The 60,948-nt window shown below is 58.5% G+C and overlaps 1 protein-coding gene across 2 annotated transcripts; it reads left to right on the forward strand.

Moving 5' to 3' along the window:
• Nucleotides 1-9,023: 9,023 nt before the first annotated feature.
• On the forward strand, nt 9,024-55,129 carry PKP1 (plakophilin 1). Of its 2 annotated transcripts, XM_084980750.1 has the most exons (14): nt 9,024-9,430; nt 18,179-18,285; nt 35,830-36,224; nt 39,643-39,787; nt 40,834-41,041; nt 41,758-41,935; nt 43,722-43,836; nt 45,234-45,389; nt 46,019-46,195; nt 47,355-47,508; nt 47,833-48,019; nt 48,476-48,560; nt 50,935-51,038; nt 52,692-55,129. In XM_084980750.1, the coding sequence occupies exons 1-13, from the start codon at nt 9,229-9,231 to the stop codon at nt 51,007-51,009; spliced, it is 2,184 nt and encodes a 727-aa protein (XP_084836876.1). In that variant the 5' UTR covers nt 9,024-9,228; the 3' UTR covers nt 51,010-51,038; nt 52,692-55,129. The 2 variants fall into 2 exon arrangements, 1 of the variants encoding a protein (XP_084836876.1); XR_014818275.1 differs by lacking the exons at nt 50,935-51,038; nt 52,692-55,129 and adding an exon at nt 51,381-51,892 and having other exon boundaries at nt 48,476-49,295.
• The last annotated feature ends 5,819 nt before the right edge of the window (nt 55,130-60,948 follow it).

Genomic DNA, 60,948 nt, shown 5'->3' on the forward strand with positions numbered 1-60,948 from the left:
CAGTGTCACCCCAGCCTCGGCCGCTGGCCCCACGTGGCCTCCTCTGGCTTGGTCTCCCACTGCCATTTCTTGGAAGGACACTTGTTGTGGGCTCCAGGGCCACCCAAAATCCAGGGAGGGCTCATCTCAAGAGCCCTCACTTTATTACGTCTGCGAGGACCCTTCATAGGTCCCCATCATAGGTCCTGGAGGTATCAGGATCTGGACATATCCTTTTTTGGGGGTGCTGTACTGTTCCCCAACCACTGTGTGTTCCAGCTCCTCTAAAGTTGGTCCGGCTCAGAAATGTCCTGTGTGGGGGGCTGGGGGGGTGGCGTGGAGGGAAAGCCCTTGTGGGAGGAACCCCTGAGGCTCAGCTCCACCCTGAGTCTGCAGCCCCTCCAGCCTCCCTCTCACACAGGGGTGGCTGGGGGGCAGACACTTCTCCCCAGAAACTGATGGGCAGATCCCAAGACATCAAGGACAAGAAACCCTTTGTAGACCAAAGAAATAGACAGATATAAAATAAGGTCGTGGATCTCTGTGCAAAAAGACAAAAGCAGGAGTTCCCGCTGTGGCTCAGTGGGTTAAGGACCGGATGTCGACTCTCTGAGGATGAAGGTTCAATCCCTGGTCTCGCTCAGTGGGTTAAGGATCCTGCATGGCCATGAGCTGTGGTGTAGGTCGCAGACGTGGCTCGGATCCTGCGTTGCTGTGGCTGTGGTGTCGGGTGGCAGCTGCAGCTCCAATTCGACTCCCAGCCTGGGGACTTCCATATGCTGCAGGTGCAGCCCTAAACAAGCAAAAAAAAAAAAAAAAAAGATGAAAGCAGAGGAACCCATCCCAGCAGGTGACCCCCCGACTCCTGAGGGTCACCTATGATTTCCCTTTGCAGGACTCAGAGCAAAACTCCTTGTGCTGGACCACAAACACCTCCCACTGTTCTGTGGCCTCCAGGGTCCGCTGTTTCCTAAAAGGCCCCAAATTCTGTCTCTACTGCCGCATTGCCCGTCCCCCAGGCGCCCTGAGTTCTGAGCCGAGGGCAGTGGAGCCAACTCCATCCCAGTGATCTCGTCCTGGCTGACCAGTCTCCGAGACAGTGGGGTGGGAGTCAGAATGCTCGGTGACAGAGGCCGCCCGGGGTCTCCTTGAGGCAGGGGCGGGATCCAGAACAGACTGAGGGCCAACAACGACAGGTACACAAAGTGTGTCGAGAGGCCCCTCTGGGGAGGAGGGAGAGGTGCCTGGCTGCCCGGCCCTCCCTCACTCCCTCTTCGGGTGCAGAGCTAAGGCCCGAGATAGCGGGGACACGCCAGCTCCTCTCCAGCTCTTTGTCACAATGGGTCCAGGTCAGGGCTTGACATCAAGGCCTCTGGGATGACAACACCTCCTAGAAGGAGAGTGGGGGCAGGACGGCGCCGAAAGAGGCCTCTGGTCACAGGATGTCACAATAGAACACACGAGTGGAATGTCACTGGACAGGACTGGCACTCACCAAGCCACTGCAACACTCAGGCCCTGTGCAGGATGTGCTGAGTGGCACAGGTGAGCAGGGGAGGGAGGACCCACATCCAGCTCAGGACACCTGGGACCTATGGGGAGGTGACCCCATGACTCCGACTTAGGCAGAGTCAGTGAAAGACCCCTCGGGAGCAGCCTGAAGCCCAGGGCTCCCCTGAGCACAGATGCCGAGGCACCCGGCCCACTGGTTCCAGAGGCTCCTGATCAGAAGAGAACCAAAAAAAAAAAAGGGAGTTCCTGATGTGGCTCAGCAGTTAATGAACCCGACTAGCATCCATGAGGACGCGGGTTCGATACCTGGCCTTGCCCAGTGGGTTAAGGATCCAGCATTGCTGTGAGCTGTGGTGTAGCTCTCAGATGTGGCTCAGATCCTACGTTGCTGTGGCTGTGGCGTAGGCCAGCGGCTACAGCTCTGATTGGACCCCTAGCCTGGGAACCTCCATGTTCCACCCTAAAAAGACAAAAAAAGAGGCTCGGGCCCTGGCCAGGGCAATGCAGGCAGAGGCCCTGAGACTCTGCGGATCTCAGCTTGGCCCAGGCCCAGAGCATCTTGGCTCCTCACCGGGGCTCAGTGGGGGCCTGGCAGGCTGCCGGGCCAGCAGCTCAGAGCAGAAACCCCGTCTGTCCGGGGTGCCAGCTGCCTTGGGTGTGGCTGCCTGTCTGTGGGTGCGGGTGGGTGACTCATCCAATTACCATGGAGGCCATGCAGGGCTGGGGCAGGTGACTGTGAGACGGGGGAGCGCCTGCCCGCCGGCTCCCCCACACCCCAGCCGCCAGCCCTGCAGATCCCACAGCCCTTCTCCCGCAGCTCCACCTCCCAGATGCCTGCCACTCTCTCAGCGCAGGAACCTGCGCCCAGATGCCCTCCTGGCCTGGCTTCCCTTTAAGCCTCTGGCTTGTCCCCAGCCCTCACGCATATTGTCTGTCCCCCAAAGGGAGCAGAGACTTGCCGCTGTGGGAAGATCTGCTCTCAGGGGCCTCATCTGATGGACCCAGGGGTTGACGTGAGGGTCTCTGAGACGCCCTCCACCTCTGACGTCCCGATGTTTCCACGTCAAGGGTGGGCAGAGCCACCACTTTAGACCAGGGTACTGGCCTGGGAGGGGAGGCAGGGGCAGGTCCTGGGGAGGGAGGAACACTGGGGGCTGGATGGGAGGGAATTGCCAGAGGGGAAAGGGCTGCTGTGTGTATCATTAGCCTCCGACACTGACCAAGAACCGAGCTAGACCTTGGCAAGTATTTTACACACATCTATGGTCTCAAGAAGATTGTGAGACGGGTGTGACCCAACATCCCAAAGGAGGAGGCTGAGGTACAGAGAGGCTAAGGGCTTGGTCAAGGTCACACAGCTAGCCCAGGCTCCAGTTTCCCAGGCTGCCTCCTGGGAAGGCCCCATCTTTGCTCCAGTGGCTTTGGTCCTGCAGAGAACACCCCCGCCCCCACCATCCTGAGGCTGGGGCTCGGCCAGGAGCAGGAGTGGTATCACAGGTTTGCAAAACAGCAGGGCTGGCGGGGCGGGGGTGGGATGGGGGTGCAGATGGAAAGGCAGGGCCTGGGTTTGCCCGCGTGGGGAGGACAGAACTGGAATTTTGGGTTGGCAGAGGGGCGGGGCCCAAGCAAACCAAGTGCTGACAGCAGCCCGTTGGGCTGGGGCTAGACCACTGCTGCTGTTCATCACCTTCCCTCACTCCCGCCCCGGCCGCGGGAGACCAGAACAGCAGCTCCTAGAGAGTTCTAGGGGCCAAGTGCACACTCTGGCCTTGCCCCTTAGCCGGCCCGGCCCAGCCCAGCCCAGCCCAGGCTGGGACCCACCCAGGCGCACCTGCTCTCCGGGCCTGTGCACCCAGCCCTTTGCTCTCCCCCCTCCCCGCCCCCACCGCCACCGCCAGCCCTTCCTCCCGCGCACGTGTCCCACGCTGAGCAGAGCTGGGGTGGTTTGAAAGGATACAGGCCAGCCCTCTAGTCCCGGCTCGGGGATGGGGGGGGGCTGGTCACGTGATCCCGTCTTCCAATCAGGGTTCTTGCGAAGGGCTTGGGGCGTGGCCTCTGCTTTCCCCGCCCCTCCGCCCCCTCTCCCCACCAGTGGCCTTTCTGGATGCTCAACGCACCGTGATGGGTCCAGGACGACAGGGCAGCAGGTATCGTGGGTTACAACAGGAGTCACCTCCAGAGTCTGTGCATTCCCGCCCTGGTTCCCTGGAGCAGGAAGTGTGCAGGATTCTGCCAGGGGTCACTGCAGAGTTCATCCTTTCAGATCCCCAGACAATAACCTCTAGATGTGTTCCTCTCAAGACGACTGGGGGGAAGGAATTGTGACATTTTGATATGGATGTCCCTCAGGAAGCTCCCAGGAAGCCCAGAGAGCCTGGGACCATGCGAACATCCCTGAGGACCCCCTTCCATCCAGGATGAGGGCAAAGCCATCAGAGAAGTCAGTCTTTTTCCTTCCTTTTTTTCCTTTTGTGGCCGCACCGGCAGCATATAGAGGTTCCCAGGCTAGGGGTCTAACCGGAGTTGCAGCTGCCAGCTTACACCGCAGCCACGCAGGATCCAAGCCACTTCTATGACCCATGCCATAGATGCGGCAACTTGGGATCCTAAATCCACTCAGCGAGGCCAGGGATCAAGCCCACATCCCCACAGGCACTATGTCAGGTTCTTAACCTGCTGAGCCACGACTAGAACTCCGGAGAAATCATTCTTTAGAAAGGTGAAGGCTTAACACAGATGCACCGAGCCTCTGTTATCCCAGAGCCTGGCTCTGGAAAAAGAGGATGGACTCCATTCAACAAAATAAACACTTCTGGAGTTCCCTTTGTGGCTCAGTGGTTAACGCAGCCGACTAGGAACCATGAGGTTGTGGGTTCGACCCCTGGCCTTGCTCAGTGGGTTAAGGATCCGGTGTTGCTGTGCGATGTGGTGTAGGTCGCAGACATGGCTCGGATCCCGTGTTGCTGTGGCTCTGGCGTAGGCAGTGAGGAAAGAGAAACAAATAGCAGACGGCCCTTCTCTCAGGCTAATATGGTGATGGGGGCAGGGGCTGGGACACAGGTAGACACCAACCGCAGAGGTCCCAGGAGAGGGCACTGAATTCAGTTTGGGAATTTCTTGGCAGGGACAAATAGGACTGATGAGCTGACAAGTGGCAGGAAGCCATACACTGGAACCCCAGGCCAATCTTCCCAGCCAGAATAAACCTCACTATGGCCCCAGATGTGTGGCTTGAGTCCCCCTTCCTTTCTTTCTCTCAGGTGGGGAGCCAGACTCTGTTCAGATCTTGGCTATGTTGCTGACTAGCTTTCTGATCGTGTTTCCTCACCTTCAGCGGGGAACTGGAAGGTTCTTAGGAGATAAAATAGTGTATGCAGGAGTTCCCGTCGTGGCGCCGTGGTTAACGAATCCGACTAGGAACCATGAGGTTGCGGGTTCGGTCCCTGCCCTTGCTCAGTGGGTTAATGATCCGGCCTTGCCGTGAGCTATGGTGTAGGTTGCAAACGCGGCTCGGATCCTGCGTTGCTGTGGCTCTGGTGTAGGCCGGTGGCTACGGCTCCAATTCGACCCCTAGGCTGGGAACCTCCATATGCCACGGGAGCGGCCCAAGAAATGGCAAAAAGACAAAAAAAAAAAAAAAAAAAAAAGTGTATGCAAAATGGACAGGCTCTTGATGCCTGGCTGGCTCTGCAGGTGTCAGCTCAGCCCTCCCTCCCTCCATGTCCCCACCTCCCTTCACCTTGATTTTGGGGCAGAAAAGATGGTGACTCTTATCCAGAGGATCTGAGTCAAGATTCTCCTGCTCTAAACCCCGCATAACCCACAGCAGGATTATAGGGTGTTAGGGCTACAGTGGACTGGGGTCTATCAACCCTCCCTCTTCACTTTACAGATGTGTGGGGAGGATGGAGGAGGGGACTTGCTCAGGATCATAAAGCAAGTTAGTGACACAGCTGAAATCAGAACCTGTGGTGGCCCGGCTCTGGCACCATGTGATGCAAAGAGATGCTGTTTAAAGACTGGTCCAGGCTCAGCATTAATGAACCTGACAAGTATCCGTGAGGATGTGGGTTCGATTCCCGGCCTCACTCAGTGGGTTAAGGATCCGGCATTGCCGTGAGCTGTGGTGTAGGTCACAGATACGGCTCTGATCTGGCAGTGCTGTGGGCTGTGGCATAGGCCGGCAGCTGTAGCTCTGATTGGACCCCTAGCCTGGGAACCTCCCTATGCTGCAGGTGCGGCCCTAAAAAATTTAAAAAAAAAAAAAAGAGGACTAGTCCACAGAAGGCTTTTTGACACTGTCAGCCACAGGGTCATCCTGTGGACCCAGCCTGGCACCACCACCAAGTGCCCAGGAACTGGATCCAGACTGCTTGGCCCTGCCTCTGCCGCTTCCCAGCTCGGTGACCTTGCTGAGCCTGTTTCTTCATCTGAAAAAGAAAGATGATGGCACGGGTCCCCACATCACAGGCTGACTCTCAGGATTCAGAGGAGAGGGTCCATGTACAGGGCCCCGGTGGTGCCTGATTCATAGATGCATACTTGCTGTGGCCATCTATATATCAACATATGAATATCCAAATTATAGAGCGGCATCTAGAAAAACTTCATATCTGGAAATAATTTTACGGAGCCTCAGTGTCAACCTCCGGGGACTAAGTATGGCCTTTTATAGCCATACAGGCTTCTCCATCTTCCCCTTCGGGGCCCTTCTACATCCTAAAGGTGGCAAAATTATCATTATTTAAAGATGTAATTAACATTTATTAGGTTTTAGATGAGCCAAATGTGTGATACAATAGAGTTGTATTTTTACGTGCTGTCACATATACTTTATAGTACGTTGGGGCCCTTCTATAATCGGGGTGCACTGCACTTTAGGGCCCATTTTATAGCACTTTTACAAGGGAGGCCGGGGAGCACAGAGGGAAGAGCACTGACCTGGGTGTCACCAGGCCTGACGGGAATGGAGGCTTCGCCACATATTAGCTGGTGACCACAGGCAAGCGTCCTCCTCTCCACATCAGAAAAATGGGCTGGGTGATGTCCAAGCCTCAGTCCATCCCTGGCAGACCATAGCTGGAAGTAGTATCTTGTGATTAAAAAAAAATTATTGGAGGAGTTCCCAACATGGCTCAGCAGAAACGAATCTGACTAGCATCCATGAGGACGCAGGTTCGAACCCTGGTCTCGCTCAGTGGGTTAAGGATCCGGTGTTGCCCAGTGCCGTGGCGTAGGTTGCAGACGGGGCTTGGATCCCTCGTTGCTCTGGCTGTGCCGTAGGCCAGCGGCTCCAGCTCCGATTCGACCCCTAGCCTAGGAACCTCTATATGCACGGGTGTGGCCCTAAAAAGACAAAAGACCGAAAAAAAAAAAAAAAAGCGTCCAAAAAATTATTGGAGTATAGTTGACTTACTCCAATGTTGTATTAGTTTCAGGTGTACAGCAAAGTGAATCAGTCATACATACACCTATATCCATTCTTTTTGTCCATTATTCGAGAATGTTGAGTAGGTTTCCCTGTGCTATACCGCGAATCCTTGCCCGTTATCTGTTCTCTACATGGTCGTGTGTATATGCCAATCCCATCCCCAAGTAATCCCTCCCCTCCAAGGGTTCCTCTCTGTGAACCCTAAATCCGACTTTGAAATCTGTGAGTTTGTTTCTGCTTTATAAATAAGTTCTTTTGTATCATTTCTTATTAGGTTCCAGGTATAAGAGCTGTCACATGGTAGCTGTCTTTCTCTGACCTACTTCACTTAGCATGATTCTCTCCAGGTCCATCCATGTGGCTGCAGCATCGGACAATTTTAAGTGACGACTGAGGGCTACAGGTGTTGAACCTTTGTATCTATGACGTATCATTGGTCACGTCTCTGGTTTATTGGACGCTAAGTTCTTAGGAGCACAACCGTCAATTATAAAGCTATTTTGATTGAAACCGTGACATGCTTTATGATATTCTGCTCTGCACGTGGCTCCCAGGAACCCATGATGGAGGACAGCTGGGGCTTCGGCATAGAACACCCACCTCTCAGGAAGCACGCGTGTGACTCTCATGTGGTCCCTGAGACTGTCCCCAGGCTTCTCAATTCTTCCTCATAGACATCCCAAGAAGCACAGATGCTGGTCCTGTCCTCTGCAGAGCAGAAGGGCAGACGCAAAGTGGAGGGTGTGAGCTGTGAGGGCCAACTACAAATGACAGCAGAGGTGATCCCTGGGGGAGACCCGCACACAGAGGAGCGGACCAGACTGCACTGCCCCGCAGTTTGGCAGTGGATGTCCAGCAGGGGAACCTTGAGTCATCAAGAAGTCACAGATGTGCTCAGGGTCTTCTCTTGAAGGGGGAAAAGCAGGGTGTGCTGCCTTAAGGAAGATTTCCATCCATGCTGGTTTAATACCCAGTTCCTGTTACCACATTCACCTCCAGGCCTGAGGGCAATGTTATAGGAATGAAGCATCACCACGCACATCTCCAGGGAGTACGGGAAGGAGAAACTACCCACGTCCTAGGATAATAAGCTCACAGCGGGGTAGTTTGAAAGGACAGGCAACTTTTCAGTTTTTCAGTAAGGATCTGGGTAGGTTTCAAGTTCGGCTTAATCTCCTAAAATTAGGTAGTCTTCATCTAACCATCCACTAAATTTTTTTTCGGGGGTCGTACCTGTGGCATATGGAGGTTCCCAGGCCAGGGGTCAAATTGGAGCCACAGCTGCTGGCCACAGCCACAGCCATGCGGGGATCCGAGCCGCGTCTGCCACCTTACCATAGCTCACAGCAACGCTGGATCCTTAACCCACTGAGGGAGGCCAGGGATCGAACCCACATCCTCATGGATCCAGGGATCGAACTGCATCCTCGTGGATCCTAGTCAGATTCATTAACCGCTGAGCTACGAAGGGAACTCCCATTAAAACTTTTTTTTTTTTTTTTTTTTTTTTTTTTCACCCTTAAGATGTGCCAGGCCTCCATTTTCGGAGCTAAGTCTGGAATTTCAGAGCCGGCCCCTGCTTACATGGTGTTTCCCCAGCAAGCCCCTGCTGGAGATGGCAAGGCTGTGGTTTTGCATCTCAAGTCTCCTGGCCCCGGCCCACACGCCCCCACCCACTTCCTGCAGGTTGGAAGCTGCCTTAGAGTTGAGCGTGGGACAGGGGGCTGCGCTCTCTGCCCAGACCTCGGGACAGAGGGCGATGGGCCTCTAGCCGTGAACGGGGCCCAGTGGAGAAGGACCCCGTTTTCCTAGAGAGAAGTCTAGGACTTAATTTAGCCCTGAGCGCCCAGGACCAGGAAGGAGGGTGGCTCCCGGGAGCCTCACCTCCCGCAGGTCGTGGGGAGAGGGAAGGGGGAGAAAGGAAGAGAGCGCGGGAAGCCGCCAGCGGTCCACCCGGCCTCCGAAGCCCTGCCCCCGAGAGCGCCCGGCCCGCTGTGCAGCGCAGCGCAGCGCCCGGGGCGGCTCGGATGGAGCGCGCCGGCGTGGAGGGGGCGGCGCGGGGCGGGGCGGTATATCCAGTCGGGCGGAGGGCGGGCCCGCCAGTGCCTGAGCAGGGACAGACCGGGGTGGAGGCGCCGGGAGCAGCAACCGGAGCCCTGACGCGCGCGGATCATTGCTCTATGGGCACAGTGAGTCGCTGAGCGCGAGAAGAGCCCGGTCCCGCCGCCGCCCCGCACCTTGCGCGCCCCGCTCCTCACGCAGCACCGCTTGGCTCTCCAGGCCCACGCCCCACGCCCCGCACCACCATGAACCACTCTCCGCTCAAGACCGCCTTGGCCTACGAATGCTTCCAGGATCAGGACAACTCGACGCTGGCTCTGCCGTCCGACCAGAAGATGAAGACCGGTACGTCGGGCCGGCAGCGCGTGCAAGAGCAGGTGATGATGACCGTCAGGAGGCAGAAATCCAAGTCGTCCCAGTCGTCCACCCTGAGCCACTCCAACCGAGGTAAAGGCTGGATGCCCGCGCGGCCCTGCGCTTCTTCCCAGAGCGCCTGGCGGGTGGCGGGCAAGGGGCGCGCGCCCCCGGGGCCGGAACGCTCTGCTCAATGGCGCGCTGGCGAGCGCGAGGGCGGGCTTACCGAGAGACACAATTGGAACGTTCTTGGTCCCATGGCTTTCTCTTCCCCAACCTGCTCTGGGGAACAGCCCCCGCACCCTGTTCTATGGGGCTGCCTGTCGTGTGTGCCCCCGCCCCCGTCCCATCTTGCCTAGAGTCGCAAGTTGGGCCTAGGAGGGGCGCTGTGGCCTGGGAGGTGGCTCAAGGCACCCACAAGCCCCTGTAACTTTGCGGCTGGTTAGCGGAAGCCTCACAACTGGAAAGGGCAAGGGTGATTCCAAGGTCATCCCAGGCCATGGCGGATCGCGGGGACTGAGGCCTGGAAGGGGTCTAGGATGCCTTCCTTCCCAAGGGAGTGGCTCTGCCCCATGCAGCTTGACTAGAAGCAAGTGTGTTAGGGAGCGAGTAGGGGGTGAGGTTAGCAAGGTTGGGAATCTCCCCGCCCTCGTGGTGGGCACTTGTCCCATCCAGGTGCTGCCCTGGCCAGCCCCCTCCTGACCATGGGTAAGGTCGCCCCACTGGGGCAGCCAGGGGGAAGGGGGTGGGACCCCTGAAACTCCAGGAGGAGGTATGATACCTGGCGGGCATCTGTGAAGCATTTCTAGACCAATACTTTAATAAAAGTGTTTCCAGTAAGAATTACACACAAATCAGTGAACCTTCTATTTATTTCGATAGTTAAAATTAGTTAAATGCTCTTAAAGAATCTATAGACTGCAAACCAGCACAGGGCAACCAAGATTTATTAAAAAAAAAAAAAAAAAAAGAAAGAAAAGAAAAGAAAAAAAAGAGAGAGAGAGTATTCCCATTGTGGTGCAGCAGAAGCAAATCTGACTAGGAGCCATGAGATTGTGGGTTCAATCCCTGGCCCCGCTCAGTGGGTTAAGGATCTGGTGTTGCCGTGAGCTGTGGTGTAGGTTGCAGACACGGCTTGGATCCTGCGTGGCTGTGGCTGTGGGGTAGGCTGGCAGCTGTAGCTCTGATTGGATCCCTAGCCTGGGGGTGTGACTCTAAAAAAAAAAAAAAAAAAAAAGCAGAAAAAAGATTTATTTATAGAGTGTGCTGGTCAGGGGAGAATGGGTGTAGTTAGGAGGCAGAGACAAAGAGGATGGATGCTGTTCTCCCGCTCACACAGTCACCCCAGCTCCACTTCTACTTCTGTCCCCTCTGTCTCTCTCTGATCCCTGGGTGGCACCCCCGTGCAGAGCTGCAGGAGAGAACGCGGCAGGCTGAGGATTCCTGCATCCCACCCCAAAGCTTGCGTGGCCCTGTGTCCCTTGCCCTGGTCTGGGCCCCGGGTTCCCCTCATGCCAACTTCCCACCCAGGGTCCCAGCCTTCAAAGCACTTGCTTCCTGCCCCTTTCTTCAGTGCCTTGGTAGCTGCTTCCAACCTTTTCTGGGCAAAGCAGATTTGGGAAACAAAGTGTCCACATTTCTGGCCACAGCCCAGCCACAGCTCAAGCCAGCATCCCCACTCCCCTGTGCAAGGCTCACAGGTCCCCATGCTACCTTTGCTCTGTCTGTGGCCTGAGCTGGGGGCTCACAGCTCCAGAAAAGTCTCAGAACCATCCAATGCCTGAAATGCCCCTTCTTCCCACCGATGGGGCACTGGCTAAGCACCTGCCATGGAGTGCTCTGCCCCTGGACTTGCTTTTTGTGGCCGGCGTCCATCCCTCTTCTCTCCACTCTCCCATCCCAAAGTCTGTCGGGGGCGTCGGCAGGTGGCGATGCTGACCTCTCAGAGGACTGGCCCTGTAGGCGTGTCCCCTCCACCCTTGACTCCGGCCAGCCTCCCCCGGCGGCGGCGGCGGCGGCGGAGGGAGCAGCATCATCGTATCTGGGAAAGGCAGCTGGGCCACCTGGAGCTGGTGTTTCTGGTTTATCTGGCTTTGTCTTCATCAGGCTCCCCTCCTCTTTGCCAGCATCCCCTGCTTGCTCTGGGACACCTCTCCAAGCTTCCGTCCCCCTTTGTCTTGGTGTCTTGGTTTCATTGTGAGTCTGCTCTGCTTCCCGGGAGGCTGAATTGGCAGCGGTGGACAGACGACACTGCAAGCCATTCCCCTCGCACCCGGACGGGCTCCAACTCTCCCTCAGATTCCTTAGAGGAGGGGGTTCTCTGGGCTCTGATTCTCCTGGGTCCCTGCCCTGAAGAAAGTCAGCTGCCCCCTCCTTGCCTGCAGAGGACCTGCCCCCCTTGTAGCCCATGGAGGTCGGGAGGGGATCGCCCTAGGTCCCGGCAGTAGGAGTGGCTTCCGCTCAGTGGTGTCTCCATAGGGGCTGTCTTCATCCTGCTAGATGGCCTTGAGCCACCGAGGGCTCGAGGAAGGGTCCCTGTGGAAGGGGCCTGGCACCAGCGCCCGTCTCTGCCCGTGCCCTCCCTGAAACACGGCCCGAGGAAGATGCCCCACCCTGTCAGGCCATCCCCAGGGAGGAGGAGCTGCTGGGGACCGGTGGACTCCCTTTCCCTGAGGTGGCCCCTAAGCACTGCTGCCTGCACATCCTGAGGTCTGGCGGGGGTGGGAGGGGGGCGGGGGTGGGGGGGGGGCGAGGGTGGGCAGGTGCAACAATCCAGGGGACAAGGCTGCCCAGCTGGAGGAGGGGGCTGGGAAACCCTGACACCCCCCCGAGTGGGGAGTCAGAACAGGGGAACTGTGGGGCGGGGGTTGGGGAGGGCTGGCACACTGGCATCAGGCCTGGCTGGGCAGGGGGAACGGGACCCGACACTTACACACTCACGTTCTTTATGCGTCCCCTTGGATTCTCCTCCTAAAGCTTAGTCCCAATTTCATCTGATCCCAGTCCAAACCCACTGCCGCCACCGCGAACACACATACATATACACACACCCACACCCACACCCACACACCCCCACGAGGCTCCATGGAATCAGCTTCCTTCCTTCTGCATACTGCTGCATCACCGTGCTCCAGGGACCCCCTAGCTCACTGTCACACTGCCCGCGTCCCCATGCTTCTCAGAAGCGCCACTTCCCACCTGAGGGGCAGGGACCTGCTAAGCACGGCCTGAGCCCTCCTGGGGGGCCCCTGGGGAGAGAGGACCCGCCGCCTTAGGGCCCCTCCTGGGCAGCTTTTTGCATGTGTGTCTGTGTGTGCACCTCCGCCCCGGGACGCGCTGTTCTCTCTCCTGTTGTAAGGTGCCTCGTCCTGACCGCAGCCTGGAACACGCACCACTTCTGGGGTTATTTCCCCGGGACCAAAGCTGAGACGGGAGGTGGGAAAGGGCTCTGTGCTTTTGCCTGTCCCAGCAGTGAAACACACTAATTAAACTTCAAGTGAACCAGCTCTTGTTTCTATACAATGCCTCTTGGCTCGGAGCTGAGGTTTGAGCCAGAATTTCCATCAGCTTGTTACAACACGTGCAGAAATGCCATGTATCCTGGCATGTTTCCCTGCAACCACTGTTCCCCTGGATCCTGCTCCTTTGCTCCGCATCTCGGCAGGGACTGAAAAACAAACAAAACCAAACCAATTTGTCTCCGCACACACCAACTTGTAAATATCAATATTTATAAGCGGTGGTTCTAGGTTTAGAAATCTGCCTTAGGGTGTGACCTTAGAAGGTGGGTGATGTTTGAACAAAATGAAAGAATGTTTTCTGTGGAAGACAGCGTCACATGCAGGGCTTTGTGGGCACACAGGATACATGCACACACGTGGGCACACGTATAACCACACCTGTGCACACATGTGTACTTGTGCGCGTGCGCGCGCACACACACACGCCCCATTGTGCAGCTTGTGCTGCGTCAGGAATCCTGCCACTGTCAGGAGGCTTAGTTCTCCGTGGATCTACTGCCAACTGTGTGATCTTGGGCAAGTTGCTGCCTCTCTCTGGGTCTCTGCGCTAAGAGGTAGGATTAGATCAGTGGAAATAGCTTGTATAAGGCGCTGCCTCCGCAGACCTGCAGCTGGGGAAAGCCTCCTCTCCTCAAGGTGTACCCCTCACAGCTTCCCTCTGGCAAGCGTCAAATCACCAAAAACACCCCCAAGTGCCCTGTTCTCTGACGTGGCTACCCATTGGAATCATCTGTGAATTTTCAAGAACGCAGCTACGGGGCATGGGTCCCGCCCTCAGAGATTCTGGTTTAGTTAGTATGGGGACAGCGTGGGCAGTGGACTCTTAAAAGCCCCCAGGCCATTTCGATGTACAGCAAAGTTCAAACATTGCTGTTCTCACCCCCATCCTCATGGCACAGGGACCCGACATGGGGACCGACCCCATCACATGCGCACACACACGGATGGACAGATATCTAGTGTGGCAGTTGCTAGTGACAAGTTTTTATTCTGGAGTCCGGTGCTGGCTCTACCCCTGTGCCAGTCCTGTCCCCAGGGTGCCCCTACCCTTGGCCCAATTCTTAGGTTTAGTGGTGGCTATGCACAGATTGTCAGAAAGAGAGGCAGGATTTGGGCAGAGTTGGGTTTGAACCTGCCCCAGCTGGGCGCAAAGGAGTCACGTGTGCTGGTGAGGGACAGGAGAGGACAGGGCCAGGGTGATCCAGTTTGCTTTGGTGTTTCTGCTCTGTTACATGTGCCCAGAAAGGGGAGGGAATGGCACCAGAGGGCCCGGTCGGGTTGAGCTGAAGTCCTCTGGTCCGCGACAGGCCAGCGTGTCCACGAACTCCCCGCTGGCCTAGGCAGGGGGCATGGGAGACATCTGGAGGCTGGACTGTCCTGCAGGCACCCCTCCTGCCCACTTGAACATGGCAGGGGAGCTGGTCTCAGAAGTGTCTTCTGACAGTTCTTCTTATTGTCTCACTTAAGTTCTTCTTGCTGTGGGCCTAGCCCTCCTGGGCAATCTGGAGGGACTTCAGGGGGTGAAGTCAAGGCATTTTCAAGGCCAAAACATAGTGGGCTCCCTTTCTCAAGTTTTTTGTGCTGAGGAGCAGATGTAGCTGCAGAAGCCAGCGGAGACATGGGCCAGACTCACAGACACACCTCTCTGAGGGCCTGTAACTTGCAAGGGACAGTTGTGGGGGAGGCTGGGGTGGGGGACAGATGTTTCAGATGATCTCTGCCCTGGGCAGCCTGTCGGCCAGGCTGGCCAGTGTCCATAGGTCTTGGGATTGGGGTAGGGGAACCACCCCCGCCCCCCACACACACATGCCTAGAATTTCGGCATTGAGTGACTAGAGCCGGTGGGCTGAGCACTGACACAGCTCCGCTGGAGGGTTTAGGGTTTAGGGTGGGTGTGTGTGTGTGGGGGGGTGGTCATGGCGAGGGGAAGCTGGAAAGCTGGTTTTGTGCTGGGTTTGGGCGCAGGGAGAGGCCTGGCTGAGAAGGAGAGAAGGAATGTTTCAGGTGTGGTGGGTGTGACGCAATTGGGACCCTGGGGGTGAAGAGGGTGAGTCATGGGCCAGGGCTCCTGGCCAGTGTCCTGACAAAGGAGGGGCCTCCATGTTCAAAGCCCCCTGCACTGGCCCAGGACACAGGGGGGAGCTCAAAGGAATGGGGCCCTGGGGCGCCAGCGGCTTTGTGGTCGATTCCTGAGGTGGCTGCTCTCCCTGGAGCCCTGATGTGACCGGATGCTGCTGCGCATGGGCAGCGCACCAGCTGCCCAGGAGGCAGACCTTTGCTCTCTGACCCCGGGCTTCCGTGAGGGCAGGTGCCTCCTGGCAGGACACACATCAACTTCATGGAGAGACTGCCCTCTTAGCTCCTGCTCGTGGGCCTTCCAAAGAGAAGAGCGGGATGACTGTGAGTCGAGCTGGTGCCGGGGTCCTCTCCCCTCCCCTACCGAGAATCCTCCCCAAGGGGGTAGGCTGGGGAGTCCTAGCTCCTCTCTCCGCAGCCACCCACCCACCAAAGACTGGGTGGGAATGGGGGCCTGGCTGAGTGGAGTCAGAGATCCCAGCCCCATGATGCAGTGATGGGGACCCAGAGCCTCCAGGCACCAGGGCACCGTCATCATTGAGGGCCAGGGTACAGGGGCCAGGTGGGGATGATCAGGAAAGGCTTCTCGGACTGAGGTCAGAGAGGTGGAGGGGCTCGTGGAGAAGCCATCAGAGCCGCCCCATCACTCTCAGTGAGGAGGAGTTCTTGCTGCTGAACTTGACTTTCAGAGGATAGTGCTTACCAAGCAGACCCACCAACCAGGTCAGGAGAGGAAACCTCGCTTCTGCTGTGGGAGAAGCACCTGCCCCCACCTGCACCCCTTTGGGTCTCCGGCACACTTCCAGTGTGTAAGGTCTCTGGACTCCCCTCCCTCCAAACCTGGGCCCAAGGGCAGCTGCCTTCTGCTGGAGAAGCCGTGCTGGCTGGTGTGATGGCAGCCTCATTGTCACAAGGAGGCCAAGCCAAGCAGCTATAGGTGGGAGTCAGGTGGTCTGACCCCGAGTTGCAGATGATCTTAGGGGTGGTGCCTTCAGGAACTTCCTGGAAGGGCCTGGAGTCCTTGGCCCAACCAGAAGTGAGAGTGACAGCCCACACCTGTCAACACTGCAGGCCCCCCTGGGTCAGAGGGGCTGGCCTTGATGATAGGATATTTCAGAGGTCATCTGCCTCCACAGCAGAGAACTCCCTCCTGCCATATGTGTAGCACGAGGAGGAGGCGGGCAGGTGGGGGCAGGGAAGGAGATGCCTCGTCTGGCAACCTAGAGGGCAATGACTGGTGGCATCACTGCCGACAGACCCCCTCCTGAGTGGGGGGGCCCCGTGGGACCCTGTCCTAGAACTCTGTCTGTCACTGCCCCAGATGTTCCATCCAGAGCAGCTGGCTGACCCACCCCTGCCCCTGGGTGAGAGATTCCTGCCCCAGCAACCCCAACCTGCCCCACCCCAGGTGTGTGGGGGGGATGGCAGAAGTGGGCTGGATGGAGGGAAGTGGACCACACCCTAGTTGTTGCTGCCTGCGGTCCTGGCTGCAGCCGGTACCTGGGTCAGAGCTAGTTCTGGGCGTCCAGGCCCCCAAGATCGCCCCCAGATTCCTCTTGACAAAGGCAGCCCTTCCAGAGGGGGCTTCTGGAGAAAGGGAGAGGCTCACAGGAAGTCAGGGACTCAGGGAGTCAGGCCTGGGCTTTCCGGGGTGGGGACCCTTCTGGGAGAACCTGGGGGCTGGCAGCAGAGGAGGAAGGGACATAGCCTTTGATGCCCGAACTTGCAAGCTGAACCCTGGCCCTAGAGAATAGAGGTCAGGCTCCCCTGAATGCCATCTGGCACATGTCGCTTTGGGTATAGAGAGGGACTTTGGGTATGGAGAGGCTGGCCTCTTGTTCCTACAAGCAGAGGCCCAGGGCCAGGACCGGTGTTGACACCTCCAGGCTCCCGGGACAGGTTGTCCCTGCTGCAGCTGATAGCCCCAGTGTCCAGGTGACCCTCCATGGCTTGGGCCTGGGGAATGGGGCAGTGGCCCCTCCTAGGAGCTGTGTGTGGGGGGGTCACCTGGCTCTGGACAAAGGAGGTGGCCCCAGGCAGGGACCACTCACGTTCCAAAGCTGCCCCCGCGCCCCCCTCGCCTTCTCCCCCTGGCCCAGATGCTTTGGTCCCCCCTGCCCCTCCACCGGCATCGCTGAGCTGGCAGATGTGGAGGGGCTAACAGCCGGGTGGGATCAGCTCACACCCTCCGCAATGCTGGATCCACTTCCTAGAGCGCATCATTTAATAAGAGGACGCCCAGGCCACAGAGCAGTGGTTTGTCCCTGGTGTGGTTCCTGGTCTAGGAAATGAGACAGCAGGAGGGATGTGACCTGTGGTTCGGGCAGCAGGACAGCCCCTTGGGTGGAGTTTGGGTGGAGTTTTTAAGCTTGGCCGTGCAATGGCCATGGCCAGGAGGGAAGGTAGACGCAGCCAGGGGCGTGAGTGAGCAGAGCCGTGGGCAGGTCGCTGTCAGTCACGCTTCACGGGCAGCAGGACCGTGGGCAGACCAGCTCCGTGGTGTCCAGGTGCCCTTCAGGGCTCCCCTGCCATCTGGTGAAGGAGCCCAACATCCAGGCTCTTGCCATGATCCAAAGCCACTTTGCCCCTAATAATGACACTCTGTCCTCCCTGAGACCCTGTCATTTGGGGGCCCCCAAGCCCTGGGAAAACAGTAATTAGCCCTCGCTGGGCCTTTGAGGTTGATGCCTGCTCCCCCTTCAGCAGCTGGAGCATCTGGGAGATGAAGGAGGGGCGGAAGGTCCCCTCGTCACGGGGGGGTGGGGGGGGTGGAGGCTTGCACTGGAAACCAGCGTCCCGACTCGCTCTGGCTCCAGTTCCCCGCTGCTGCCCTGTGGCCCTGACCTGGGCCTGGACCTGGCATGCTGAGCTCCTGCCTGTCTTCCCCAAGTGGGAAGCTTATCCTCGTGGAGCACGGCGTCGTGATCCCCTGGAACAGGACGGCGGTGGTCCAAAGCCCTCCAGGCCAACTCCTGACCTGTAGGTGTCAGCCCCACCCGGGGAAGCAGGGTAGACTCTTAGGAAGGGGTCAGCCAGGCCCCTCAGAGCTGACCCTGCAGCCGCCTGGAGGAGGCCAGAAGAGCAAGGGTGACATGAGCAGAGGGCAGGTGCCTTGTCCTCGTCTTCCTCCAAGGGCAGACCTGGTCTCCGCAGTGTGGGCGCCTGGGTGCAGTGGGACTGCTCCGGGGAGGGGGGCTGGTGCAGAGCGTGCATCCCTGTCCTAACCCCTGTCCTTGTCCCCAAGGTTCCTTGTACGATGGCCTGGCCGACAATTACAACAACTACGGGACCGCCAGTCGGGGCAGCTACTACACCAAGTTCCAGGCGGGCAACGGCTCGTGGGGCTATCCGGTAAGGGCCGCTTCCTGGAAGGTCTGCGGGCTTGGTTTAGGGTCCTTGCGGGAGAAAGGCGTCCTGCTCACTGAGAAAGTGGGGCAGGGTGGGAAGGGCTGCTTCTATCAGGAGGTGAGCCCCCCATCTCTGACCAGGTCCATCTGCTTGGCCATTATGAGCTGGCTCCGACTGTAGCCTCCTGTCTGCACCGACTGGACGTTTCTGAATGTCTCAAATGAGAACATTTTAGATAAAGCGTAAAGAAAAGGGCATTTCTTGTTAAGTCCATAGGAGTTCCCTGGTGGCTTAGTGGGTTAAGGATCCGTCATTGTCACTGCATAGGCTCCGGTTGCAGCTGTGGCGTGGGTTCGAACCCTGGCCTGGGAACTTCTGCATGCCACGGGAGTGGCCAGAAAAAGAGTCCATTTCCCAATATGTCTGATTTGATCATGGATCTGAAAGCCATTTGAATTCTTGCTGTCCAGGTGTGGATATATTTAGATGTGTCCAGAAAAATCCTAAAGGGACCCCACTCCTCAGTTACGTGCTGACAACCAAGGAGGGGGCTCTACAGGCCCCCTGAGGCCAGGAGGGGTGGCCACTGCTGGGCCCTGAATAAGGAGTGTGTCCCCGAGTTCCCGTTGTGGCTCAGCGGTTAGCGAATCCGACTAGGAACCATGCGGTTGCAGGTTCGGTCCCTGGCCTTGCTTAGTGGGTTAAGGATCCGACATTGCCATGAGCTGTGGTGTAGGTCGCAGACATGGCTCGGATCCCACGTTGCTGTGGCTCTGGCATAGGCTGGCAGCTACAGCTCCGATTCAACCCCTAGCCTGAGAACCTCCATATGCTGCAGGAGTGGCCCTAAAAAGACAAAAAAAGACAAAAAAAAAAAAAAAAAAAAAAGGAGTGTGTCCCCAAGTGGAGGGTGGCTCAAGAGTGTAAGCTGGATAAACCTGCATCCAGATTCTAGCCCTGCAACCCACTGAGCGTGTGGCCTTGGGTTAGGGACACCCTAGTTTAAGTTTCCCCACATATAAAGTGGATAGAGGAGTTCCCGTCATGGCGCAGTGGTTGACAAGTCTGGCTGGGAGCCATGAGGTTGCGGGTTCGATCCCTGGCCTTGCTCAGTGGGCCAACAATCCGGCGTTGCCGTGAGCTGTGGTGTGGGTTGCAGACGCAGCTCGGATCTGGTGTTGCTGTGGTTGTGGCATAGGCCAGTGGCTACAGCTCCAATTGAACCCCTAGCCTGGGAACCTCCATGTGACACGGGAGTGGCCCTAGAAAATACAAAAAAAAAAAAAAAAAGTGGGTAGAACAAAGTTTGCCTCTTGGGGTGGTTTGTCAGGATTAAATAAGGTGCATGAAAACCCTGATTATAATCATTCTTAAGAATTTTAATAAATTAGCATGCAGAGAGACTACTCCAGACCCTTTCAGCCCTGTGTAAGCTGAACCCTCTGTGCTCCTCCATCCATTACTGAACAAATATTCCTTTAGCCCTAACTCTGCGCCAAGCCCTGGGGCAGATGCTCTGGTTTAAGCGTACAAGTCCTTGCAGGAGTTTTCTACTCTAAATCCGGGGAGTTAGGGCTAGGTGACGCCCAGGTTTTCCCCCAGTCTGCAAATTCTGCCCCTTTATTCTTGCCGATTTCAACACAAGCCTGTGTGGTTCTGGGAATTCTCCTGTGAGTCCCTTGAGGCCTGTGGGAGAGAGGCTGCTTCTCCGTGAGACTCTGGGCTCCGTCTGTGCGGGGCTTGGGTTCCAGCAGTTTTGGCTCAGAGTCTGCGTTGCTCAGGGATGTCGCGCTGATGGCTCGGGTCCCCGGCCACAGAGAGACGGGTGGGTTTCTGAGTTAGGCGCTCTCTGTCATCTGCTCGAATCTTTCCCGTCAAAGTTCCTTTTGGGGCTGATCTTGGAGGAGGTGTCTTTCTTGCCTGTCACAGGTCAGACTAAAGGGGAGACTTCACTAGGTTTGCTGCAAATTTACTTCCCTGTCTTTTTCTTGCTATCCATTGATACCCTTTGTGCTGATAACTGATAAGGGCAGTTGACTGAGCCCAGCAAGCTGGCAGATCAGGCAGAGGTGTGAGTAAGAGGACTCATGACCACCAGACACTGAGAGAATGACAGTGATGGCATGAAAGGGATTAGGAGACGCAGGGAGGGCAGATCCCTGGGCTGGGCCAGAGTCAGAACGAGTCATGTGCTGGCGGTGCAGTCTCCCCAAGGTCCCTTTGTCCCATCAGAACTTGGGTGCTTGGGTTCCAGCCCTGGGCCGGCCGCACTCTGGCTCTGGGACATGAGACCAAGCTCTCGGCGTCTCTGGGCATCAGTGTCCTCATCCGTGCCCTTCGCCGTGGCTTGGGGGTTGATGTGTCACATTACCTGGGAGGTGTCACCATACAGGCAGTGAGGGGTTATCTATTGCACATGGAGAGTTGAAACTGAGACCTGCAGGGGAACCCTGCCGGGGGTTCTTAGGAGAACTGTGGCCGTGTTGAGCGTTTCTTCTGATCCATTAGCTCAATGCTCAGCTCCGATCCGCCCCTACCCGCCCTGTGCCTGTTTTCTGACAACCGGTGAGAATCCCTCCCTTGCCTGGCACCCAAGGCCCAGCCGGCCCTCCTGGCTCCTTCTCTGCTGGCGAGACTTCAGATGTGACTCAGGTCCGGAGCTGCCGGGGCACGTCGAGGCTCCACTGAGCTCCGAGAGGCTCTGGGAACAGCACAGAGAGGCACACACATGGGGCTTTGGCAGAGGGAGGGGCGGGGAATGGAAGAATTGATGCTGGGACCAGGCACACATCACCGGGGCAGGATGGCAGCGCCCAAACCCAGCGGGTTGGGACTAAGGGGAGGGGGAACAGGGGGAGATCATCCGGCCGCGAGATCTTCCCCAGGCTGCATAGCCGAGCCAGGCCCGTCCCCTGTGAACGTGAGGTTGGCGGAAGTAGGGACCAGACAGCAGATCAAGTGAGCAGCTGTTGGTTGCCACCCTGGAGGGCTGCACCATTTCTGCCATTGCTCAAAGTGTTTCTGCAGCCTCTAAAATGTGTTTTAAAAAGAGGATTGTCACCAGTGTCATTTTAGGGGCCATCGAAGAAAACCAGTCCCATTTCTGTGTGATTACGATCTGTTTTTGACCAGAAATGGTGACCAGAAATGGCTCTGAGAGCCTCGCTCCTCAGATTTTGGTCTCGGTTCCAGAAATCACATCAACTTCAGATAACAAAGATCTGCCCCCATTGAGTGTAATATTATCTAAATAAGCAGAAGATCTGTGGGCACTTCCAAAAAGAAAGTCCTAAAAATGGTTTTAAAAAAGGTGATGTTTAAAAAAAAAAAATGAAAAAAAGGGGTTCCCGTCATGGCGCAGTGGTTAACGAATCTGACTAGGAACCATGAGGTCGCAGGTTCGATCCCTGGCCTTGCTCAGTGGTTTAAGGACCCAGCATTGCCGCAAGCTGTGGTGTAGGTCGCACATGCGTCTCGGATCCTGTGTTGCTGTGGCTGTGGTGTAGGCCGGCAGCTACAGCTCTGATTAGACCCCTAGCCTGGGACCTCCATATCAAAGGTGCGGCCCTAGAAAAAGGCAAATTAATTAATTAATTAATTAATTTAATTAAAAATAAATTAAAAAGGTGATGTTACTTTATGATCTTACCTTATATTCTGTATTAGCAATAATCTTCTAATTAAAAAAAAAATAGGTGATAGGCATTCCCGTTGTGGCACAGGCTGGTTAAAAACCCGACATCATCTCCATAAGGACACAGGTTCCATCCCTGGCCTCACTCAGTGGGTTAAGGATCCGGCGTTGCTGTGACTGGGGTGTAGGTTGGCAGCTGCAGCTCTGACCCCCTACCCCCAGCCTGGGAACTTCCCTATGCCGTGGGCGTAGGCCTAAAAAGCCAAAAAATAGATCATACTATTTGTAATCTAGGACCATTTATTTCACAAGTTAAGAAAATTGAAGATAGAGATTCCTATAATAAAACAAAGTCTCTCTCAGACACACACACACATACACACACACACAAAAGGGGGGGGGCTTAAGGGGAAAGAAAAAACTGGCCCAAAGAAAGTCAGTGGTCTTGACCTTGGACCAGTCAGTGGTCCATTCTCCGATGGCCGCCGCAGCCTCCCGGCCTCCCCCGACCATATCTGCTGGCTGGGGACCTGGAAAGGGAGGAGCCAGTGAGCCAGGGCCAAGGACAGGGTGTGTCCAGCCCTGTTTCTCAGATGAACAGACTCAGCTCTGTGATCCCAGTTCTCAGAAACACATCAGGGAATCCTCGACCCCAGCAAGACTGACGTTTTATGTTGAGGACATGCAGGGCCAGTGAGGACAAGGGTCACGTGGCTCATTAATGGGACCCTAGACCTCTGGCCTCGTAACTCCTAACCCAATGGAGTTTTCTTTCTCTTTTCTTTTTTTTCCGTCTTTTTAGGGCCACACCTGCAATGTATGGAGGTTCCCAGGCTAGGGGTCAAATTGGAGCTGTAGCCACTGGCCTACACCACAGTCACAGCAACACCAGATCCAAGCTGCATCTGCAGCCTATACCACACTCACATCATGCCAGATCCTTAACCCACTGATCGAGGCCAGGGATCGAACCTGCGTCCTTATGGATGCTAGTCGGATTCGTTAATCACCGAGCCACCATGGGAACTCCCCAGTGGAGTTTTCTATCACAGCTCCAGGCATTGGTATTTTTTGTTGGTGATGGTCCTTGAATGGTTTTTTTTTTTTTTTTTTTGAATCTCAATATTTTAACGCTACCTCGTGTCCCAGAGATTTGCAAAAGACCCAGGAGTCCAGATCTCTTCACTTCCTTTCTACCTGCCCCCCAGCCAAGCCTACTCTGCCCTTGAGGAGTCAGTCTGGCACCAAAGACCCAGGAGAGTGGCCCTTTTTCCTTCCTAGTCTCAAGCTGCAGCCACACAGCCATAGGCATGAGTGGGAGCCAAGCACGGTACAATGAAAAGTCATGTTTGGGACATAGTTATCCTAAGAGGTGACTTGTTTATCTGAAATGTCATGTTTGGGACATACTTATCCTAAGAGGTGACTTGTTTATCTGAAAGTCAAATTAAACAGGGTGTCCCCTATTTTCATTTGCTGGACCTGGCGACACAGGCCAGGGTGTGTGTTTCCCCCATTCCTTGGAGTAAAAACAAGCCTCCCCAGGCACCCTCTCCTAGGCCGGGGACCCAAGCAGATACTTGGGAGGGTGGGAAATGGAGGCTGCATGGACCCCCCCCCCAAGACTCCTTGTCCCGGGTTCCCTGAACCCATTCTCCTGGGTCAGCTGAGAGCTGGCCAAGGGAGGCGGGAATGGGAGGGGCTGCAGACACAGCCCTTTTGTCCAAAGCTGAAAATGGGCTTCTGTCGCCTGGGTGTGTCCTAGACAAAGCTGAGGCAGGTGCACAAGTCAGACTCCCAGGGAATGTTCTGGATTAAGGCCGTCGTCTCCCTTCCTGATGCCTCTGGCCCTGATGGGGTTTCCTATTCACAAGCTGGGAAGCCCGTCTTGGGCAGCCCATGAAAGGTGCTTTGGTCACAGACAGGACCGGAGCATCCCTCTCGGGTGCGGAGCTGAGCGGCAGAGGAGGGGAGAGGAGCCTGCAGTGCGGCAGGAGGTTGGCTGGGGTAGGGGCGGGGGCCACACGCCGAGTCCCTCCGCCGAGCTCAGTTATACCAGCCCAGCTCGGGGGACAGAAGCCCCAGGACAGCGTCCAGGGGAAGTTCCACCTTCATCCTGGTCACTGACCCCATCTCTCTATATAAACCTGGGAGTCACTAAGACATCTCTCTCTCAGCCACACTTGCTCAGGTGACAGTCAGTATCTGACAATTCCATCACGACAGGGACCCCCCCCCCCCCCGAGGAGGCCTGGCCCTGCCCACCCCCGGCCCACAGACAGCCAGTGGCCCTCTTGTGTAGAGAGGCCTGGGGTTGCACAATGGAAACTTGGCCCCTGTGATCCATGGGCATACAGGGACCACAGGAGCAGAGTCCCGGGCCATGTCAGGCTGGGGGCTGCTAGAGAGAAAGTGGCAGGACCCTTGCCTTTAAAAGAGAGTGCCTTTGCTGGTCTAGGTAACACAGACTGCTCCCAGAGGCAGGTGGCCTAGGGACCAGCCCTGGGCTCTCAGCTGGCTATGTGACCCACAGCAAGTCCTTAGCCTGCCTGAGCCTCGGCTTTCCCAGCTCTGAAAGGGGTGGGAGCTTTTATTCCAAAGGGCCATCAGGGGTGCAGGATGAGCGCATCCCCTCAGCAGTAGGAGGCCGGGTTCTGGTCTCAACATGGCTGCTACAGGCAGCGGGACCTGAAGGTCTTTAGCTCTTGACACCTTGGCTTTTGCTCATCCATGGAGCAAGGCTGTTGGACTAGATCCTAGCCGAGGATGCGTTCAGCCCTGACTTTTCAGGGTTCTGTGCAGCTTGAGAACTGCCTCTGAGAAGCTGCAGGACCCATAGCCAGGGCCCCACCGTGGTCTTCTGGGCGGGTGGGGCCGCCCCCCAGGCCTGGGGTGGATAATGGCTTCAGCACTGCCTCCCTGCTTTCATCTGGGCAACTCCAGGCACCAGGAAAACAGCAGTTAATTAATACTTGCAGCCGGATGGAGAGGCAGCAGACCCGTGATCCCTTTAGCTTTCCAGAGGGAAGGCAGCCCAGCCGGGAAGCAGAAGCCACTGTACCTGGCAGCTCCCCTGCCTGGACAGCCCAGACCCAGCCCCCTCTCCTAGTCCCCTCTCTAGGGAGCTTTCTAGACCAGCTGGGTTCCCTGGCTGAAGTCCAGGGGAGAAAAAGATGAGGAGACACTGGCTCCTTGTCCCATGCGGCAGTTCCTGCCCCAAGAGGGAGCAATGGACCTGCTTGCCAACTGGGTGTCCTGCCAGCAGTGACTCACCCCACCCAGTCCCACAGGCCCCAAGCTCCCACCCAACAAGAATAGACAAGGATCGCCCCCGCCCACCTGCTGAGGGACAGAGTGTGCCTGGGGGGGGGCAGGTGAGGCTGTGGGGCTGCGGGTGCCTCTGGTCCCAGCCCTGCAGGAGCAGCACCTAGCTCCATGCCTGCGCTGGGGTGTCCCCTGGGGTGGCTGTGTCCATGGGGGTCCCTGCTTGGGGTCGGAGAGCAGGAGGAAGAGCTTTTTCCCCGCAGGGATGACCACAGCCTCTCCAAGAGGTTGCTCCTCCTGGCTGAGGCTCGGGTGAGCCAGGGAGGACTCTAGAGGCCAGAGGGCCGCTGGCCAGGGCACCGGCTCAGCACTGCCCAGGGGTCTCTGCCGGGACCACCATCCTGGCCGTGCCCCAGCTTTACCACGCGGCTGCCTCCTGGGCTCTGACATTCTGGATCAGGTATCCCTCCTCCAGGGAGCGAGGCCAGCGCCGTGGGCTTGCGAAGGGAGAAGGGCCGGCCAGGCAGTATCCAAGGTGGGTTCCTGGCAGGCAGCTGAACCAGGAGATGCCCTGAGCCAAGAGGGGCCGGTGGAGGGATCCCTCTGGCCTGCGGCCGGGGTTGACAGTAGCCCTGGGCCCATCTTCCAATTATACACCCTGCACAGGCATCGCCCCCCGAGAGGGGCAGCTCCAGGGTCCATGCAGCCCCCTTCTGGGACCCCAAGGCCACAGCGCGCCTCTGAGCTCCTCCTTCCTCCTGCCGCATGAGCAGCACCAGGCCCAGGAGACACGGGGCAGAATGTCACCTGTCCCTGTCTCAGCAGGTGGACCCTTGTGGGGGAAGGGCAGGTGATTGGGTGGGGGGAGGGGCAGGCAATTGGGTGGCGATGTTCAGGGCGAGATGTCACAGCTGAACGGCTGGTGGCAGCAGGGAGCCTGACCAGCCCTGGACACAGCCCGCCCGGCCTCCCAGATGATGCCCGGGAAGGAGTTCCCCACTCCTGGGAGGGGTCAGAGCTTGGGGTACATCTGCCTTTGTCTCTAATCCATCTGCGAGTCTCCACCGGTCATGTCTGATCCGTGTCACCCCTAAGGAGGAGGCTCCCTCGGGAGTGGCCATTGTTCCCAGCATCCTTCTGACACACGATTCAAAGTAGAGCCTCTGAAACTCTGGAGGGAAGACTTGAAGAATCGGGGACAATTGTAGTCTTTATTTTGCTCCAGAAGACCAGGAGTGAGTTTCATCTTTGCCCCCCACCCCTTTTTCAGTCCTGACGAGAATTAATCTACTTACCCAGCAAGTGTTGAAAGTCCCCAGACTATAGTTAAAAATGACTAACAGGAGTTCCCGTTGTGGCGTAGCGGAAACGAATCCGACTAGGAACCATGAGGTTGCGGGTTCGATCCCTGGCCTTGCTCAGTGGGTTAAGGATCTGGCATTGCTGTGGCTGTGGTGTAGGCTGGCGGCTACAGCTCCAATTAGACCCCTAGCCTGGGAACCTCCATATGCCGCAGGTGCGGCCTTAAAAAGACAAAAAAAAAACAAAAAAAAAAAATTGGCTAGCACAAGAAACCCATAAGAGAGCATGTAAGGAAAGCTAAGATTTGCAGCACAAGGTCCTTATGCCTCTCCAGGCCTCAAGTCTCTAAGTGGCCAGTGGGACCAGGTGACCGCCCAGCCTTCAGTGCAGCACCAGCCCTGGTCCCCTGAAGGCGGGAGCACGGGGCCCTGGGGCTCTGCCAGGCCCCCCACATGAGAGTGCGATGGGCCCTCGGGGGGAGGAAGGCCGGGCCTCAGAACCTTTGAATTCTGGCCCATTTGAGTTGATGCATGGTAATCTCGTTTCCGCTTCCCCACCTGGTCTCAGTCCTTCTGGCATCAGGAGGTGACCTGGCTCTCGTTCCGATTTCATTAGCGGAGAAGTCAGGCTATGGCAAAGTGCAGGGGCTTGCCCGGAACCTCACAGGTAGACTTGGCAGAGCCAGCAGCAGCAGGGTTGCGGGGCGGGTGGTAGAGGGTGAGAGCAGGAAGGAGCCAACTGGGCTGGGAGCCTGGGAGAGAAGATGGATCGGGACCCATGGAGGTGGTAGTGATGGGGGGTGCTGAAGGGGGGCCATCGAAACAAAGCCTTGGGCAGGTCAGCTGGTGCCTCTTTCCTGGTGGCAGCGGTCCTTTTGTAACCAGGCTCAGCAAGACAAATGCAGGGGCCTCTCCCAACCCCTCCCCTCGCTCGGGTGGGGCTCAGCATCCTCCCCCAGGGCCCTGGCGAGTCTCTGCGGAGGCCGCCCTGCCCCAGAAGAGCAGACTCAGCTGAAAACCACAATCAAATGGGGTGGGGGCTGGGGGGAGGTAGAGACATAGCTGGGAAGGGAAGAAGCTCCGGGGGCTCCACAGGGAGCCCCTCCCCTCACCCACACAAGCGCAGGGCCTGGAAGGGGATGGAGGCAGTGGAGGTTGCTCTGAGCCAGGTTGGGGAGATGGGCGTGTGACTGCAGTGCGGCTGCGTCACAGGTGCCTCTAGTCAGGGAAACTGGGGCTCAGAGAAGTGAGGTGACTGCCCAAGGCTGCACAGACAGTCAGGGAAGACCCAGGACTAGAACTCTGACCTTGGGACCCACTGCCCAGTGCCCCTGTCCCACGGTCATAGCAGGAGCCGCCGTGTCATCCGATCTCTGCTGTCACTGTTTTCACAAAACCATCACACCAACTGTTATTCACTTATTTTTAATAGACTTGCTTTTAAATTGCAAGGCATTTATTTTGGAAGGAAACGATGTCTCAGTAACTTTGAAAAAACACAACAGTGGCCTTTAGCCTAAATGAAGGCTTACCATACCTGAGAATCACTAAGAAATAAAAGAATGGAAACCCATCATTATCTACTTCCAGAGAGATAAAGCTTTTTTGTCCTTTTGGCTCAAAAAGGGAGGTTGACTAGTATTCAAGAAGCATCCTGGCACCAACCTCGACCTTCTCCTCGTGGTGAGCATAGTGGAAAAGGAAAGAACTTTCTAGGAGCTTTGGCATCAAATAGCACCATGCCCTTCCATGCCCTAAAGTCACCTCACGACCATGGAAGGAGCATGTCCCACACTTGAAGGGGGGGTGGTCCAGGGTCATAGGTCATCATGTTGGATTGTTTTCCCAAAGCTGGTCCAGTGGGTCAGGAGTTGCTGAGGGCCGAGGGGAAAATGGACCAGGGTACCCCCTTGCCTCCCCACCCCTTGCCCAGCAGAGACCTTTTTTAATTTTTGTCTTTTAGGGCCATACCCTTGACATATGGAGCTTCCCAGGCTAGGGGTCAAATCAGAGTTGTAGCTGCCAACCAACACCACAGTTCACGGCAACGCCGGATCCTTAACCCACTGAATGAGGCCAGGGATCGAACCTGCATCCTCGTGAATGCTAGTCAGATTCGTTTCCGCTGAGCCATGAGGGGAACTCCCAGCGAAGGCCTTTCTGAGTGGAGCATTCTTGTGGTTTCTGCCGAGGTCTGAGGCCCTCTATGCTGACCAAGGGCCTGCTGGCTGCCCAGCTCTGTGCGGCTGCTTTGCTCCTGGACAGGATCTGCAGGAAGAGCTGGGCAGGGAGCCTGGAGGGCCTGGGGGGCTCAGGGCAGGCCCTGCTCCTCCCGAGGCCGGCCCGAGGCTGGCCCGAGGCTGGGAGCGAGATGGCCCAGCTTCAAGAGCCCGAGAAGCTCAACAAGACCTGACTAATTCCAGGAGACTCTGGCTCGGCCCCAGTCACGTGACATCAGTCACGTGTCGTCCTGACTTCTCAGCCCAGCGTGTGTGGTTGGGCAGGTGCGGCTCCAGGGCTGCAGGGCCCCCTTCTCCATGCCCTCCCTCTCACCACCCTGGCCAGGACAGCCACTTGCTGTGATCACAGGGCCACCATGCCCACAGGCATCCTGTGGGACGGGGCCTTCCAGCCCGGCTCTGTGGGTGCCAGAGCCTTGTCACATGTCTGTCACACAGTGAAGCAGCCACGCTTTTCCTAAACATCTCCTGGGACTTCCCACTGCCAGGCAGAGGGTGGGGGGCAGGTACCGCCTGAGTCTGGGGCTTGGAGAGGGGGCTTCTAGTGGTCAGGGCCAGCAAGTAGCCAGAGGTGTTGGGGCCTGCAGAGGCTCTTGGCCTTATAGATTTCGCTCGTATCCGCTGACTTGTGGCCGAGTGCTGGAGGGTGGACACCGAGAGAGGTTGGAGGCCTGAGTCCTAGTTCAGGGTCTACGCTGTCTTAGCTGCATGGCCTCGGCCCAGCCTCAGGTCCTCCAAGCTTAAGAGATGCTCTCCAAGAGAATGTGGACACTCCGTCTGCGCCGGCACCTCATTGGCTGGGAGGCTCCAGCAAGAGGGTGACTGGGGAAGCTCTTTGCAAACTGTCCAGTGCCAGGCCTGCTGTGGTGTTCTTAGGGTAAGTTCAAGGCCCTTCCAAAGACCTTCCCCACCTGAATCCACCCCCGGCGAAGTGATGTGTTTCCCACACAGCAGGTGCGCATATGGCGTGTAGGCAAGTGTGCGTACATGGGTGCATAAGCCCATAGGCAGGTGTGCCCATGGAGTGTGTATGTATTCAGATGCGCATACGTGGGTGCACAAGCCCACAGGCAGGTGTGCACATGGAGTGTGTGTGTAGGCAGGTGTGCACACGTGGGTGCACAAGCCTAGTCAGGTGTGCACATGGAGTGTGCATGTAGGCAGGTGTGCATACGTCCATGCACAAGCCCACAGGCAGGTGTGCACATGGAGTGTGCATGTAGGCAGGTGTGCATACATCTCCGTGCACACACACACAAGCTCATCTTCCAAAGGGGGTTCTGTCAGTAAGCCCTGGACGGTCCAGCCAGCCCTCCCTCCCCTCCTGTGAAATTCTTGGCTGTGTCCTCAGCAGAAGTGGCTCCTTCAGCAAGGAGTCTCCAAGGAGCTCTTTTGGGGGCCAAGGAAGCACCTGTAGCCTCTGGCCCTTCTCCTCTTAGGGCTGGGAAGCACCTCCCGGCTCAGTGCACAGGGGGCAGGTCAGGGGGCCAGGGAGCCCCCCCAGGCTCCCCGCAAAGAGTGGGGGTACCTGACCCTCAGGTATGCTCTCCCAGAAAGCCGGCACTTCATCTGAGGCTCCAGGAATTATTTCATGTTGGGACCTTGGAAGGGACCATGCTTTTCCCTCCCCGGGATGAACCATCACTGGGACAAAGGGGTTGGTCTTGGTTCAAAAGCCGGAAGTGGATTTGAAAGCAACCACAGAACATGGGGCTCCTGGAGAGCAGAAGGAAGGTGCCTGGGACTCATCTGAGCCCACGAGAGAGGTGGCCCATTGCTTCTTGGGCCTGTTGAGAGCTGCTTCTAAAGCAGCAGACACCTGCCAGGGGGTGCTTCCCAGAGTGAATCAGAGACGTCTGTGTGTGTGAATTCTGGGGTCCTCGAGCCCCAAACCCATCCCGAGGGGTCAGGAGCGGAGAAAAGCCTTGTCTCAGATGTGTTGGGGGAGAGATCCAAGCACAGATTTTCAGAAAATCCAGTTTCTCCCACAGTTTAGCAATGAAGCAGGGAGCAGGCAGACCTGGGAGCTGCATCCTAGAGCTAAAGCTGGTACTGGTGCAGGAGCTGGGAGCTGGGAACTTGATTTGGGTCCTGGAACTGGGAGCTAGGTGCTGGAGTTGGGAGCTGGAGCTGGGTCCTGGAGCTGGCACCATTGTCTTTCGGACGTAACATGTCTTGGCGGCCAGTTCTTGGCCAGGTGCTGGGTGCACAGCAGCAGCAGCAGCAGCAGCAGCAGGGGACCTGGCCCTCCTGCTGGCCTGAGCCTAAGAGGGCAAAGGTGCTTCTTTCCCCGGAATCGTGACCTCCCTGGAGAGCAGCACCAGTAAAAGACCCGAGGGCTACAGCCTGGACTGTTCCAGGCTCTTTTCCACTTGGGCATCACTGTCCAGATACTTCAGAAAACATGTCTTACTTCTGCCCTGGTGGCTGTGCACTCAGTCCCCACCTTCCAGGCTTATAAGGGACACAGCCACTCTTCATCAGGTCTCTGGTCAAATCTCAGCTCCCAGAGGGGACATCAGAACTTTCTTTCTTTTTTTTTTTTTTTTTCACATTTAAAAAAATCTAGGTGAGGGAGTTCCCACTGTGGTTCAGCAGGTTAAGAACCCGACTAATATCCATGAAGACTCTCAATCCCTGGCCTTGCTCACTGGGTTAAGGATCCAGCATTGCCATGAGCTGTGGTGTAGGTCACAGATTTGGCTCGGATCTGGCGTGGCTGTGGCTGTGGTATAGGCCGGTAGCTGCAGCTCTGATTCTACCCCTAGCCTGGGAACCTCCATATGCCGCAGGTGCAGTTGTAAAAAAAAGAATCCAGGTGATTAAAAAAGGCTCCTAGGATCAGGCTGTTTCAGATTTCTATCTGGGGATGGTGGCTGCAGGGAGTGTTGCCTTGGAGCCTGGGAGCTGGTCACCCATCAGCCTTGTCCTTCAGTTCACAGACTGTTCCCTGGGTGCAGGTGACAGAACCTCGGGGCCATCTCCTTACCCGGGGCGTTCACAGGAGGCACACCCACCAGAGCTGCCTCCAGGCCCCAGGGCTCTTCTGTCCCCCACACTCTGCACAAAACTGTGTGCCAGGGAGAGAAGGGCGTGCCGGCCCAGGGTGGGACCCTCTCCTAGCCACAGAGGGAGAGCAGTTCCCAGGAGGGGGCAGGGCCCGGCACTTCCCCCACCCCCACCCCTCCCGGGCCCCCTGTGGTGACTCAGGCTGACACAGACTGCGGAGTAAGCAGCCGCTCCCCATGCCCTGGGCCCCAGGTCCCATCCCCAAGGGAACCCTTGCTGGGAGGGGACCTGTGCCCTCCAGACCCCCAGGGAGGGTGGAGGAGCCAAGAGGCCGCGTGGGAAGGCCCTGTCACCTGCGACCAGCACATGATGTCATCCTGACCGCATTTCCAGGAGGACAGAGGGTTGCAGTCTGCCCGCTGTCCTGGGGCCCTGACTGGCACCGAGTGGGGATGGCGAACACAAAGCGAATGGAACTGAGCTCCATCCCAAGGCATCTCCACTCCAGGCCCTTTCTCAGGAGACCCCTCACCAGCCCACCAGACCTGAGGACCCCGTGAAATGGCCCATGGACTCACTCTCATGAGAGGGCGTTGGAGATGACACTACCGACGGGCTGGGCGCGCGCCCGGGCAGGGAGGGGCAGGGTGCATCCCGCCCAGAGCCGGTCTGGCCGGCCCCACCTGCCAGGCAGAAGCTGGGTTTCAAAATGGGCTCGGAGGTGGGACACAGACACCTTTCATCTCTACCTGCCCAGCCCGCACCTGGCCGCTGGGGACCCAGGGGGCTTGCCAGGAGCCAAGTGGGTCCAGTTCTTCGAGGCCCTGGACCTCGGGCTGGTGTTGCTTTGCCTTGGTCTGGTCACCCCGTTTCGTCCTTGCCTGCAGGTGACAAGGGTTGACCTCTGAGAACTTCCTGATTGAGGAGGAGCAGGAAGAGGTGTTATGTTGAGGGGCTGGGGGACACTGAGCAGGGCAAAATGCCACAGTTCAAAGGAAGAGGCAGAGAAAATGTGTGAGTTTCGAGACCTGAGTCATTAGCAGAAAAGGGAGCCGAGCAGGGCCAGGCTCAGGGAACCGCCTAGATGCTTCCAGGGGCAGAAACCTGTCCCTCTGGACACACCACCCAGGCTTCCCTGGGGCTGCCCAGCCCAGTCTGCTCTCTGGCTGAGGTCAGCTCTGCTCCCAGGAAATCAAGTTCGTAGCTTCTGGAATGTTCTGAGCCATGGCCCATCCCACCTGGGGCTGGAGTTGCCCAAGGAAGTGAGATAACCAGACAGTAGGGCTTGTGTGTATGTGTGTGTGTGTGTGTCTGTGTGTCTGTCTGTACGTGTCTGCATGTGTGTGTCTGCGTGTGTGTGTCTGTGTGGGCGTAGGCCTGGGAGACCCGGCCTGGCCAGCACAGCCTTCCTGCCCACTGTGGACACGTGAGCCACTTGAGCCACGTGCTGCCCTGCTCCCCATCCAGGCTGGCGGCTGCTCAGGACCCACAGGCAGTGTTTGGAAAAGCATGGGGTATCCTCACTGATCACAATGGCTGTGGGGTGTTACTGATGTTGAGAGCCTGGGGGCTGGGGCACCAAACATCCACAGTGCTTGGGGCATCCTGTGCAATGAGGAATTGTCCTGCCTGAGAGCTGACAGCACCCATGCGGGAAAAAGCGCCCCCTTTCATCCTGAGGCCAGCTTCATGCTGGCTGCCCACATGCGCGGACCAGGCGCTTCTGCTTTTCCAAAACCCCTGGAGCCTGATGTGTGGCCCTGGGACGGGAGCAGCCAGGCATGCACCCCTTTCCCAGGGCTGTCTGGCTGCCCAGTCCACCCCTTCGTGTGCCAACCTGGAAGCTTCTTCGGCAGGCAAGTCCCAGAGGCAGCCGGCCTGTCCCCAGTCTGAGCGTCAGAGGGACCCCGATGGTCCCCTAGACGAGCAATTCCATCCTGCGCGGTGATAAGTGCCTCCCAAACATTCCACACTGAGTTCTTTCAACAGCCATGAACACGGAGCTACTCGATGCCCCTTTACAGAGGTCAAAAGCGAGGCACGTGTGCCCAAAGCCACCCCCTGGGCAGTTGATGTGGCCAAAGCTCAACCCAAGCCACCTGGCTCCAGAGTCTGCATTTGGGGCTGCAGAAGCCTCAGCGCCCTGAGCCTGAGACGCCCTGACATTCCCACGGGATAGCAGGTCTGGGAGGGGAGGCCAGGCCCTCTGGGGCACCTGAGGAGCCCTGGCCAGGCAGAGAGGAGGCTTCGTCCCACTGTCAGGTGACAGCAGAGGCCTGATGGTGGGAGCGTAGTCCACAGCTGCCCGCAGCCATCCCCGGACAGCCAGCCCGCCTGAGGCCCCCGACACGAGCTGGGTCAGATGATACCACCGGGGTGTGGCCCCACAGGACCACTCCACCTCCGCCCCTGACATCTGCCCCTGTGGTGCAGCTGGCACCCTTGCTGTGGGCAGCCCTCTCCCCAGGACTTAGTGGGGCGCCCGCTGCTCCTTCCAGCACAGGCAGCAAACCCTGAGCTTCAGCTGCTGGACTGCATTTGCGCCGGATTTGTGCCAGGGGAGCATTTGAACTCCACGGGGGGTCTAGGTGACGCCCAGGCGTGTCATTTACTGAAACAAGGGTGCCCTCTGCTCCTTTCATTTAAGGCTCAGCCTTCTCTCCAAGGGCTCTGTCCCCCTTGTTCCAGACAGAAGGGGTGGGGGTATGGCCACGGCCCGCAGCCTGGAGGCCCCCATGCACCTTTCCTGGGATATGCGGGTGTCTACTGTGGGTGCTCAGATGTGGCCCTATCCTCTGACCTCAGCCTCTCCTTGTCCCCCAGCCCACACACCAGTTTCCTGGGGGGCTTGGCTGGTTTGACCCAGTTTGGGGCAGATGGCTGGCCGCTCCTTCCTGAGTACACAGCTGCAGGTATGGGTGGAGTTGACCAGAGCGCCACTGCCAAGGTTAGTAGGGGTGGCCTCTGAGTTCTGGATTCCCTGCTGACAGGAGCTGGACCCACAGGTGCTCTCCCTGCAGAGAGGAGAGGCCTCCCCTGCCCTGAAGGCTGGATCTGGAGGTGGGGGAATTACCTGGCTGCCCAACCACCGTCCCGTACGTGGACACACACACACACACACACACACACACACTCGCTCTCGCTCTCTTTCTCCCTCTCTCTGGGGTAGAGCAGGCAGGCTCTGGCTGCTGGACATTTGCCCCAGCTCATCCCAGCAAAGCTGAGCCCAAGTCAACACCTGTGGAGACATTTTCTCAGGCTGTGTGTTGAGCCTCTGGTCTTGGGACAAGTCAGAGCAAGCAGACCCGGCGCCCAGGAGCTCCTGGGAAAGCTCCTTAGACAGCTTGGCTTCCCTTCCAGCGAGCCTCTTCCCAGGGTGCCCAACTCCCCAGCTGGGCTCCCACAGCCCGGGCGCACGTCCCTGTTATAAGCATTCCTGCAGGATCGAGCCCGGCCAGCCTCTCCCCCACTGCCCTCCTGACAGGGTGTGCAGAAGGCCCAGGGAGCAGGACCCCCCCTTTGGCCCTTCGGGTCGCCTTCCAGTGGCTGTTGCCATTTGCTTCTTGCCCTGGCAGAGAGGAGGCTGCCGGAGGGGGTCGGAGAGAGGTGACAGTGGACAGTGCTCTCCCACGCTGAGTCTGAGGGCCCCAGGCGATCAGGAGCTCAGGTGTCCGGCAAGGGCACAGGGTAGCAGGGCGAGGGACCGGGGGACCGGGGTCATGTCCCGCTGCTGCCCTTCCCATCTCCTCCCTGGGCCTCCGCTCCTGGATCAGAACCTGCTGGGACCCATCGGTGTCACACTGTTCGGAGTACAGCCCACAGCTAGAAGTACATTCGACATAATAGCCGTGTCCTCTGTCCCTGCACTGCACTCTCTAGTTTTTATTTGTGTCTATTATTCAATCCTATTTAAAAAAGAATGGCCCTAGTCTGCTAAATTGATTTCACAATCTATCGCGGGTCACAACCAGTGATTTGAAAAGCAGTTTATGAGCTGATGGCCAAGGGGCCCTCCCGGGCCTCTAGGAGCCTCATCGGGGGCACGGGAGCCAGGATCCCAGGTTGGACCCTTGGTGAGCCTCTCCCCTTCTCCGGCCAGATCTACAACGGGACCCTCAAGCGGGAGGCGGACAACAGGCGCTTTAGCTCCTACAGCCAGATGGAGAGCTGGGGCCGGAACTACCCCCGCAGCGGCTGCCACGCCCCGGGCGCGGGCAGCGACATCTGCTTCATGCAGAAGATCAAAGCCAGCCGCAGCGAACCCGACCTCTACTGCGACCCCCGGGGCACCCTGCGCAAGGGCACGCTGAGCAGCAAGGGCCACAAGACCACCCAGAACCGCTACAGCTTCTACAGCACCTGCAGCGGCCAGAAGGCCGTCAAGAAGTACCCGGTGTGCCCACCCTCCTGCACGCCCAAGCCGGACCCTGTGTACATCCCGCCTGTCTCCTGCAGCAAGGACCTGTCCTTCAACCACTCGAGGGCCAGCTCCAAGTGAGTGCCACTCAGCTGGGGGCACCGGGGCGCTGTGGGAGTTCTTGGTGGGGGGGGGGGGGAGGGACCCAGAACCCTGACACTGAACGCACAGGTCGAGTGTTGTGGCTCTAAAGGTCACCGGTAATGAACGGAGGGGGGAGAGTGAGGCCGGCTGGGCACGGGGTTCTCAAAGGGTGTTCCTCTGACTGACCAGCAGCCTTAGCCTCAGTGGGAACTCATGAGAAAGACTCGTTGTCAGGCCCTGCCCAGACCTGGGAGGGCCACGCAACTCTGCCCCGAGTTTGAGAATCTCTGAGCTTGGGCGGGTGAGGCTTTACCCATGTTCTGGAAAAGCAAACGCATGTGCCCTGGGGTCAACCACGGGAGAGGGGCCGGGGCCGTCTTACAGGACAAAAGACAGAAACTGGCAGGACCTAGTGCCAGACGTGGGGATGCAGGAGATGAAGCAGGGGTCCTGGAGAGAGCCATAGACAGCAGGGGGGTGGGCACAGGGTGGCTTGGGGATGGCCATGGTGTCTCGGGGGGAGGGAGTCGTGGGGGCTGCCCTCCAGCCTCAGAGCCTCATGAATGTTGGAGCTGTCCTCTGTCACCTCCCAGTGGTCCTTTGGTCATTTCATTGACAGTCATGGAACATGTACCACGCTCCAGGGTCTGTGGTCCAGCAGGGAGACAGCCACCAGCAGAAGGGCCCAAGGCTTTCCTGCAGCTGCAGGATTAACCACTGTCCACGGAGCCCAGAGCCTTGCAGGCTTCATCCCTAGCCCTCAGAGCCTTCCAGGCTAGAACCTGAGGCGAAACAGGCACAGAGACAGTAGGCTGCTTGCCTGAGGCCACGCAGCTGATGCTGGAGCCTGTGCTCCCCCCGCCCCCACACCACTCTGTCCCGCCAACTCACAGAATTGTTACAAAGCTGACCTCACGCAGCTCCCTGGAGGCTGTGAGGTGCATTTAGGATGCGCTGGACAAGGACTCAGAAAGCTCCCCTGTCCCTCGGACACTGACTGGGGCAGCATCTGGCCCTGGCTATTGCCCCACACCAGCAGCCCAGAGGGCAGGGCCAGATGAGCCCCAGAAGGGATAAGTGACAGGCCTTTTGGAGATGACGACTGACTGGCAGTTGCTGGGCAATGGTGTCTTGGTGCAGGCGGGATGCTGCTGGTGGGAGAGCAAGGTTTGCCCCGTGGGTCACTGATCCAGAAGTGGAGCTGGGTACCTGCCATGGAAGGGCTTGAGGCTGGTACAGATGAGGAGCAGCTCCCTCCGAAAATGGATTTCTAGGGGGCAGAGCTGGGGGTCAAGAAGGGGCTGCCCTGCTGTCTCTGGGACCCAGGTCACAGACAGCTGGGGAGGCCGCCCACAGTCAGCGCCACGGGAGCCAGATGGGCTCTGGGAAGAGAGGCTTCCTTTCCAATATAAGGTTCGCAGCAGTAGGGCTTGAGTGGGTCCCCTGGGGCCAGGTGAGGGGAAGGACGCTGCACCTGAGCCCTGGTCAGGGCGCAGAGAAGAGCATGGTCTTGCTGGGGCAGACCCAAGTTAGGGCTGGGAGTGCGCAGGACACGGCAGAGCCAGACTCTTGGGTTACAACATGGTCGTTCTTGTTCTGTGGCTCAAAAAAAGGTTGGTTATCAGCCACTTCATGTGGTTTGATCTAACACATGCCTTTGGATATCAGCTTAAGCAGTCTGAACTTGAACTTACAGTATGGAGAAGCTGCCGATGGGGACAACACAGCGAGTGGGTTTTAGGGGCGCTAATCTGCAGAGAGCCAGTGGTGGGGGTCTCCTGCTGTAGCTCCAGCAAGAGTGATCATGGTCAGAAGGAAGGTAATGGCCATGAAGATGGAATGAGTAGCTGTGAGAACTTTTGAGTTAGAAGCTAGACTTGGAAATGGAGGGAGGCAAGAGCAGATGGATGGATGGATGGATGGAGGGAGGGATGGATGAGAGATGGATGGAGGAAGGCAGGAGGGAGGGAAGATGGTTGACAGATGGAGAATGGATGCGTGGATGGATACATGGATGAATGGATTCATAGACGCATGGATGGGTGATAGATGGATGGATAGATGAATTGATGGATGGATGGATGGAGGGAGGGAAGGAGGGAGGGACAGATGAGAGATGGATGGAGGAAGGTGGGAGGGAGGGAAGATGGTTGATGGATGGAGGATGGATGTGTGGATGGATACATGGATGAATGGATTCATAGATGCATGGATGGGTGATGGATGGTTGGATAGGTGAAGTGATGGATAGATAGATGGAGGCAGGACAGAGGGAGGGAAGATGGTTTTTGGATGGATGAAGGATGGATGCATGGATAGCTGATGGAGGATGGATGGATGGGTGATGGAGGATGGATGGATGGATGGATGGATGGAAGTAGAGTGGAGGGAGGGAAGATGGTTTTTGGATGGATGGAGGATGGATGCATGGATAGCTGATGGAGGATGGATGGATGGGTGATGGAGGATGGATGGATGGGTGATGGAGGATGGATGGATGGATGGATGGATGGAAGTAGAGTGGAGGGAGGGGAGGTGGTTGTTGGATGGATGGAGGATGGATGCATGGATGGGTGATGGATGGATGGAGGGAGGAAGGGAAGGAGAGAGGGATGGATGAGAGATGGATGGAGGAAAGCAGGAGGGAGGGAGGGAAGATGGTGGATGGGTGGAAGATGGATGTGTGGATGGATACATGGATGAATGGATTCATAGACGCATGGATGGGTGATGGATGGAGGGATGGATAGATGGAGGCAGGATGGAGGGAGGGAAGATGGTTGTTGGATGGATGCATGGATGGGTGATGAAGGATGGATGAATGGATGGAGGGAAGATGGGTGAATGCATGCATGGAAGGAGGGAGAGAGTGAAGATGGATGGTGGATGGTTGGATAGATGGTGGACATGGATAGGCAGATGGAGGGAGGAAGGACAGAAGGAGAGATGATGGATAGATGGTGAGTAGATGGAGGGGTGGATGGGGATGAATGATGGAGGGAGGAAGTGATGATGGATAGATGGCAGGAGAATGGATGGACGATGGACATGGGTAGAGGGACAGGCTTGTAGCCATTCTCTTCCATTTTCCAGGCACAGACATGCGAGATGGCGGGGTGGGTGGGGAGCTTTCCCTCAGGAATAGGGCAGGGTTTTTTCTCAGGGTGGAGGTAACTTGCCCACTCGGACATGTCACTGAGCCCATGACAGGGCCTCATCCCAGCAGGTGTTCAGCGTGGGGCGAGTCTTCTCCCTCCCTGGAGGGGCCATCCACAGATGGACCAGGGGCTGCCTGGTTCTGGCTGGCAGAGGGCCGGCCAAGGCCGCGGCTTGGGCATGCAAGGGGGTTCCGAGGCCCTGCACCCTGGCTCCTGGGAGGCCCTGTAACCCTCCCGCATGCCTGCCCTGCAGGATCTGCAGTGAGGATATTGAGTGCAGCGGGCTGACCATCCCGAAGGCCGTGCAGTACCTGAGCTCGCAGGACGAGAAGTGCCAGGCCATTGGTGCCTACTACATCCAGCACACCTGCTTCCAGGACGAGTCTGCCAAGCAGCAGGTAAGCCTTGGCACCCCTCCTGCCCTGCGCCCGGCGGGGCAGCCTGGCCTGGCACTTGGAGCTGCTGGGGACACTTGCGATTGGCTCCTTCTACCCCCGCTGCCCATGGCAGGTGTGTGCCCAGCAGTGCCCGAGACCAGAGCGGGCATCTTATCCTCTGAGGGGATCAGAGCCCCACTTGGGGAGACGTCCATCAGCTGCGTTTCCTCCATCGTTCATGGAAGAGACGCTTGAGTGACAGTCATGGGTTTGACACGAGTCCCTTCTCGAAGTCCCCTAAGGAACTGGCACAACTTCCTCCCCTTCAATTTCCTCCATACCCTTGTCTCTGCCTCTATCTCTGTCTCTCTCTGTCTGTCTCTGTCTCTGTCTCTCTCTGCCTCCGGCTGTCTCTGTGTATTTCTGTCTGTCTCTGTCTATCTCTGCCCCTGCCTTTCTCTGTCTCTGTGTCTTTATTTCCATCTGTCTCTCTGTCTCTGTCTTTCTCTGTCTCTGTGTCTCTGTCTCTGTGTCTCTGCCTGTCTCCATCTCTCCGTCTGTCTCTCCATGTCATCGTCCTCTCTCATCTCTGGTTGGGAGTAGGGCTTGTCTGTGCCTCCCGAGTGTGGCTGCCAGGGTACCTCCCTCCCACGCGTGACTGGTGGGGCACCTGGAGGCTCGGCCTGAGGGTATGATGTGAGTTTCAGGGTCCGTCTGCATCAGGCTCCCCCCACATCAGGCTCCCCCCATGCGTGCCCTCCCTAGGACCCTGGCGCATATTTCTATGTGTGTGCCCATCTGGTCCTCACCCCCAGACTCCCCGGCAGGACTTCAGGGCCAGGAGGAGGGCACCGAGGGGTTCTGGCTGGCTGGGATGCAGGGCGCTGGCATCTGAATCCTGCCTGGCCCCTGGTCTGGCTGGTGACCGTTCCTCCACACTGCTTGCACATTTGTGGGTTGTCCTGGGCATTTGGGAACTGAAGGGACCTCTTCTGTCCGAGCAAAGCTGCCTTGAGTGGAGTGTGGCCGGCTCGGTCTCACCTCCCTGTCCGGCGCCCGTCCTGCAGGTGTACCAGCTGGGGGGCATCTGCAAGCTGGTGGAACTCCTGCGCAGCCCCAACCAGAACGTGCAGCAGGCTGCGGCCGGGGCCCTGCGCAACCTGGTGTTCCGCAGCACCACCAACAAGCTGGAGACGCGCCGGCAGAACGGCATCCGCGAGGCCGTCAGCCTCCTGGGGAGAACCAGGAGCACAGAGATCCAGAAGCAGCTGACTGGTGGGTGCCCAGCCCCGGAGTGGGTGGCGCAGGACGGGCCCAGGACGAGGAGGGGGCAGGGGGCCAGGGCACATCGTGCAGGGTCGGCCTCGGGCGGACATCCTGGGACCCCCATGGGCTGCAGATAAGTGTTGTCCCCGTCGGTGGCCCCATCCTGTCCCTCCAGCCATCATCCATCTATCGACGTGTGTGGGATCCCAGTCTTTCTGAGGGAAAGGGTAGGCGGAAGGCTGGTCATCAGGCAGGATCCCGTCAGCAGACCCTGAGGAGTGCAGGCCAGGGGAAGAGGGCGGAGCTCGCAGGTCCTAAGCAGCTAGCTGTGTCCAGAGCAGGAGCTGACGAGCACTCAGGATGGGGACACAGGGGCCTGGAACTGGACAGGAGGGTGAGAGCACGTACCGAGTCGCAATTTTAGGGATGACTTTTGGTGGCAGGCAGAGAACAGGAGCTGATCCCGAGTGCTGGCATTTCTATCAGAAAACACTGATCCATCAGATGTTATTGATCCACTTCCAAATGCGTGTCACTCTGACCCACATAGAGAATTCTAGCTGCTCTGCCCCCAAGAACCTGCTGGCTTGTGGAGACGTGGGGTGGTGGGCTCCTGAGACCATCAGACAGCAGACTGGGTAGCTGAGGCCGGTCCAGGATGTGCTGTTCGGGGGTGGGGTGGCCCCGAGGATGGGGCCTTCCTGAGCTGGTGGTGCCCACTCCAGGGCTGCTGTGGAACCTGTCCTCCACGGACGAGCTCAAGGAGGAGCTGATCGCAGACGCCCTGCCGGTCCTGGCCGACCGAGTCATCATCCCCTTCTCCGGCTGGCGTGACGGCAACAGCAACCTGTCCCGGGACACCGTGGACCCCGAGGTCTTCTTCAACGCGACAGGCTGCTTGAGGTGAGGGTGGAGGGCGCCCGTGGGGGAGGGTAACAGCGCCTCGACTCCCCCCCGACTTGGGGTACGGTCCCAACCTCCTTGGATTTGACTCAAGATCTCACGACCTCCTTGAGACAAGCGTGGGTGCAGAGCAGAGGTGCCCCTGGATCTGAAGATCCAAAAGCTGGCTCAGGTGTCCCCCTCCTCCACTCACGGGTAGGCCTTTTTTGGGCAGTCTGGAAGAGTGTCCTTTTAGATAAAAATCCACTGAAAACTAAATAAAAAATTTAAAAGGGCATTCCCATTGTGGCTCAGCGGGTTTTGAACCCCATGAGGATGCGGGTTCCATCCCTGGCCTTGCTTAAGTGGGTTGAGGATCCCGCGTGGCCATGGCTGTGGTGGAGGCCTAAAGCTGCAGCTCCGATTCAACCCCTAGCCTGGGAACCTCCATATGCTGCAGGTGCGGCCCTAAAAAGCAAAAAAAAAAAAAAAAAGTCCACTGGCTGGCTCCCCAGGGGTCACTTCCGGGCTGTGATGCCACTATCTGCCGTCATATTGCTTGGCATGGGGTTGGCACCGCTTTGCCCAAAGTCTCCTGAGTTCTGCCCCAGGGTGTAGCAAGGGCCCTGGGGCCTGCTGGCGGAGGGACCTGGGTGTGCTCCCTCTTGGAGGGGGTTTACACGCTGGGGGACGAGCAGGCCTGGAGGCGGAGCCGTGGAGCAAATCCCCCTGGGGTCTCACCTGCTATAAGGGGCTTTGTCCTCCTCCCCACTCCCAGAAGCCCAAAGACCAGGGTGCGGTTGGCCTGGGCTCCTTCCTGCCTGCCTTGGGCAGCAGCCTCCAGGCATTGGAGAGGCTGGGGACATGCAAAGCCAGGGTCATGGGGGACTTATGGGTGGCGGGAGCCACTCCCCCTGCACCAGGCAGAGGGCCCAGACTGCTCTGGGAAGAGCGCTGCTGTGGGCAGAACATGGCTTCCGCCAGGAGGGGCATCGCCTCAGCTCGGGTCACCCCCCAGCACCCCACAGAGATTCTGCTGCCCCCAGGGGCACACTGGCCAGCCAAGCTCCCTGCCCCAAGTGCTACGAGGGCAGGGTGCATACCCTGGGCTCCAGCAGCACCAGAGCCATGACACATAAAAGTCACAGCCTAGGTGGAGTTCCCGTTGTGGCGCAGTGGAAGTTAATCTGACCAGGAACCATGAGGTTGCGGGTTCTATCCCTGGCCTCGCTCAGTGGGTTAAAGGTCTGGAGTTGCGGTGAGCTGTGGTGTAGGCACAGACACGGCTGGGATCCCGCGTTGCCGTGGCTGTGGTATAGACTGGCCGCTGTAGCTCTGATTCGACCCCCTAGCCCAGGAACTTCCATCTGCCTTGGGAGTGGCCCTAAAAAGCAAAATAAATACATAAAATATAAATTAAAAAAAAAAAAAAAAAACAAGTTCCAGCCTGGACCCCAGGGGACAGAGAAGGATGACAAGCACCAAGTTCAAACGAGACCCGAGACCCCATCCCAGCCTGAGCCAGGCCTGGGCAGAATAGCCTGAAAGGTGTTTCTTTCCTCCCTTCCTCCTCGTTTCCCTCCTCCTTCCTCCCTGTCCCCTCCTCCCCCCGCCCCCTCCCCATCCCACCACATCCTCCATCCTCCGCCCCCTCCCCCTGGCTCCTTCCTCTGCATCTGCTCTCCCTGTGCCCCAACCCCCCCTTCTGCCTTCCCTTGCTCCCTGCATCTCCCCTCCCCGCTTCCTCCCCCATCCCTCCTTCCCTCCTTCCCTTTCTCCCACCTGCCCGCTCGCCCGCCCCCTCCAGGAACCTGAGCTCCGCGGATGCAGGCCGCCAGACCATGCGAAACTACACGGGGCTCATTGACTCCCTCATGGCCTATGTCCAGAACTGCGTGGCGGCCAGTCGCTGTGATGACAAGGTGAGCGTGGCCCCCGGGTGACACCCCCCACCCCCAGACTCTTCTCTGCCCAGAGCCCCAAGGCCCAGGGTCTCCTCTCCAATCAGTGGGACTCCAGGTCCCGGCGTTCTCTCAAAGACTCCGGGGCTGGTCTGCCCTCCTGGGAGCCTCTAAGGCAGTACCTGGTGGTGGGAAGGAGCCCAGAGCCTGGCCAGCGAGGGTGCTCATCTGGATGCTGAGCGCCCCGTCCCTTCCCTGGCGGGCAGGGGGGGTAGATCCCCTCCCTCACCCTCTGCTCCGTGGTGCCCCTTTTGCGTAAATGAAGTTGGTCACCGTCTACCACGTACCTCCCTGAGGGGTTGTTTTGGGGACTCAGTTAATTAGCAAAACACAAAGCGAGCACCTAGCTCAGGGTGCGCTCCCAGCAGGCATCTGCTGCCGGCCCAGGGCCTGGGTCCTCTGAGCCACTTCCGCCCCCGGGACCCTGGACCCCCGCCCAGGCAGCAGAAAGGGGAAATCATGGCAGGAGGACAACCTGAAGGCTGAGGTCCTTCCACTCAGCGGTGATAGTGAGCAAGAGGTCCCCGGGGGGCTGGCCCGGTGTCACGGCCCCTGCATCCTGCACTCAGTTTTCCTGGAGAGGGGCTTGTCGCCTGCTCCCTCTGTTGGAAGTGACAGCAGGAGAGAGCCTGTCCCTTGTCTGCTCAGCTGTCACTGTGATTCTCTGCTTGGGATGGAACAACCCCTCCACCTGGGTGACCCTGGGGCCCTGGACATCAGGGGCTCTCGAAGCCCAGAAGAACCAGACACTGGGGGGGCGGATCTGCTTTCTCACGCCGCCCAGGGGCCTGTATGAAAGGAAAGCGGCAAAGACCTGGGAACAGCTGCCATTGGGAAGCACTGGGTGCCAGGTCCCTGCTCCTGGGCACTGATTTCTTGGGATGGAGGGCACCTTTGATCCTGGAAGCCGAAGCCCAGCCCTTAACAGAGGGGCTGGTGGTGTCATGGGGACTTGATGGCTCTGAACCTGACGAGGAGCTTGGGGCAGCTCCTGATGGATGTGTCTCCCAGAGCCAGGCTGGCCATCAGCCCGTTGGCGAAGGCAGCAGAGGCAGCAGCCTATCACAGAGCTCAGCCTCCTGCCTGCACTTTCCATGGTGAACCTCCCCTGTAGCCAGGGTCGCAGGTGGCTTCTGTCCCCTGTTACAGCTGAAGAAACTGAGGCCGAGACATGTGCAGCCGGTCACTCATGTTCACACAGCTGGGCATGGTAGGTCCTGGGAAGCGTCCCTGGTGACCTTCTCAGCCTACTGCGGGGTCTTGCTGTCCTCCTCGGAGCAGCGCAGGGGGCTGGCTGTGGCGGGACTGAGCCAGGGGGCGGGGTGACGAGGCTCAGCGCCCCTCTGCTCCGCCCCCAGTCTGTGGAGAATTGCATGTGTATCCTGCACAACCTCTCCTATCGCCTGGACGCCGAGGTGCCCACCCGCTACCGCCAGCTGGACTACAATGCCCGTAACACCTACACCGAGAAGTCCTCCACCGGCTGCTTCAGCAACAAGAGCGACAGGATGATGGTGAGCGCAAGTGTCCCTCCCTCCTGGGAGTCCCTGCCCACTGCCTCCCCCTCCCTGCCCCTCTGCCCTGCTGGAGCCGGAGACCAGCCCCAGGGACCCCTGCCCAACCTTGGGGGACACAGGGCTAGGAGCTGGTGAGCTCCATCTCACCCACGACCCAGGGGTCTGTGTGTGTCCTGGGGACCCAGAAGCCAGAAGCTCCAGCCCAGGGTTTGCAGGCCCCGAAGTCCCCCTCTTCTCTGTCACCCCTGAGGAATGGGGGGCTGTCGGCTCCCATTGACCCCTGAGCCCCCAGGTCTCCCCTGAGCCCCCAGAAGCAGAGGGGGCGCTGTGGGGGGCTGGCTGCCTCCACTGGGCAGTCAAGTTTGGGCTGTGACTCTGAGAGGGCAGGAGGCATCAAGGAGTGAGACCCAAAGCCACCCCACAGCGGGATGTGGGGCCCAGCCCCAGAGGTGCTCTGTGCCCCCTTGAAGATGGCAGAGAGCACGGCCATGCCTCACCTTGGAGCAGCCACAGTGCTGGGAGGAAGGGGCAGCGGGTACTTCCCTGTCCAGGAACCACGACCATGGCTGGGGGAGCAGAACACCTGCTCGGCCCTATTGACCTAGGATCTGGCATCTCGTCCCCAGAACAACAACTACGACTGCCCGCTTCCCGAGGAGGAGCCCAACCCCAAGGGCAGCAGCTGGCTGTACCACTCCGACGCTATCCGCACCTACCTAAACCTCATGGGCAAGAGCAAGAAGGACGCCACCCTGGAGGCGTGCGCAGGCGCCCTGCAGAACCTGACAGCCAGCAAGGGGCTGGTGAGCGCCCCGCCCCTACGACGCCCCGCCCCCTTTCCCCCTGCAGCCCAGGCTCCGCCCCCTGCTCCCCACCAGCCTATCCCTGCCTGAGTCCAGGGTCTGGCCCGAACCCGCTTGCTGGAGGCCAGGTCCTGGGGACATGAGGAGGGGGCGGAAACCTCCAGCCTCTGGGAAGGGTCAGGTGGAAGACAGGGCGGTGGAACCCAGCCCTCCTGGGTTCTGTCTGCCTCGTGGGTCCAGTCTTCCAGCCATGCCTGGGGCAGGAGACAAGGATGAGGGGTGCGTTTATGACAGGAGGGGTCTCCTGTTTGCTGACTCGATAGCAGTGGAAGTTAAGGGCTTGGGGTACGGGCAGGTCCAGAGGGAGATGTGGGAGAATCAGGAGTGGTTTTGAGCCAAAGACAGTCTAGAGGACGTGATGGAACGGGTGGGGGTGCAGGCCAACCCTCCTCCCCTGGGCTCAGGGCAGAAGGGGGTCGGGCGGAAGCAGGACGGGGTGCGTAGAGGCTGAAGGAGAACCTCTCCACTGTGAGAGGAGGCTGGGGGTCTTCGAGAACCCCACAGCAGCCTGGACCAGATACGGCCAGGATGGCTTTGCTGCCAGAGGCCGGGATGGACTGGCCTGTGTCCCGGGGACCCTGGGTGGCATCTCCATGCAGCCCAGCCCCTCTTATCGCTCCTCCACTTGCAAGCTCTCAAAAAGTCCGTGCTGACTCTGCAGGGCCAGGGGGTTGGCAGCAGACGGTGACCCTTGTCTAGGTGGCAGATGCCCTTGACACAGGCTTCACGTGAGCGCGTACAGTGGGGAAGGAGGCAGGCGTGCCCAGGCAATGGCCGAGTGGCGGCCACTGGCACTGGCTCGGTCTGGAGGTTGATCCTGATGCCCCACCCCACCCCACCTGAGGGAGGGGCCGGGAGCTCCCTCCCTCCCAGCCCTGACCTGGGCTCCAGGCTGCCCAGGTGAGGTGCAGGTGCCTCTGCCCTGGTTTGTGCTGCAGTTACCCAGGCGTGAACACCCAGGTGTGTGCTTGTCTTTGCCGGGGCTTCCAATGTGAGAGGGGAAGTCCTGGGGTTCCTTGGTTTGGGGTGACTGGCCCTCTCCTGCCCGCCCTGGCACCGGGGCCGCCCAGGCTAGGGCCTCACACGTCCTTTTCTGCAGATGTCCAGTGGCATGAGCCAGCTGATCGGGCTGAAGGAGAAGGGCCTGCCGCAAATCGCCCGCCTCCTGCAGTCCGGCAACTCAGACGTGGTGAGGTCTGGTGCCTCCCTCCTAAGCAACATGTCCCGCCACCCTGTGCTGCACAGAGTGATGGGTGAGTGACCACCGCCCCCCACCCCCAACAAGGGACCTGACTCCCAGCTTCCAGAGCCTGCTGGCAGGGCCCCTCTATCAGCTCCCTGGAGGAGCCTCCTGGGAGGGGAAGCTGGCCCGGGAGAGGGCTGGCAGTAGGAAGTGCAGGTCGCCCGGGCACAGGGGCTGCCGTGCGGTGTCCAGATGGTCCTGAGCCCGGTTGGAGCTGGAATTGAGCCTCGAGGGACCACCTTGCTTGGGGCCGGGCTGAGGGCAGCTTGGGACTGTGGTCCCAAGCGGAACCCTCGGCCACTTACCCCATGCCCTCTGCTCCTTTCTGTCCCAGGGAACCAGGTATTCCCAGAGGTGACCCGACTCCTCACCAGTCACACCGGCAACACCAGCAACTCGGAAGACATCTTGTCGTCGGCCTGCTACACCGTGAGGAATCTGATGGCCTCCCAACCACAGATGGCCAAGCAGTACTTCTCCAGCAACATGATCAACAATGTCATCAACCTGTGTCGCAGCAGGTGGGTGGGGTGGGACCCCTGCCGCCCCGCCCGTCCCCAAGCGCAGCCCTGAGAAGGCAGCATGGAGAGGAGCCTTGCGGCTCAGGGGGAACCCACAGGGAGCTGGCCCTGGGGGAGGCGCCACAAGCCGGGGTCCTGCATCCAGGCCCCTAGGCAGCACGCTTCTCGGCGGGGACCTGAGGGACACTGAGTCCTCACAGGCCAGCAGGGGGCACCGGGGGCTACAGACCCAGCTGTGCAGAAACTGTATGCTGCTCCCAGCGGCTCTCTCCTCCCGGGACAGGCCAGGGGAGAGGATGGGACCCCAGAGAGAGTCCCGGGGGACCTCCAGGTGGGATTGAGGATCCATCAGGCACCCCGGGACCTCCCCTGGAGGACCTGAGGGGGAGGAAAGGGGCATGTGTTCACCCTCGAGTCTCCTGGAGTCTTACCCCAAATGAACTTCCGCCTGCACAGTGCCTCCCCCAAGGCTGCAGAGGCTGCCCGACTCCTCCTGTCTGACATGTGGTCCAGCAAGGAGCTGCAGGGGGTCCTCAGACAGGTAAGGGCCACACCTGAAACCCCTGTCGGCAAGGCTTTCCCGCACCTGCTTGGCACTGACTCAGATCCATGTGGGTTGGGAGGAGCAGATGGACGTGCCTGACTGTGACCGTGATCCAGGCGCTGTCACATCTCAGCCTGGATGGGGGCAGAGGAAGCCAAGGAAGTGTGCAAGGCCCGAGGTCCCCGGAAGGTTTGCTTTTGGCCCTGGGCGGCCACTGGGGTTTGCAGAAGAGGGTTTCATGCTGAAAGCAGCACCAGGAAGCCCACCCTGTGGGGGGCAGAGTGGACGGGACGGGGCTGCTGGATTTGTCCTCAAGGCCTTCACGGTCAGGTCCTTCACACTGATGCTCTGTTCCCATCCGGTGGTCACTGCTCTTTAGGCAGCAGCGCGTGGACATGAAGGGCAGGGGGCCGAAGGAAGGAGTCACCTTGTGGTTACCTGCACTAGAGATGGATCAGCAGGGTGGGGCGGGCTTTGAGGGAGGAGTGAATGGAGCCCCGGTTTGGGGAGGGGAGTCTGGAGGGTGGGTGGGGGCCTGGGGAGAAGGGCAAGGCTGTGCACAGCTCAGGCGGCAGTGGTTGTTCAGGTGGGAGAAGCCGGGGAGGGGACAGGACCCCCAGGGCACGTGTCTGTGGAAAAGTCTCTGGGTCCAGGGCAGAGCAGGGAGAAGTCCCTCCCCTGGGGGCTGCAGGAGAGGGGCCAGGAAGGGGTGAAGACACGTGGTAGGAGGCAGTGCGGAGCGGGGCACCGTTTCTGGGGCTACTGGTGGTCCAGGACACGGAAACAGGAAGGGCCTGGATCTGAGATCTGCATGTCTCTGGCGACTTCAGGGCATGGCAGGCAATGCTACCAGGGGGAGACGGGGCAGGGGCAGCAGGGGAGGGGGCGCCAGGTCCACTGCGGGGGAGGGGGAGGCAGGAGGGGACCTGATCATCTCCATTTGGCCAGAGGGAAGGGAGACAAAAGAAAGGGTAAAAAGCCACCTGTTTAATGACATTTGTGCAGAGAAGGTGAAGGGGCTGCCGGAGGGCGAGGAAGGTGCGGGGTGGGAGGACGGGGTCTTGGAGCATCAGGGGCTGCTTGTCAGTGGGCGACGGGATGGAAGACCAGCCACCCGGGCAGAAAGAGGACCGTTCCTCCCCAGCGCAGCCGGGAGATGGGCAGGGCCATGGAGCCACGTGATCGAAGGTGACCAAGGGCTGGTGCAGCCACAGCCAGTGGTGGCCCATGTCCTGCTCTTTTCCCACAGTGGGAGGAGGGTCCTGGGAGGCCAAGAGGAGGGGAGGTGGGTGAGATGACCGGTGGGGGCTTCCTCCAGCTGCTCCAGCTGGCCGCGAGGAACGGAGGCCATGCCCACCCAGGACACACAGGGAAGCCCTTGGGGTCCTTCTGTGCCTTTCCCAGCTTCATTGTCATCCCCACTCCCCCTCTAGCCACGCTGGACCTCAGGCCTGACCGGACTGGGTCGGTGCTTCTGCCACCATCTGCCGGTCACTGGGCGGTCACAGTGCAGTGAGGCAGCCATGGGCCCTTGTCCCTCTTGCAGAGCAGGGAGTCAGGGCCCTGGCGTTGGTCTTGACTCAGGGAGTGGCTGGGACCCTGGACTAGTCTCTCCTGGGACCTCCCACGAGGTCTCACAAGCTCAGCAGGAGGGAGCTGGCACATGGGGAGTGGTGATCACGTGGTCTGTGCCCAGGCCACTGGGACCAGGGCTTTGAGCCCCCTGCCTCGGGCCCCCCGTGTCCCCACAGGACAGTGAAACCAATGAGGTCCCAGAGCCCAGGGCTAGCACCAGGCACCCCTTCTCAAGGGCTGTCCTCAGTCACCCTAAAGCATTTATTGAGCACCTGCTATGTGCTAGGAGACATAACAGGAGTAAAACTCGGCCTGTACTCAGCAGGCAGGCACTCAGGGCTGGAGAACAGAGCCTGTGAGGGGCATTTCCTGCTCCGGGCTCCAGCCCTGCCTCTCCAGTATAGGGTGGGGGAGCAGGAGGGCGCCAGACACAAAGTCCCTGCCAAGAGCTCTTGTTGAGATTTAAGGGGAAAAAAGCAGGGACGTTGAGAGGACAGAAAACGACTTTTCTTATCTGATTTTGGTAGCTGTTCTAGAGTACCAACCGCTAGCTAAACCCTTAATACCTTGATTCGGATGTCCACGAAGGCAGAATGGACGTTCCAGCGTGCAAAGGCCGGGCCAAGCTCACTGACACATGGGTGTGCCTGGCCCTGTGCTCAGTCGCAGGATCATGAGGCTGGTTTTAGCGCCAACACACGGAGCGCGTCCAGAGGGTTGCATCAAGCCGAGGGTGCTCTGGGGGCAGCCTCTGACCCCACAGATGCCCTCATGCGGCTGCCACTTCTTCCCACAGCAAGGCTTCGACAGGAACATGTTGGGAGCTTTTCCCGGGGCCAACACCTTCAGGAACTTCACCTCCCGGTTCTAAGAGGCTGCCCACGCAAGCTCAGCTTGCAGGTGAGAATCGGCCCACCCATGGTAGGGGGCGCCTCCAAGGACCCCTGCTGTGCCTCGACCAGGCTCAGAAAGAGGGGCCAGGCCATGCCCCCCAGGGACACAGCTGCATCCTTTGATCTGAATGACACAGGTCATTTGAGGCCTTGCCAGGGGGCCACTGACCATCCCACAAGGACACTGGGGATATGCAACATCCTGCTAGCATCAACAGGCCAGAGGTCTGCTGGGTACAGTTGTATAGGTTGTGCACTGCCAAACCCAAGGAGTGCCATTCATGTGGGCTACAGTGTGAAGGGCGCTCCTGCAGTCACACAGTGTCACTCTGGATTTGGGCCTCTACAGCTCCCCTGCTTGCCTTTTGCTAATCCACTTTGCAGTTCTGCATCATGCCTGCTATGAGGGCAAGCTTCTTTCCACCAGATGAGTCTAGGGAGCAGAAACTCAGATGCAGTTTTCTCTGACAGAGACGCTAAGCCAAGTTCTTCCTTAGACTCACCTGAAACGCAGATAAACCACACACTCCTGGTCCCAATCCCAGCAGTTCTGACTCAGTGGCTCCAGAGTTGGGGCCAGGAATATACATTTTAAAGAAAACATCCAGGGAGTTCCCTTCGTGGCTCAGTGGTTGACGAACCTGACTAGTATCCATGAGGATGCAGGTTCAATCCCTGGCCTCACTCAGTGGACTAAGGATCCAGCATTGCTATGAGCTGTGGTGTAGGTTGCAGATGCGGCTTGGATCCCACGTTGCTGTGGCTCTGGCAGAGGCTAGCGGCTACAGCTCTGATTCGACCCCTAGCCTGGGAACTTCCACATGCCACAGGTGTCACCCTGAAAAAGAAAAAAATGAAAAATCCAAAGTAATTCTTGGAGTTCCTGCCATGGCTCAGTGGTTAATGAATCCAACTAGGAACCATGAGGTTGTGGGTTCGATCCCTGGCCTCACTCAGTGGGTTAAGGAGCCGGCATGGCCGTGAGCTGTGGTGTAGGTTGCAGATGTGGCTCAGATCTGTTGCTGTGGCTGTGGTGTAGGCCAGTGGCTACAGCTCTGATTAGACCCCTAGCCTGGGAACCTCCATATGCTGCGGGTGTGGCCCTGGAAAAGACCAAAAGAAAAAGACAAAGTAATTCTGATGTAGGAAAGCCTAGGGCCGCACATAGAGACTCAAACCAGACGCCATCAACCCTGCAGGGCCACAGAGGTGGCTCCATCTCTGCAAAGAGCCAGGGATGAGGACAAGGTCTTCTGAGCTAAAGGAGACTTCCTAGTGCCCCAGCTGCCTTCCAACACACAGGCTGCAGCACCTACAGAGGGGCCTGCTGGGGAAGGGGCTGTAACTCTGGTTGAGACAGAGGCTCACCTCGACTTCAGACTGCCTCTCCCGGCAAATGGGCCCAACAATAGGAAAAGAGGAGACCAAGCCAGCAGCTGCCTCCTGCGCTCCTTAGAGATGCTCGGCCCTCTGCTGGCCACTGCGGCAGGGCAAGTGGGCACAGGGGCACCTCTGCCCCAACAGGAGCAACCTAGGAAGGTGTCAAGGGTGCCCCGACCCCGGTCTCAGGCCCAGCGGGAGGGGACAGTGTGGCGAGGCCGGCAGTGCAGACGTGTCCCCAACCCCATGGGTGCTAACCGGAGACCTGCTCCTTTTCCAGACGTGACGTGACTAGCTGAGAAGCCACGGGTCTTCTGCCCACCTGCACAGTATTCGGAAACGTTCAAACACAGCTGAAAGCAAATCGGGATGCTGTGGATAATGAAAATATTTTTAGATTCCTTTTTTTCCGGGGGCGGGGGGGGGAATTGATAGGCGATGGGGGTTGGGGAGGGCGGGGGGGCCTTTCTTGAGTTAAGGGGGTTTCTGTCTGATGTTAATACTTCTTTCGCTGAGAAATGGTATATATACGCGTGTACAGTGTGTGCGTGTGCGTGTGCGTGAGTGCTAGAAGCACGGCCCCCTGCACAGCACCAGCTGAGCTGTTGGTCGCGCTCCTGGCATGGACAGCAGGTGCTTTGGGTTGAGCTGCCTGAAGTGTGTTTGCAGGGAGGGGGCCCCATCAGGGCCAAACTCACCAGGAGTCCTGTGGGGGGCGGGGAAGGGTAATGGGGCTGGGGCTCCCCGCCTCCGCCCCGCCCCACCCCACCTGCAGGAGGCCGCTTTGCCGTCAGGGAGGCTGGTGGGTTCCGTGCAGATCCTGGGAAAATCTAATATGATTGGCCGCCTCTCCGCGGGGCTGCGGGACCAGGGCTGGCAGGACGCCTGCTCTGCCGCATGAGGTCTGTCCCAGGAGCCAGGAGGGGCTGGCCGTTCTCTCGGACTGTGTCCCATCGGAGCAGGTGTGGCCTGGGAAGCACCCCACTGGCAGAAGGAAGAAGGCAAGATAATGCTTCAAGCCTAGGAGCTGGTCAGCGAATGGCTGCTGGGTCCTCATTCTCCCAGCAGAACGTGAGCTGGGCTGGGGCCGGACTTGCTCCAGCCTCCCGTGGGTGTCCCCAAGAGGACACTCCCTGCATGCCTCCGGGATCCAAGGGAGGGAGGGTTTGGGTCCCAGGAGACTTGGAGGAAAGGAATTTGGACAGACCAGGAAGGGAGCTGTTGCATGAGGCGGAACAAGCCCCCACCCCCGCCAGAGGCCGGCCTCTCCCTCCCCAAACCCTGCCATCTCTCTACTTTGTGAAAACCAGGGGGGGGAGTGTGATAAAAGGCCTGGCAGGGGCACCAGCCACCCTGAGACCCTGAGACACCAGACTCCTGAGCATTTCAGCTGAGAAGCAGAGGAAGGCTTGTGTAAATAGCCCGTCGTCTGTGAGATAAGGCTGAGCAGGACGCCTTGCCCCTGGCCTTCCTGGGCTGCAGCTGCCTTGCCAAGTGGCACCAGTGGTGACCAGTGGGAACTGGCTGCCTGGGCCTACCCTCCTCACCCCTGCCCCCCCACCCAGCCTCCTCCCCATCTGCCCTGTCCCCCGTCCAGCCCCACCGCCCACCCAGCAGTCAGAACTGAAAACACCTCTGGACCCAGGACCCACCTGCTGAGTGACACGGCAGCAGGACCAGGGCAGACACACGGTGACAGGCCACCCAGTGGTGTCCTCTGTGCTGGAGTCAGGGACACAAGCCTCCTTGTCCCTCAGGATGGAGGCCTGCCTCCCTCTTGGGGCCCAGGGGCAACAGGTCATGGCAGAGTGTCCCCTCCGCCAGCCCTGGGGACCCAGAGGAAACCCGTTCGGAGCCAGGCAGGTTATAAGCGCCCAGATACATCAGTGATCAAGAGCCCAGACCTGGCCCTTACGTTGTCCTGGAGGAAAGGGGACGCCCAGGTCTCTGGCTCCAGACCCGGCCAGTGTGAGAGGACCGGCCAGTCCCATCAGGGTGACAGGGAAACAGCCTGTGACCAGTGAGTCTGCACAGCCTCAGGGAAGTTCTCCTTTCCCAGCAGGGCCAAGAGCCGGGGCCCAGCCTCTGCCTTGGGGAGGGGCGGCTTATCAGTCTCTCCAGGGGGACAGCTAGGCCTGGTTTAGGTCACCTCTCTCGTGACTCTGGCCAGCTGGGCCCATCACTTTGGAAGAAGCAGAGCTGGGAGGGGCCTGTGGATGCATTTCCTGAAGGCAGCAAGGGGCCTGAGGCCCAGGGCAGTGGAAGCACCAATTGGCCTCACGCTGCCAGGGCTGCCAGACTCAACACCCAGCACAGGACACCCCCACATGTAGCCAGGTCGGGGTGAAGGGGACACCAGACTGCTCAGGGTCTCCCTGTCCTGTCCCGACCCAGGGCCTCCCATGCTAAAGGCAGATCCAGTCACTGGCCACCAGTAGCCGGCCCAGCAGCACGGACTCCAGCTCAGGGTCTCAGGGGTAGCGCTGCTCTCTTTTCCAGCCTGGGGCCTGACCCAGAGGCGGGGTGGGTGGGTGGCCTAGGCGGGGGCTCACGATGGGCAGAGAGGGAAACCTGGGCCCCGCTGCAGCCTGTCGTGCCCGCTGCTCTGCGTTTGTGTAAGAACCTTGGCTGGCCAGGCCCAGTTTCCCTGTGGGCTATTCTATGTGTTTGCTTCTTTGGAAATATACTAAATCAATAAATCGCTGGCGTTTCTTTGAACATTTTCAAGCCGTGGGTTATTTGGGGAGCTGATGAGGACCGAAGGGGCCGTTCACCTTCTCCCGGGAGCTTCTCTTGCTGGCCCTGCCCGGCAGGGACTCAGGGCAGCACATGGGGGTGGGAGTGGGGGCACTGGGGGAGGGGGAGGACCCATGTCCCCACTCGGAGCCCCACATTCCATCCTCAGCTCTGGGATGCTGGTGCCCTGACCTTACAGGTAGTAACGTGCAGCTCAGAGAATGGACAGATGCCCAATGCCACAGCTTATGACAGGGATGCCACCTCAAGGGGACACGTCCAGGGGATATCGAACTGCAGGGGCTATTCATGGAGCTCACGTTCACCGAAAGGTGTTCTTCCTGGGTCTGTGGGACTGGCTGGAGGTCACAAGACCCAAGGATAAGGGGCCCCGCCTCACAAACATGCGCATGGAACTTTCTGAGACACAGGAGTACATGGCCACGTGGTGGTCAGACCGGGGCTTCCAGCAGGGCAGGCCTCGGGGAGGCTGGAGATGGCTCTTCCCGGCTCAGGCTCTCCATAGAGCCCGTGGCCCTGACCTCCCGGGTCACCTCAGTTGTCAGAGAAGCCAGGCAGCGGGAGGCGGGGGGCAGGTAGACCTCAGCCCAGGGGCAGGAAGACAGCCTGTCTGTGGTCCAGGCTGCACCCACACCGGGTCTGGGGTCTGCTGGAAACACGTTGACTCCAAAATGGGAGATCACACGACAAACGCACATCAGGACGCGTTTCATGCATGAGCTATCCTGAAAAGCAGTACAACACACATGCAAGAAAGCGCACAACTTTCGCGCGTCCGGCTGTGTGTATCCCCGCCCAGGGAGAACAGAGGCCAGCCCCAAGTCGGGAGCAGAAGGTGACCGCCTGTGACTGTCCCACTGCCCAGGGGGGCCCCTGTCTGATGGCCCTGCACGTCCTATGGGTGGGGTCAGAGCGCCCTTCTGGCTCCCCTGGCTGATGATCATGAGGCTTGTCCACTGCGGCTCCGTGTCGCCATCAGGGCTGTGAAGCCGCCCGTCTGTGACAATGCAGAATGCGAGGTCTGTCTCCGTCATTGTCACAGCGAGGGTCTACGGACATGAGACCCCCATGCAGACTGGCTGCCTCCGTGCCCAGTAGTCTTTATTGATGGTAAAGATCTTGCTTTTTTTTTTTTTTTTTGTCTTGTTGCCATTTCTTGGGCCACTCCTGTGGCATGTGCAGGTCCCCAGGCTAGGGGTCGAGTCGGAGCTGTAGATGCCAGCCTATGCCAGAGCCACAGCAACGCGGGATCTGAGCCGCATCTGCAACCTACACCGCAGCTCACGGCAACGCCGGATCCTTGACCCACTGAGTAAGGCCGGGGATCGAACCCGCAACGTCATGGTTCCTAGTCAGATTCGTTAACCACTGAGCCACCACGGGAACTCCAAGAACTTGCATTTCTGTGGGAGGTGGGGGCATTTAATGTGTGGGGCACCAGAGGGACTTAACCCGGCCATCCCTGACCAAGAGGGTGAAAGGCCCTTCTGGTCCTCGGAGGACTTGTGGGTGAGAGCAGTGGGTCTGGGGGGGCAGGAGCAGAGGGCAGAGCCGGGGCCACAGGAGCCTCTGGAAGCCTGGACTGCAAGGGAGGGGTGTCCTGAGTCCCAGAGCTGAGACCCCAGACCCCACAGTCTGCAGAGCCATGACGCTGTTTCCTGCCACCCCTTCGAAGCTGATCTGGCCCCGGGCCAGGTCCCCCACTGGAGCCCAGGCTACCCTGGCGACCATCTGACCTCTCGCAGCACCTGTCAGAGTGTAGGGGCTTCTGTGCCCAGCGGCCCAAAGAGGGAACACACGTTATTCATCATAACAGCAGGCTTTTTACTTGAGGGGCCACAAAATCACCTTTCACAGTTTTAAGGCGATCATTTTCCGTTTTGATCCTCACGTGGCCTTAGAGACACAGGCACATCTCAAGGCCCTGACCTCCGATTCAGAGATGAGGAAACAGGCCCCAGGAGACCCACCCAGACACATGCAGGGCTTCTGCAGGAGAAGCGAGTGGGCAGGATCCTCGGCCCCGGGGAGCTGCCCAGCGCCTGAGCTTGAGGACTGGGGAAGATGGGCCCACCCGAGGGCACTGCCGTACAAAACTCATCCTCGGTGATTCAGCAGCCCGTGCTGCTGAAACCCTGTGCCAGACCCTAAATCCTTGTGTTTTGAAGGAAAAGCCTTTTCCTTTAGCCCCCCAGGCCTCTCCTCAGTCTCAAAAGGCTGACTCGAGAGTGAATAACCAGGAAATATTGTTACGGCTAAAAACTAGTCAAAACAGCCTTCATGGTGTTATGTCCCACCTTGGCCACAAATGGTTACTTTCTAGTTAGAGTCACATTGCACCTTGTGTCTGGCTTTTCACACATGATCTCTTCCTTGATTAACTGCTTTCTTTTACTCATGGTTACTTTCCCTTTTTTTTTTTTGCTTTTTAGGGCTGCACCTGCGGCATATGGAGGTTCCCAGGCTTGGGGTTGAGTCGGAGCTGTAGCTGCCAGCCTATGCCAGAGCCACAGCCACTCAGGATCCAAGCTGCGTCTGCAACCTACACCACCGCTCATGGCAACGCCGGGGATCCTTAACCCACTGAGCGAGGCCGGGGATCGAACCCGGAACCTCATGGATCCTAGTCGGATTCGTTTCCGCTGCGCCATGACGGGAACTCCTACGCATGGTTGCTTTCCAGTTAGAGTTCTATTGCACCTACTCCCTAACAGCCCTTCCCTGCAAGCATCTTCACTCCAGAGAGAAGGTCAAGGAAGGATAAGCCCCAAGACAACCAGAAACCATCCCTGGACCCATTGATGCTGGCTTTGATGACTCCGAAAGGACCTATGGATGAAGGAGAATAATACAAACACCTTAATCAATAACCCTGTCTTCTGAGCTAAACCTGTAAACCCCCTTGCTGTCCCCTCTCAAGTCAGGACAGTTTTGAGGCATTAGCCTGCTGTGTCCCCCTGTGCCTGGCAAAGCAATAAAGCTGTTCTTTATGCTCCACCCAAAACTCTGGCTCTGAGACTAAATTGGTGCCCCTGTACAGAGCCCGCGTTTTTGGCTCTGCTGCCCGAGGCCTCGTAAGATGGCACATCTGGACTGCTGTGCAGACCTGCGGATGAGGAGCAAGGGCTGATTCTTGGGAGAGCAGGTCCCAGATACTCTGGGAGAACCATCCCATCTGGGGCCAGCTGCTTTGCTTGCTTAGAATACGGGGGCTAATGAGACCAGGCCTCAGGGCGAGATATGCCTCAGTGATTCCAGCAGCCGTGTCCCTACCCCCCGCCGCCCCGCCTACTTGGTCGTCCTGCCTAACTGGTCACTCTGCGGTACTGCCACTGGCTCAGCAGGGGACAGTCACTGTTCAGCATCTCAGGGATGCGTGCAAAGCTGACAAGCCCACGGGTGGTGGGTCAGCAAAGACCCCATATAAGAAAGGACTTCAGGAGTTCCCTTCCTGGCTCAGTGATTAACGCACCCGACTGGGATCCATGAGGTTGAGGGTTCGATCCCTGACCTCGTTCAGTGGGTTAAGGATCCAGCATTGCTGTGAGCTCTTGTGTAGGTCATAGACATGGCTGGGATCCTTCATTGCTGTGGCTGTGGTGGAGGCCAGCAGCTGTAGCTCAGATTCAACCCCTAGCCTGCGAACTTCCATATGCCACAGGTGCAGCCCTAAGAAGCAAAAAAAGAAAAAGAGAAAAAGAAAAAAGAAGAAAGGACTTCATCCTCTTCGGCCAACCATGAAGAAGCATCACGGCTGGTGAATTAAGAAAAAAAGCATTTAGCAAATGGCTCTAAATATATGGGCCCGAAATGCCACCCCCTACCGCAAGGAAACGTTGCTTGGGTCTCGACGGTCAAGGGGACCCCCGCCCCCTGCCGCCGCTGAGCCATGAGTGTCATTCAGGACCTTCCCAGTCTCATACCCTGGCATTCTGGGACCCACCCCAAGCTTTCCCTGGGGACAGCTGGGCTATGGGGACAGGTAGATCCAAAGAAAAGTGATCACACTTTCATCACCTACTTCTTCATCTCGATGCCACAAGTAGGAATGTACACTCGCATTTCACAGATAAGGAAATGAAGGTTCAGAGAGGTTGAGTAACTTGTTCCAGGTCACACAGCTGGTAGGGGACAGAACTGGCATGTGAACCAGGTCTGAGGCCCACTCCTCCCCCTCCTTGAGCTGCATCCAACAGCAGTGGCCGACAATTAGGTCACTCCTGCCCTGCCCTTTGATGGCAGGAGAAAGGGCAGGGCTGTGAGAAACAGGTGTCCCCACAGGAGCCTGGGCTAGATGGCAGGCGACACACCTGACCCACCACACAGCATCCACGACCTGCGCCTCTGGAGCTGTGGCAGGGTTTCCTAATTCTCCTTGTCAACTGATTTTCACATTTTCCAGCCACAGAAACGTGGAAGGCTACATCACCAAACTGGTAAAACTGGGGCCGGCCTGGTGAAGGAGGCGGGGTGGCAGGGCATGGGGGGGCGCTGGTCCTTAGAACCCTGGTCCCCAGCAGTTATTGGAAAACCTCCAGTCACGTCCAACCCCCCCGCCCCCCATTTGCAGGTGCGGAAACCAACCCAGAGAGGAGAAACCACCTGCTCAGGGTCACACAGCAGCTCCAGCAGCAAGGGCCCAGCCCTCCTCCTGCACCAGCCTCACCTCCCACGGGTCGGGTGTACTTCCTGGGAGCCCACCCAGCCCTCACCTCCCCAATGGTCCTTACAATCCCTGTCTTCTTCTGCACTGGACAGGGAACCCCTGTCTCAGCAGAGATCCAGCAGCTCCTGCCACAGAGAAGAGGCGGGGGTCATTTTCTAAAGGAACAGGAAAGAAAGGAGGGGGGAGAGAAATGCTTAATAAGACAAGCTCCCCACCCCCACACCCCCGCCAAGGGCTCCACATAGACTGTCTGCTTCAGAGAAACAAAAGACAAAGGTTGATGACAGCTCCACACACCAGTTACCCAAACTACTCTGGCCTCATCTTTGCTACTTCCTTTCCCGTTCGGGCCCCAAGGCCTGCGCTCTAAAATGCCGCCAACCCTGTCCTGGCTGGGCCCCCATCCAGCCCCGCTGGGACCATCGCGAGAGGCTGGTACCTCCAGCTGCCTCTGCACCTGTGTCCCCAAGGCCCCCAGCCTCCAGAGCCATCCGGAGAATGATGCTTTTGGTACCCTTCCTCTGCCCACAAACGTCAGCCGGCTCCCAGTTTTCCGTAGCTGGGATTCCAAGGCTGCCCCGCAAGGCTCTCCCAGGCTGGGTGCCCCCCCAAAACTCCCCTCCCTGCCCTGCCCCTTCCCAGTCATCCGCCCACAGACCCAACATTCATAAACCGCTTGAAGGTGACGCCGGGTGTGGAGTCATAGGCTCTCACATCCAGCCGTGATTCTAAAAGCCAAGAAAAATAAATAAATAAAAGCCTCCCAGGCCTGCCTCCTGCTTTGGACCCTGGGAGTCTGGTCAAGGACCCCCTGGTGGAAGCTGCTCTGATGGCTAGGCTCCCCCTGAGACAACTCCCCCACCCCCGCCACGTCCTGGCCTTATCTCCCCCACCCAGGGCCACAGAGAACAGGGCCATCTCTGCAGGACAGGCCTCCCACTGCCTGCGTTCTGCCATCTGTGCCCATGCCAGCTCACATCCAGGCTCTGCCCTCCATCCCGTCACCCTTCCCTGGGGGACACAGGCCAGAGTCCCTCTCCTTGTCTTGTCGGCCTTCTCTGAGCGCATCTCAGGTTGTCATCGTCCCTCTTGAGGGCCAGACTGGACAGGGTGG

This window comes from Sus scrofa, chromosome 10 (assembly GCF_054392235.1).
Source record: "Sus scrofa isolate SSC_HxYL_T2T_F1_AM1 chromosome 10, Sscrofa_HxYL_maternal_Yorkshire_Landrace_v2.0, whole genome shotgun sequence".
Lineage (NCBI taxonomy): Eukaryota > Metazoa > Chordata > Mammalia > Artiodactyla > Suidae > Sus > Sus scrofa.

Excerpts from the sequence above, each read along its gene's own strand:
- PKP1 (XM_084980750.1), top strand. The coding sequence starts at position 9,229 with ATGAACCACTCTCCGCTCAAGACCGCCTTGGCCTACGAATGCTTCCAG. Across the intron at positions 9,431-18,178 it reads CCTGAGCCACTCCAACCGAG|GTTCCTTGTACGATGGCCTG; the intron begins GTAAAGGCTGGA and ends CTTGTCCCCAAG. Across the intron at positions 47,509-47,832 it reads TGTGCTGCACAGAGTGATGG|GGAACCAGGTATTCCCAGAG; the intron begins GTGAGTGACCAC and ends TTTCTGTCCCAG.